The sequence below is a fragment of the Lactuca sativa genome, chromosome 4 (assembly GCF_002870075.4).
Source record: "Lactuca sativa cultivar Salinas chromosome 4, Lsat_Salinas_v11, whole genome shotgun sequence".
Lineage (NCBI taxonomy): Eukaryota > Viridiplantae > Streptophyta > Magnoliopsida > Asterales > Asteraceae > Lactuca > Lactuca sativa.
The window spans coordinates 162,243,524-162,315,612 of record NC_056626.2 but is presented as its reverse complement, the minus strand read 5'-3'; the positions used below and the strand labels follow the sequence as shown (position 1 = coordinate 162,315,612).

At 38.7% G+C, this 72,089-nt stretch overlaps 5 protein-coding genes and 1 pseudogene across 6 annotated transcripts in view; 2 read left to right on the top strand and 4 right to left on the bottom strand.

Annotated features, from left to right (window-relative positions):
* Window positions 1-995, bottom strand: part of LOC111921371 (exportin-T) — a 4,711-nt gene extending 3,716 nt beyond the window's left edge. The window contains exon 1 of the mRNA XM_023916925.3: window positions 1-995. This exon is cut by the window's left edge and continues 1,307 nt beyond it. Within this exon, the coding sequence (XP_023772693.1) occupies window positions 1-598 (598 nt within the window). The 5' untranslated portion in view covers window positions 599-995.
* A 41,487-nt stretch (window positions 996-42,482) lies between these two features.
* On the bottom strand, window positions 42,483-43,954 carry LOC128133542 (DNA-directed RNA polymerase subunit beta''-like). Its single transcript, XM_052771020.1, has 2 exons — window positions 43,189-43,954; window positions 42,483-43,156 (listed from the first exon to the last, which is right to left on the bottom strand). Exons 1-2 carry the CDS (start codon window positions 43,952-43,954, stop codon window positions 42,483-42,485), a joined length of 1,440 nt encoding a protein of 479 aa, XP_052626980.1.
* Window positions 43,955-44,055: 101 nt separating this feature from the next.
* On the bottom strand, window positions 44,056-47,972 carry LOC128133541 (DNA-directed RNA polymerase subunit beta'-like; annotated as a pseudogene).
* Window positions 47,973-48,066: 94 nt separating this feature from the next.
* Window positions 48,067-51,257, top strand: LOC111921354 (uncharacterized). Its single transcript, XM_052771019.1, has 6 exons — window positions 48,067-49,167; window positions 49,720-49,949; window positions 50,039-50,185; window positions 50,268-50,512; window positions 50,647-51,093; window positions 51,163-51,257. Exons 1-6 carry the CDS (start codon window positions 48,067-48,069, stop codon window positions 51,255-51,257), a joined length of 2,265 nt encoding a protein of 754 aa, XP_052626979.1.
* Window positions 51,258-52,525: 1,268 nt separating this feature from the next.
* On the bottom strand, window positions 52,526-53,027 carry LOC111921353 (uncharacterized protein At4g04775). Its single transcript, XM_023916909.1, has 2 exons — window positions 52,878-53,027; window positions 52,526-52,810 (listed from the first exon to the last, which is right to left on the bottom strand). The coding sequence occupies exons 1-2, from the start codon at window positions 53,025-53,027 to the stop codon at window positions 52,526-52,528; spliced, it is 435 nt and encodes a 144-aa protein (XP_023772677.1).
* Window positions 53,028-54,747: 1,720 nt separating this feature from the next.
* On the top strand, window positions 54,748-58,807 carry LOC111921380 (serine/threonine-protein kinase RIPK). Of its 2 annotated transcripts, none has more exons than XM_042901875.2 (4): window positions 54,748-55,364; window positions 55,462-55,570; window positions 57,650-57,786; window positions 58,043-58,807. In XM_042901875.2, exons 1-4 carry the CDS (start codon window positions 54,984-54,986, stop codon window positions 58,628-58,630), a joined length of 1,215 nt encoding a protein of 404 aa, XP_042757809.1. In that variant the 5' UTR covers window positions 54,748-54,983; the 3' UTR covers window positions 58,631-58,807. The 2 variants fall into 2 exon arrangements, with proteins under 2 accessions (XP_042757809.1, XP_023772708.1); XM_023916940.3 differs by having other exon boundaries at window positions 54,763-55,364; window positions 55,462-55,597.
* Window positions 58,808-72,089: the final 13,282 nt, after the last annotated feature.

Genomic DNA, 72,089 nt, shown 5'->3' with positions numbered 1-72,089 from the left:
CAATGTCATACCAAGCATGAACGATCTGATTGACACATTGTTGTCTCATTGCATCCTTGATCTTCCCTGATACCACACCCTCTTCTGGTGTTCGTGGGTAGTCTTGGCTTATCAATTCATCGTCCAGAGCATTTAGAACACGACAGAACATATCAATCACTAAACCACCTTTGCTCAAATTAGGGAGAAAATCAACGAAAATGGAAGACCAGATTGATGGATACTCATAGTAGATGAGAGTAACCAAAACCTGAGCGAGTTTATTCTTTACATAAGAAGGACCATCCAAAACCTTAACGGAATTGCTATTATCAAGTGTTTCATAGCACGCCATGGAGAAAACCGATGTCCTAACAAACGATTTCTCTTCTGTGCTCATTCCGGAGTAGCGAGAACGCAAGACTTCATGCAAACATTGTAAACACCAAAACTGAACTTGAACGAGTTTCGAGAAACACAATCGTTCGATACATATACGACAAATTGATGGATTATCTTTGATTTGTTGACAGAATGCAACTGCTTGTGACTTCAATACAGATGTAACAGTCCCCGATTCATCAAAGATGATGAGTACCGCCTTCTCCAGATCATCCATTGATACAAATCCACTAATCTTATAGAATAAACCCTAACGCAAAACCTCAGACCATCAAATCCGATTCCTTACAAGCTCTTAATGTAAATCAGCAGATTAACAAATCGAATGAATTGAATACACGAATAGCCAGTATACCTTTGCGGTAGAGAAGGCTTGGATATCTAGCAAAACCGATCTTGGTTCACAAGAACTAGGGTTTCGTTACAAAGATAAAGAAATGGAAGCAACAAGAAACAATCTTTTTCCTGCTTCTAGGGTTTCAGATAGTTGAAGATTAATGTAAAAGCGAAACAGCGAGAGATTAGGGATTTTGAGGAGGTTTTCGACGAGTTTTGGGTTGAGTGAAGGACGAAGGTTTATTCAAGAACACATATAGACTAACCACACCGCCACCCATAAACCCATGTATTTATAGGGTACAATTTTGAAGTGTGTCAATATCTTTACATTTCAATCTTTAAATTTTGCTTTTAAAATTGTAATATCAATTTAATTAAATTTGAATATTCGTATAATAAATCAAAATTTTCTTTATTTAATTTTTGTGATTTTCTTCCCATTTTTCAAGCATTTTAGGTCAAATATACATATCAATTTGTTTATTTGAAATTTCTTTCTATAAGTAGAAAATTCAATTATAATTTAATTTTTTTTATTATTCAAACCGATTTCCAATTTAGTATGAGTATATGTTAGGTCAATTAGGTTTCTTTTAACAACAAACAAACACTCCTAATAGTATTATTTGTGTCTTTAATAAAACTAAACCCTCTTCATTTTGTTGTAAGACCAAAATATGTAAGACCAAAATATGATAGATCTTCGAGTTAAAGATAATATAAATATACGCTATAACAATGAATAAATTCATAAATAAAAATATTTGGTAAATGTTAACTAGTTAAATTGATGGATTGATTCGTAAATCATTTAAAATGAATGTGTAATACTTTAAATTGTTTTATTCTAGAAAAAAAAATATTGTAATGATATAATTTTATATTTTTATTAAAAAAAAAAGGTAAAATGTGTTATGAGCACGTTTGATATTTTATCCATTTGTCATTTCTAGTTTTGCTTTTTGTTAGTTGAAAATATATGCATGAATTTTCTTTTTGTATAAATCCGTTCGAATTGCTACAAGTTCTATAATGTATCCGTTAAAGTAGCTTTTTCTTTTTTTAATTATTGCGTGAATGATGAAGCTGCAAAACTTTACGATCATATTTATAGTCCAAGTTTGATCAAATATTTTAGTTCCATAGGCCATAAGGTGTAGCCAAAGTTTAACAATTTAGTATTTTTGGTAATAAAAAAAACATCAAGAAACAATGAAAATTCCTAGAAATAATCTTGACATGATTATTAATATGGCTTTATTGGTAATCATGCAACTAACTTATTACAAGTAATTTAAATACCGATACGTGTTGTTTTGTGATTGAGAGAATTAGAATACTCAACTTTCGCAAGATATTTACTTGGGGTTCAAGTTGATAGAGGGTTCTCGAATACATATAACTTGCACTATTGCACAAAGTATTTACTTGGGATTCAAGTTTTCCAAGTGTGTCTTTTATTCTAATTGGCATAGTTTTATTCGCATTCTTGTTTTCTTGGTCACCAAGTTTGTTGTTAAAAGCACGTGATTCTTAAATTAGAGTTTTTGCTTTTGAACAGAAATAGTGTGTATAATTTACTCATGAATCACTTGTTTTATGTAATAATTTACCTTTAAAAATTTAAATGGTGTTGTACAAAAGTATTGCCTTGTTCTAAATACTCAAAGATGTTATGAATATAATTATATAATGATAACAATGTGGAGTAGAATGTTCTAAAATATGTGAGATGATGTCTCAAATGTGCACCACAACAACAAGGCGCTACTCCAATATCTCAAAAAATCTCATAGTGATGTTGTCAAGTATAGCGCACATAAGTCTGGTCAAGAGATATATAAGATGTGTCAAAGTTTTTTATAATGAGTTTTTTTAATGTGTTTATTTCGTATTTTTTTTCATTGTACATGAAATTATTTAGTAGTTGTTAATTTTTTGCTAATTAGTTGTTTATATAACACTTATGTAAACTTGTTATATTTTATATAAATATATAATTATTTGATTTATTTTATGTATATGTATTTAAGTTGTTCAATATAATATCACACACGCACACACATACACACACACACACACACACACACACACATATATATATATATATATATATATATATATATATATATATATATATATACTAGTTTATAACCCATAAGAACCACGGTTACAAAATTAATTAAATTTTTATAGTAAAACTCAAAATTATTAATTAATTATTTTAAATAAATTATTAATTTAGAGTTTTTTTTAGTTATATAAATTTTAATAATTTATTTAAATAAATATGTGAAATTATATCATTTGTATTATTTTTATTTTTATTTTTATTATAATATTATTAATTTAATGTAATTAAAGTGGAAATTTTAAAATTTGAAATTTGAAATGGAGTTGACAAGTGTATACATTAATTAGGAGACATAATAAGGTGACACATGGCAAAAAGAGAATAAGATATGCATTAATTAGTAGACCTAATATGATGACACATGTCAAAAGGAGAATAAAACTATTCTTTTATTAGAATATATATATATATATATATATATATATATATATATATATATATATATGCAAGATTCAAATGTAGATAGACATTTATTATGCGGACGTGTAGACACTGTTATTCTGTGAAAATGACTAAAAGAATGGGTTGTTTGATAATGTGAATACGTTCAACCTCACATAATTATTGTCATTATCACAAATTATCACTAATTAAATCGTTTATAAATATATTATGGATTTTTTTACGATTCTTACACTCTCAGAATGTGTTTTTGATAATCTTATTCTATAACAATGGGAATGAGTAACAACCAATGTGTGAGAACAAAAATAAATAAGAATTAGTGAAAATGCATGATAATGATGATAGTTATTGTAACACTCTAAAAATCATAGAAATTTTAAAATCAACCATTAACCAATCATTGTTTACAAAAAGAGTCATTGTTTCAAAAGTATTATTTAAAATCAGAGTTTTCCGAAGATCACAAAACAAGAAGATGTGCACAATCACGCCTTCACTTTCTCATGATGATCTGAAGTACCTGAAAATATAAACTGAAACTGTAAGCCAATGTTTAGTGAGTTCCCCCAAAGTACCAACACACAACATATAACTGAAGGGATTTTGTTGCATAAAATAGATAGTTTTTCACAAAAACCGACAACAGAAGCTTTAAAATTTTTTTATAAATTTCGAGTGTAGCAACAAAACAAACCATCAAGGATCCTTTTAAAGAGGTTAAAATGATGTTATAAGAACCATAGGGTGTTTAGAAATAACAACCTTTGTAGCTTTTGTACCCTCTTGGATTTGGGGTGTTGAACTAGGTGGCAAGAAGAAAGAGCTTGATCTTCTCTACAAATAATTCACCAACAAGAATAAGGTATCAAAATTGCTAGATTTCTTCTTGTACAACTTTGTTCTTTAAGCCTTAAGTGCTTAATCAATCAAGCACTAAGAAAGACATGAAATGAACACCAAAAGCAAGTAATGTCTTCAAAAGAGGAAAGAGCTCCAAGCTCTTATGTTGCTTACGGTTTTGAGAGAAAAAAAAAGGAGAATAAGTATTGAACAAAAAACTAGGACTCTCTCCACGTATAAGACCCTCTATTTATAACCCATTCAAGCATGGCCTCTTGAATATAATATTCAAAAGTATGGGCTATAAAGGAGAGCCATGGGGAACAATATGATGGAGGTTCACACGCAACCTCCATTCCTCTACACACTTTCGACCATAGGCCCTAAAGGGGACAAAAAAAATGTTCACTAGTCTTTTTAACCATGGTAGAGTAAGCCTTTGATTTAATCATGGTTAACCAAAGTGTCCAAAACTTTGTACATAACTTATTATGTGATACCTTGTCATATAAAGACTGTTTTTATACTTCTTACAATATTGTTTTCATAGAACAATAATTTTCTCTAATTAAATACAAGAGTTGAATTTATTTATTAATAACAAATTACTTAATAAATATTCAATAAGTACCAACTTGATTAAGGTGTGCCCTATAGGATCATATGTCATTAGCAATGTCACTCAATAATGATTCTTGGGCATATAGATCTAACAATCTCCCACTTGCACAAGATTCATTATAGACTGACATAGACAGTAGTTAGCGTCTAGCAACGGGCTACTGCCCCTAATAACACACGAAGGGGTGCCGTCAATCAACATCTAATTCCAGGAGCTCACTAGCTACAATTAAAGTATAAGGTAAGTGTATCAATATTCTCTTTGTTACAAACATCAGGTTGGATATGAGACATGGAACGTGATCATCCTCATTTGCCATCCAACTTATAAGAAAGGTGCCTTAAATGTCTAACTCTCAACATATAAGAGAAACAAATCTCGTCTTGACTACATACATACTCTCATATAGTTCATGCTCTACCCAACGAAGGCTTTATAATTGCACAGTTACGAACATCGTTTAACCATGTCAAAGCATAACAATCCCCATACTTGAGTTCTCCAATATGCATCTCAGGTCGAAAGACATAAAGATATTTACATGTGATCAAGATTCACTTATAATATCGATCCATGAAGTGACTCTTGATGCGGGTCATTTCCAATAGTTGTTCTCAAACAAGTACATATGAATTTGGATGAAACACCTTACTATTTCACTTCTTGAAATCAACCGAGACGATTCATATTAGTTGTATTTTAAGTTGCTCCTGCAACAGTGACTGACTATGGATAAATTTTGAATAATTACATTATTCAAGGACTAAATAACATGCTAATATAGAACACAATAATATTCAACACAAAAGAGATGTCTAATATTTAGAGGAGATTACATATCATTGCTACATAGTTCTGAATATCCAGATATTAGTCAAGTACATATTTAAATCCAATCACTGGCTAATCGTAGACTGATTCCTTTTGCATGACTCTCAAACTTGCTTTGAGTTAGAGCCTTTGTGAACGGATCTGCTAGATTATCATTTGTATGAATCTTTTCAATGCGTACATTTCCCAATTCTAATTTCTGACAAATGAAATTGTGTAACATCCATAAATTTTACACCAAATTTAAACTTTTTCAATCATAAATAAAAACCAAATAGCATTGTTTACAAAATGTTTTCAAATCATTTTCCATCAGAGTGTCCCAAAAAAATCATAACATAAGGATGAGGAGCGATACGTTCACGCCTTCGCCTTTCCATGATCTCCTGAAATACCTGAAACAATAAACTGAAAACTGTAAGCCCGAGGGCTTAGTGAGCTACCCCCAAAATACCAATTCCACACTGACAATACCATATTAGTAATAATCAATCAATCAACATGCATACTGGGCTATCGGCCTGACTGGACCGCCCTACGGGGCATACAATTTGTCTGAATCTATCCCGAGCCTTCGGCATGACTGGTTCGCCACGTGGGCCTACAGTTTCCCCAGACCGCTCATAGGGTATATTGGCCTTCAGCACAAAGCAGGACCGCCTCAACCCAACCACAAGCAAATAACCATGTGCGCATACTATCATATACAGGTATATACAAACGTCAAACATATTTATCACATTGATCATCAATCATAGAATTCTCCTGTAACTAGAGTACCGACCTAGCAGGTCACTAACATACCAATCCTTACGGATCATAAGAGCATAACATACTGTCTACCCCGATTCCGATCTAACAGATCATAACCACATGTAGCATACCATAACAATAACAACTAAAGGGTCGTCCTTGGTGCCGTAGACCCTATCGATATAGTGAGGATAACTCACCTCACAGATGTCGACTCGAAAGGTAAACTCCAACTCTCAGATCACTTGACACAGGCTCCACCACCTATTATCATAGTACATCATACTCATAAGTCCTTAACCTTATAAGGTACTCCATAACCCAGTAGGCAACCCCTAGTCAAAGTCAAAGTCCTCAGTCAAGGTCAACAGTCCATGTTGACTTAACTCGCCGAGTACCCTTGGCTACTCACCGAGTTCCCTGAAGTACATTCCAACTCGCTGAGTCATCGGAGTGACTCGTCGAGTTCCTTTAATTCTCGATCAAACTTTAAGGCCACCCGTCAAGTTCCCTCGTTGCAACTCGACGGATACACACTTTCCTTCCTTGCAACTCGACGGATACACACTCATACATATCCAAGAGAAAACTCATCCGACTCGTCGAGTTGTTCTTCAACTCGTCGAGTCTTATGACGATCTTCATCGGACTCGCCGAGTTGTTCATCAACTCGTCGAGTTCACGGCCATCTTCATGTGACTCGCCGAGTCAACCTTGCGACTCGCTGAGTCCATTCAGTCATTTTTCCATACAGACTTGTTTTGATCCATGCAACGGTTCCAACTCATAGATCCAAGCTTCTAGGGCATGTTTATCATGTAAGGTTGCAAAGTTTACGTGCATGCATGGCTATAAAGGCTCTAAATGCCTATTTTAAGTTCTTAATGGAACTTCATGCTCAAGAGGGACCTTAATCACAACGAAGATTGTGACTTTATGCTTCTAGAATCCAAGGAGGGTCCAGATCTGAAGTTACAACTTTAGATCTAGCCCATAGCTCATCATACCAACTTGAAAATCCATAAAAAGCCCTAGAAACTCAACAAAAGGGAAAAAGGGAAGTAAGGATGGCACTTTGATACCTCTAAAGGATGCTAGATGAGGTAAATTTTGCTTCCCACTCCTTTCTTGCTTCAATTTCCTTTGCACTCTTAGCTTTCTTCCTCCAAGATTCTCTTTTCCAAGCTTCAAACACCACACCAAGGCACACACACATGAATTAGGGTTTTAAGGGGCTCTCAAATACTATAAAGAGGCCAAAGGAGGCTAAGGCTCCTTTAAATAGAGGTGAAAACCCCGGGATTTAGGGTTTTCACTGCCAGCTCCTACTCGTCGAGTCCCAACATGGACTCGTCGAGTAGGTCACTTAAAACGCGATTTCATCCAGCTGCTACTCGACGAGTAGGTCAACCAACTCGTTGAGTAGAGCTTAACCCAATAATTCTTATTTAAGCAATACCTAAGAATCAGGGTGTTACAACTCTCCCCCACTTGAACTAGACTTCATCCTCGAAGTCCGTTGGGATAAACAATGTCGGGTAATGCTCGCGCATCACCGCCTCCGGCTCCCATATCCACTCGGATCCCTTACGATGTTTCCACTGTACCTTTACTAAAGGTATTTCCTGTTGGGTTTTGAGCATTCTAACACTCCTAAATGTACATGAAACCCTAAATACCTTGGATCTATGTTTTCTCTATTATACATGCAATTATGAACATCCAAGGTATTATCCTAATCTAGCATACAAAACAATGAATATAACAAGATAGAATACATACCTCTTTGATGTAGAATGTCTTCATGAAGCTTGAGTGCCTAGTGCCTCAAGTGTGACACCTCAAATGGTTCACACAACACCAAATACACTTGGAATAACTTGAGAGAATTCTACACTTCATGGAAATCGGCTAGCCCTTCTATTACACACACTAGTGCCGATTTTGGTCAAGAATAAGATGCATATATAGTTAGGGTTACACCATGTAAACCCTAATTTACATGGCATTTCATTTCCATGATCCATGGGTACAAAAACACCATGGAGCATCCATGGAGCATCATATGGGTTTTAGCCCAACTAGATAATCCATAGAGCATTAGCCCACTATATAAGTATGGATGATTTACACAATCAACCCATATATTTAATTAGTCTTCTTTTGATCACTTAATTAATCCTAGATTAATTCTTGATCAATACTAATTAAATAATCTTATTAATATATTAGAACTTATAATATATTAACCAACCATAAGTGTTATTTCTCTCATTATAGTCTATCCAAATGCATGATGCCATGCAACCCAAATGGACCATGTCGGGTCGAGTCAAGTCTTACCAATTATAGTTATGGACTTAGACATTAATCCAACAGTCTCCCACTTGGATAAGTCTAAAACTATTATTGCGTATGACTTCAGGAACCGATTGGCAATCGTAGCTCTCAAAAGCTTCTGTCGAACTCTGACCTTGTCGATGAACTCTGGCCTTTGTCAATGACTTGTAAATTAGATAAGGGATCATATATTCCTCCATTCTAGATATCATATGGACTGAGACATGGATTATAATCATTCTCTTTGTCCATTTGTTGTTTCCCTATTTCCGATTTATGACGACTGACTAATTGAACAAATCAAATCAGTCCTGGCCCGGCCGAGCATATGGGACACGATTCATGATGTCTCACATAAAGACTAAACCAGTCTTTTGCTATACTATTTCCATTTCAATTTGCCAAGTTCTCATAATTCAGATTATGAAAAGGGATGTCGTATTCTTAATCAAATTTTAGAACGCAAATAATGGACCCATTTACAGAATTTCCTTATGTTGAGCCATTCCAACATGAAATTCATATATATATATATATATATATATATATATATATATATATATATATATATATATATATATATATATATATATATATATCCTTGACAAAATACGATTAAAACCTCAATCTAAGCTTTTAGATTTGAGATGAAGTATAATTTTCTCTCCCTTAATTATAGCAAAACAACTCTTTCCCAATTGAAACTTTTTGTTTTCTATAATTAACATTGCTAACTTGCAATACTTATCATAATTATCATGCTCCCACTAACATGATGATTATTAGCATAACACTTATGCTCCCAATAGCTTTGACATGTACTCAGAAATCAGCTCGACTTCTAGAAATCAATACTTTATTGACTTTCTTACCAAAGTTCAGATTTTTGATACTAGATTGCTTTGATAAAACTTTATCATAATCATACACCTTATCTTAGATAGCTCACAAGTGTGTCTAAACAATTTTTAAGAACTATGAAAAGGGATGTCGTAATCATAGTCTCAGTTGTTTAGACCTTTGCCACTTCTCACAAGTCCATGTTAGTATGCCGGTAAACCACACACACTCCACTAACGACTTTGAGAATGCAAATATCACAATTGCTATCTAGCTAAAATCTACTTAGTGAAAGTGTTTCCTCACCATCATTTTCATGAATCGGAGAGAAACCTTATGACACTTAGATTTAATGGTGTATGTGTTCTTATCTATGTGAATTGTCAAAACCATAGTCACAAGACAAGGATAATGACAAATCCAAACTCATATGGACTGAACTCAATCTAATTTCTTGCCATCTGACAGCTCAAGGGTCTGCCATTGCTTCCAAGTTGTTGTGCAACCAATTGAGAACTCTAAGAACTCATATGCAAAGCCAACTTTAATTGGAATGGGCACAGAATATGTCAACAGGATAGGTTATAAACCTCAAGTCGTGTGCTAGTGAAGAACTTCAGGTTTTATTCCTGATTAGTTCTTGAGACTTTCAAGACCTTTAAGACTCCCACTGTCCTCTTGACATATAAGACTTTCTTGTCAGATATTCAAGAGATAGTGTGGATTCTAATCAAGACAAACACTTCACACAATTGGCCTTAGTCAGTCTTTGTTTTATCCAAAACATCACAACTTACCAATTTCAAATGTACAAGAGTAGAAAACTTTTACTCTTACATTTGACAAGTGTTTTAAACCTTCTTTAAGACATGTCACTCAAATTACAATCTTGGAGTATGACTCTAAGACTTGTATTGGAATGAACTATGACTCATCTTCTTGATTTAACCATTTCAACACTTCAAGTTCCTCTTCTTAGTCATAAGAATGCACTAAGATTTCCTTAGAGAACTAATTTTTGATATGGTTTCTTAATCATTAAGATGATCGCAAACATGATATTAAATTACTCTCCCATCTTTTCAGATTTGAGAAACTTTTATCTTTCTGCCTAAGTTGATTCTTCTTATTCGTTCTGCCTTACGTTGAAACTTTTCCAACGTTTCAGAATTATACTTAAACTTGTAAGTATAACCATATTTACTGAACTTAAATAAATCATGACAAATATTCTTATCGATCTTTTGTGTTGGACTTGACCAGTGCACAAGAATGTGTACTCGATCCCTTAGTCCTTCACTTGACTCACACATCCATGTGAACAAGTAGTTAGTCTTAATTTTTCCAATGCTTGAAAGTTCTCATTCATCATGCTATACAACTTGCATGATTCCAAGTTCCAGTCCAATTGAAACTTGGGTGATGAGAATCTTTCCTTATTTGGTAAATTCAGACATTACCACAAATGAAAGAATCAATTTCATATTTCCACTCTTGCTATTAATGGAATCTTATAAGCAACAATTTTTCCTCAAATGCCATTGTAAGGATATTTTAAAATAAATAAAATCATCATTTTTCCTTTTATTTTAAAAACTTTGCGGAAAAACTATCATTACAATCCGTATGAAAACTTTTTGTTATCTATTCCTAAGCAATAGCTCATATCTCCTAAGAAGTAGCTCAAGAATCCGATCTTCAAACTATGCGATAGAAATCCATCTACATGATCAGATTTAGCATATTCTTTCTTTAAGTTTCTTTACTTTTCTTTGATTCTTAAGACATCAACATGTGACCCAGTCACATCATATATCAAGAATCTCATAATAGAAACTTAGCAGAGTTAGATAGTGGACTTTACCTGAAGTAGAGTCAAACTTATTGACTTTAACACCCTTAGGTAAATTGGCAGCTTCGCTACCAATGCCCCTTCCGTTGGCAACATAAACATATGGACCCTTTGGTAATGGTACACGGGACTATCATAGACTTAGTTTTTCTCTTTACCATTTGGTCAACCCAGTTGACTATGGCCGATCCCTTTCCATTGGGAAGAGAGAGCTTTACTGGATATCCAATGTCATCATTGTCAATGTCCATAAAGTTTTAGGAAGTTGATCTTAGCAAATAGATAAGATCATTAAGGGTCTTTCCATAGTTTGTTTCGTAGGTATCCCAAAGGAACTCACTATGAGACTTAGAAAATGATTGAGCCACCAACTTTCTCAAGACTTTGACACCCAACTCTCCTGGCTTGTCAATATGTGACTACATCTCCAAGATGTGATCACACCTAGACATTGCCTTGCCAATAGGGCTTGAGTGACCTTGAACTTGTGGGTTAGGGAGAATAATTGGAGGAGGTGAAAGAAGTATGATTTCCATGGGACATCATCTTCATTTAGGAAATCTTGTTTCAAGAGATTTGGGAAGATCATAAATGTCTAAACCAGACATATTTTGGGAGATATTCAAGATTGTTGATCTAAAGTCCTTAATATGACACCCAATATGAAATATTAAGGATAAGACCCAACAAACTATTTTATAACTTAGAAAAGGGATGTCGTAATCCAAGCTATAAAATATTTGAAGGTAGGTGAATGACGATTCACTAATTTCCACCAAGATAAACGAAATGTATTATTAGGTTTTAATTGGTTTTGAAACTCCTAGATCTTTGAGATTCATTGAACTGTTCAATGGCATGTTTCAATCTCGAGTGTGCCCTTCAGGTTTTGTGACTGGGATACCGAGGATCACAAAACAAGGTGTGATGTAACCATGCAAATTACTTGGTACCCTTAAGTGTTTACCCCTCAATCGATGTGCCGGTTAACCACATACGCTCCATCGATACTATGATAAACATTAAGTTACCCTTTGTCTACCTTGTTAAGTACGAGTTAGTGTGCCGGTTAACCACACACGCTCCACTAACCGACTTAAACAAAGTGCAAAGTGTAATTTCAAGGATTAGCACCTTAGTCACATTCTCCTAAGTAACTAAGATTGGGTATTATTAAGAGTTTAGTTACTTAGTATTTATCATTAATACTTTTAAGGAAGGGAGAATTATAGTCCTTGTCCTACCCTTTCGGCTAACGACCCTCCACCGGTCAAGGAAGCGGTGGGTGAGAGTGGACACCCATTAAACTGCCATTTTATAGGCAATAACCTTATATCCCCCTTATAGACCGGCTTCGTGAATGAGGCCTACTAATGGTAAGACTGACTTTACTCTTATACATATATATAAATATTATTAACTTATAATATTATAAAGTATAAGGGTTGAATTTTAACTTTTAAAATTCTAAGGGCTAACTTGGAATTAAAGTATTCATAAGTGAAAACTTTTCAAATTCCAAAACTCGAGGGCAAGTTTTGAAATTATTCAAAACTAATTAATTCCATAACTTATGTGTTTAAAGTAGTTTTAATCCAAAAACTCTTCAAGTTCCATAACTTGAGGACAAGTTATGGAAGACTTTAAACTAATAAAAGAATTAACTTTTCTTTATTTTATAACTTATGGAATTAATTAAGGTTACACTTTTTATTTATTTATTATTTAATGAAGAGACTCTTGGTCCTCCATAACTTGAGGACAAGTTATGGAGTCATAAAACCATTTAATTAGAACTAGAATCTTCATTTTGTAACCTTTGCCAACTTTTATGAGTTTTATGAAACTTAAATGTGACTTTTCATATAACTTGAGGACAAGTTACAAAAACACATTTTAGAATCAACTCTTAGATTAATTTGGATTGAAAACAACTATTTCAATTAACTTTCTATTAATCTAAGCAACTCATAAGAACAAGATAATTCAAATCAAACTTTTTTATGTAATTAGCCTAATCACTAAACTAATTCAAAACATGAATCTATTGACAATTATCTTTGAAATTGGATTCGCATGAACATTACCACATCAAAAACAAGTTTATAAGTCCAAAAACATCTTAGGGTAATGTTCCTAGTCCAATTCCAGCCAAAAAAGTCGAATTTATGCTGTCTGGGGGTCCAACTCGTTGAGTGCACGAACCAACTCGGCTAGTTGGATGCTTTTTGCCTTGGACTCGGCGAGTCTGCTGGGCAGACAACATCAAAACTCGATTTTTCAGCTACTTTTGCAAGTATAACGAGAAAACAAGCCTAGGCTCTGATACCACTATTGGGTTTTGAGCATTCTAACACTCCTAAGTGTACATGCAACCCTAAATACCTTGGATCTATGTTTTCTCTATTATACATGCAATTATGAACATCCAAGGTATTATCCTAATCTAGCATACAAAACAATGAATATAACAAGATAGAATACATACCTCTTTGATGTAGAATGTATTCATGAAGCTTGAGTGCCTAGTGCCTCAAGTGTGACACCTCAAATGGTTCACACAACACCAAATACACTTGGAATAACTTGAGAGAATTCTACACTTCATGGAAATCGGCTAGCCCTTCTATTACACACACTAGTGCCGATTTTGGTCAAGAATAAGATGCATATATAGTTAGGGTTATACCATGTAAACCCTAATTGACATGGCCTTTCATTTCCATGATCCATGGGTACAAAAACACCATGGAGCATCCATGGAGCATCATATGGGTTTTAGCCCAACTAGATAATCCATGGAGCATTAGCCCACTATATAAGTATGGATGATTTACACAATCAACCCATATATTTAATTAGTCTTCTTTTGATCACTTAATTAATCCTAGATTAATTCTTGATCAATACTAATTAAATAATCTTATTAATATATTAGAACTTATAATATATTAACCAACCATAAGTGTTATTTCTCTCATTATAGTCTATCCAAATGCATGATGCCATGCAACCCAAATGGACCATGCCGGGTCGGGTCAAGTCTTACCAATTATAGTTATCGACTTAGACATTAATCCAACAGTCTCCCACTTGGATAAGTCTAAAACTATTATTGCGTATGACTTCAAGAACCGATTGGCAATCGTAGCTCTCAAAAGCTTCTGTCGAACTCTGACCTTGCCGATGAACTCTGGCCTTTGTCAATGACTTGTCCATTAGATAAGGGATCATATATTCCTCCATTCTAGATATCATATGGGATGAGACATGGATTATAATCATTCTCTTTGTCCATTTGTTGTTTCCCTATTTCCGATTTATGACGACTGACTAATTGAACAAATCAAATCAGTCATGGCCCGGCCGAGCACTTCCATTTGTCATCATCAAATCATCGAGGGGCCCACAGATATTGCTTTTATCCCGAAGGTAAAAGGAATGGATAAACTTCGAATCAGATGGCTTGTTCTACTACTTGTTGAATCATACACAAAGGCACGTTTTATAACATCGAGTTACCAATGCGTTTTCGTGCAATCAATGTACTATCAACTCATAGTAACAACTCATATCTCTAGGTTTGAAGAATATAAGATATTATCGTCTCATGATCACTCGTGATAAAATCCAGAGGCTGCAGCTTGCCATGCGGCCTCTGATGCTCGGCCTTGACCATCCTACAGGTCAAGCACCTCTCAACAAACCAAGCGATATCTCGCTTCATACCAGACCACCAATAACTTGAACTCAAATCACGGTACATCTTGGTGGCTCCCGGGTGAATAGAAAAATGTGACTTATGAGCCTCCTCCATCACTGTCTGCCGGACCCCTCCGGACATCGGAAACCCAAACTCGACCATAACGTGTCAACAATCCGCGACTATCCTAAACAAACCGGGCGCTTTCGCCCTTAATCCTTTCCAACTTCTAATTCTCTGGTCTCATACCCTCAATCTGTAACGACCCAATTTTCACGACTAAAAATTTTCTTTTAAAACATTACTAAAACCACATTTATAAGAACCGTATCATAAGTCATAACATAATTTCATAATATTAATTCCAACCATAACTTCTTATCAGAGTAAAACATTCCTAGGCTAACTGATTATGGTGTGTGCACTGCAACCTCTCCGAGCTCCTCTTTTGAAAACTGAGTACCTAAAACCAAAAACTGAAACCGTAAGCACACGAAGCTTAGTGAGATCCCCCAAACTACCACATACCATACAATAACATATAAAGTACATACTGGGCCTTGCCCACTGCATCGGACCAAAGTCCGGAAACTGCATCGGGCCGAAGCCCGGACTAACTGGGGCCTTGCCCCTGCATCGAACCGAAGTCTGGAAACTACATCGGGTCGAAGCCCGGACTAACTGGGGCCTTGCCCCCTGCATCGGACCGAAGTCCGGAAACTGCATCGGGCCGAAGCCCGGACTAACTGGGACCTTGTCCCCTGCATCGGACCGAGGTCCGGAACTGACTGATCATAGCATAGCATAAACACATATCAACTAGTATAAACACATATACTGCATACTGCATCGGACTGAAGTCCGGAACATATAACACATAAACATGCTTGAATCACAGAGACACCAAGCATACTGAACTACCGCGTCGGACCGAAGTCCAGAACTACTGCTAACTAAACGGGCCGGCATTGTGGCCTTAGACCCGTTCCTACTGGAAGGAAACTCACCTAAACTGCTGAGCTCTGCTAATAACCCTCTGGCTGCTAACCGACAACCCTCTGAGTTGCTGCTCCTCTAGCTCTCCGAACTACCAATATCAATATGACACTTAGTCTAACAGTCCTCCAAAAGTCAACTAAGTCAACTCTGGTCAAAGTCAAAGTCCTGGTCACAGTCAACCTTCCAGGTTGACCCTACTCGCCGAGTCAGCCTACTGACTCGTCGAGTTCATAAGCTCAGAAACCTCCTTCCTTCTCGACTCGACTTGCCGAGTCTACTGATTTTCCGAGTCCTAACTTGTCCAACTCACTGGGTCCCCACTCAACTTACTGATCTGAGTCTTAACTCGAAGGGTTTGGGGTTTTGCGACTTGACTCACCGAGTCCAATAACAGGCTCGCCGAGTCCAAGGCAATCTTCAACAGACTCGCCGAGTTGTTCTTACAACTCGTCGAGTTCCTGCCTATCTTCATCCAACTCGCTGAGTCCACCCATATGACTCGCCGAGTTGCTACGCGATTTAAGTCTGATATCTAGCCTGACTCGCCGAGTCATCTCCCAGACTCGCCGAGTCCATACATGCATTTCCATAATTTCGAGTCACAGAGCTTCTCCTTTGCTCCAAACAATATATAGGTTCCTAGAGTCCATTAGCAACATAAAGTTGCTAACTTTACGTGCTTCTTGCCTCATAATACCAAAAACCAAGCTAGAGAGGAACTCAACTCATGGGGAAAGGCTTTTGCATAGCAACTAACATGGCTTTCTGCATTTTCGATCCAAGTAGAGCTCAGATCTGGAGTTTCAATTCCAGATCTAGCTTATGCACCAATTTCTCATCACATACTCTCAAAGACACCCTAAAACTCCATGAAAGATGGATCTAGAAAGGAGAAAGCCAAGGATAACGATTCATTACCTCCAAATGCTCTAAAAAGTTCCACCAACTCTGGATCCAAGGCCTCTTCTTGCACCACTATGAACCTCTTCTCTTCCAAGCTCCAAATTACTTCACCAAGGGTAGATCTTGCTCCAAAAATGATTATGATGGCTAGGGTTTTGGGGTTCTGGACTATAGGGGCCGCAAATGAGCCCTAGGGAAAAGAATAAGATGCTTAAATATGGTACCAAGTGCCGAAATTAGGGTTTCCCAACCCAGACCAGACTCGCCGAGTCCACTTGCCGACTCGCCGAGACGGTCACTTACTTTACACCCGGATCCCGCTCCGACTCGCCGAGTTCCTCCCTGGACTCTTTGAGTCAACCCTCTTTAACTTAGGGTTTTCCTTTCCTTTCTTGACCTTTCTGATTTCGGGTGTTACAAATCTCCCCCACTTAAACTAAACTTCGTCCTCGAAGTTCTCTATGGTCAACTGACCTGCAATCTGCCTCAACACCCTGCCTGGTGACTTTAACCCTTTTGTCCATCACTCCAGCCACTCTCAGTGCTGGTCACTACTGTTGGTACATACTGAATTCTTCTATTTTCCATAATTTCCTTAACGTTACTTCCTTCGACTGAAAATTCTGTTACCCCTCATCCGCCTACCAGATGCACTGAGACCACCCTGGTCCAACTAATCTGCCGATATCTGAGTTACCGGACTCCCACCGGTCACTACACCCCATCGCAACCTACTAGTTGCTTCCAGCGACTTCTGAAGATACTTCGATTATCTATAACTATTCTATCCACTCTGTCGCTCATACTGAAACGATGCTGCTGGAACCAGCCTGCTTATCTCCCATCTGACTAGTCAACTCCCACTAACTCGAGCCTTTCATCTTGAAAGAAAAGCTACCTGCCTAACTATCCTTACATATCACTTATACTTGGCAGAAGTCTCAACCGATCCTGCTGATAGGGACTTGCCATTTCCAAATCAACCAACTATACCGTCAGCACTTGCATTCCAACACACATACTAATACTGACCATCACACTGCAACTATCCGAAACACTGAACTGCCTGCAACACTGAACTGACTGAAACACTGAACTTCCTGAAACATTGAACTGCCTAAAACACTGAACTGACTGAAACACCGAATTGCCTGAAACACTGAACTGCCTGAAACACTGAACTGACTGAAACACCGAACTGCCTGAAACACTGAACTGCCATATGGCTGCTTCCCAAAATATCTCAAGACCTTCCTGGTCTCCAATCATTCGTTGGTTATCTGCAACACTGAGTTCCAACTCAACTGTGGAGTCCAAGGACTCCTTACTTAGTCACTCCCACGACTTCTGAACGAACTCATTCTCTAGAACTAGTTTCCACTAGTTCTCCTGTCACTGCGGCCTTAACAACCTTCCTGATCCAACCGATCGGGTCCATACGTCGAACCCTGATATCATCAGATCCAAGACTAAAAATGATGGCTCCCAGACTATCGGTATCCCTTAACATACGCGAACCCAAGCAGTCCACTGCTTCCCTGATCTCATAACTGAGGTGACGAACTATTGCCAAATCGTCCACTTAACCATAACTGAACCATTTGGGAAATCCGAAATCTAACCCGTGGATTCCCATATCCTCACTGTTGCAACCGAACTGGTGGGTACTACTGCTTTCCCTGCGTCCAACAACACGCTCATGCTGCCTACCAATCCGATACAGGCCACGGCTACACCCGCGGACTTACAACTCTCTAATACTATCCGGCTGCTAGTGAATGATGCGGCTACCCCTGGAGACTTACAACACTCCACTACTATCTGACTGCTAGTGAATGCTACGGCTACCCCCGTAGACTTACAACACTACTACTACTATCTGACTGCTAGTGAATGCTATGGCTACCCCCGCAGACTTACAACACTCTACTACTATCTGACTGCTAGTGAATGCTACGGCTACCCCCCGTAGACTTACAACACTACTACTACTATCTGACTGCTAGTGAATGCTATGGCTACCCCCGCAGACTTACAACACTCTACTACTATCTGACTGCTAGTGAATGCTACGGCTACCCCCGTAGACTTACAACACTACTACTACTATCTGACTGCTAGTGAATGTTACGGCTACCCCTGCAGACTTACAACACTACTACTGCTATCTGACTACTAGTGAATGCTACGGCTACCCCCGCAGACTTACAACACTACTACTATCTGACTACTTTACTAACCTACTATTCTGAGGACATCCTGACAATCCCTAGTCCTGCTAGTGATTCCTCATCCCAATTTCTCAAAACCAGCCCTCAGTCATCGATTGCTTCATAAACCTCGACATCTTATATCCTTGATACACTTAGCGTTCCGTTGAGGAATTCTTCGGCTTGGTTCCCAAACCAACCGTCTACTAATCCGGATACATGAAACTATTGTTGGGAAGTTTCCAAACTCCTAACTCCTGAATCTACACAACCCTGCATGATGTCTCTGCCACTGGCTACTAACACAAAAGCATCTCTTGCTAACCGTTCTCAAGATCCTCCTTCTGACTCACTAGAGCCCTACAGGCGGTCCTCCAAATCCTGGATTCCCAACCAGCTACTAACCCTCTCGATTACATGAACTAACTGTTGGGGAAGTTCCTCAAACTCCTAATCCTGAACTCCCCAATCCATCCATCGTTGTGCTACTATCTTTTCTTCTCAGAGGCCACATACTCATTCTGGGTCTACGTGCTCTTATCCTTGTATACTCGGGGGGTTCTCCCCCACTTGGATCCGGCTAACTCCTCATTGCTCACTGGTCGAAAGGATTCCCCAACCTCCCTTCCATGAAAAGGGGCAATCCACTGCCCGCCCACGTTTACCTCTGTTGGCGCTCCAACTAACCCTTACCAGATCCGAACCATTCCTGCTTAACTAACCGAGCATTCTTCAATCCTTCACTATATCTACTTAGTGACTGCATCTCGAGAACTTGCGTTTAAGATGAACATCTCTAACCCACTTCCTTACCGAGCGCTAGCTACTCCCCTAGAAGATATGGATTGTCACTACTGAGAGTATAACTGATCATTACCCGACTAACACCTTCCGCAAGTAGTGAGGCACTACTGAATCTTACACATACATGTTACAGTCACCGCATCTGAAGTAACCTGATCTAGAGGGAACGACATCCAATTCATCATTCTAATCCCAAGGTATGCAAATGGCATATAACTTAACCATAGGCAGGTAATATACTACCCCAACACACATGCTTATTGATATCAATGCTGCAACATAACAATAATACCATGAATAATAATTGACAGGAAGGTAAAAGATACGCACCCCCATCATTAAGTGCTACTCAAATCCTTGTTGAAATCAACCGGAAAACACGGCTCTGAGCCATAGGCGCCCTTGCCCAAACCTGATGTCTGCTGATGGCTCTCGAAGTCCCATTGGCAGGAGCTGGCACCTGCCCCGCTGTATACAAACTAGGACAGTGGGCCTTCTTGTGGCCCCTCCGACTGCAATGGAAACATATCATGTCAAGTTCATGGGCGATGGTAACAGTACAATCTCTGCTAAAATGGCCGATCCGGCCGTACTTGAAACATCTAGCATCGCCACCACTTCTACGCCTACACGCACCCTTGTGCGTCCTACCACACTTCCTGCATCGACTGCGGCTCTGATAGTCCCTCGTTCTCAAATCCGACCCCTTGGGCCTCTTGCCCGAACCTGTGGCTACCTGAGTCTCATTCGTTTTCCTCTTCCCTTCCGACTCCTTGCCCGTCTCTCGCTCCTGCGTTACCTTGTCGACCCCATCCGTCGTATGAACAGCTGTCTGATCCTAGAGCTTCACGGTCAACCTATCAGTGATCCTCCCGACCATGTCGGGCAGATCCTCGCAAATGGCTCGCGAGACCTCCTCAACTATCCAATCATGTAGAGGTCTCTCTTGGAGATAGGGTGCCCCACTCACTCCTGTCCCCTGATGGCAAAAACTAGAAATGGGATCTCCCTCCCTGATGGATCCCTGATCTCCATAAGCATCGGGCTCTAGACGAACCCCAATCTGTCCTGAAACTATCCCGGCCCTAAAGGCCTCAAGATGACTGTCCATAAGCTCCACAACAGCCTCTCTAACCGAGCCCTCCCCGGTACCTAAACGGTTAACTGGTAACTCGCGCAATGCCACCATGCTGAAAATATAACACTTCCCGATCAATATACACACCGCTGTTGAGGGATCTCTCACACACTCTACAAGTTCCCTGGTCTTGTCTCGGCCCCTCTTGACTCGAGTACGGATCCTCTGCTTTCAGTAGTACGGGCCCATACTACCTTCCACATCTATCCGTACTTTCCTCAAGAGTTACCTCAACTCCACCAAGTCACTCTCCTGCTACTGATCTCTGCTACTACCTTCCTAGGCTTGCCCTAGGGAACCTCTGACTCCACCCAAACCAGTCCTCAGCTGCTGAAGGCCTCCTTGTAATGCCAATTAGCCACCACCTGAATACCATCACATGCAATGAGGCTCGGATAATCCTTCGAGTAAAAGACTCGTCCCTACAACGGTTAGACTCATACGAGAGCTGCCTAGTAGGGCCGAATCTAGCACTCTGAGATTATTCAACCCTAATCACATGTGTCGTGACGTATTCACCTAATGGCTAACTCCCATCACTCAGAGTCCCACAAAGCACAAAACAAGCAGCATTCGGATAAAGGGAACATACTCATGCAAAACTATGCTCATTACGAGAGACTGTACTAGCATACAATGCTAATCTCATACTATCAGGCATAACCTACATAAGCTATCCTACCTATGTCTACTCAATACTAGCATTCAATTCTTATCAAGCTAAAACACATAAAACAGGCACATAAGGCATCCTCCTAGATCCTTAGTCCTATACTAGCATGCTGTTCCAGTGAAACTGAAACTGAACTGATCTGAAACTGAAAATGAAACTGAAAACATAAACTTGTATTGGTAATTTGGGAGTACTTACTTGAGCTCGACTGATTGCATGCACCACACCCTTTTTCTCTTTTCAAAGTTCTTTTCTTTCTAAAAATTTCTTATCGCTTTTTCTAAAACTCTTTTCTTTCCTCAAAAAAAAATTTCGAAAAATGTTTTTCTTTTGAAAACCTTTTTACCGTTTCCTTAGTTTGAGTCCAGACACACTCTCAAGTATGTCCGAATCCCTCAAACCAAGGCTCTGATACCAACTTGTAACGACCCAATTTTCACGACTAAAAAATTTCTTTTAAAACATTACTAAAACCACATTTATAAGAACCGTATCATAAGTCATAACATAATTTCATAATATTAATTCCAACCATAACTTCTTATCAGAGTAAAACATTCCCAGGCTAACTGACTATGGTGTGTGAACTGCAACCTCTCCGAGCTCTTCTTTTCAAAACTGAGTACCTGAAACCAAAAACTGAAACCGTAAGCACGAAGCTTAGTGAGCTCCCCCAAACTACCACATACCATACAATAACATATAAAGTACATACTGGGCCTTGCCCACTGCATCGGACCAAAGTCCGGAAACTGCATCGGGCCGAAGCCCGGACTAACTGGGGCCTTGCCCCCCCTGCATCGGACCGAAGTCCGGAAACTGCATCGGGCCGAAGCCCGGACTAACTACGGCCTTGCCCCCTGCATCAGACCGAAGTCCGGAAACTGCATCGAGCCGAAGCCCGGACTAACAGGGACCTTGTCCCCTGCATCGGACCGAGGTCCGGAACTGACTGATCATAGCATAGCATAAACACATATCAACTAGTATAAACACATATACTGCATACTGCATCGGACTGAAGTCCGGAACATATAACACATAAACATGCTTGAATCACAGAGACACCAAGCATACTGAACTACCGCGTCGGACCGAAGTCCAGAACTACTGCTAACTAAACGGGCCGGCATTGTGGCCTTAGACCCGTTCCTACTGGAAGGAAACTCACCTAAACTGCTGAGCTCTGCTAATAACCCTCTGGCTGCTAACCGACAACCCTCTGAGCCGCTGCTCCTCTAGCTCTCCGAACTACCAATATCAATATGACACTTAGTCTGACAATCCTCCAAAAGTCAACTAAGTCAACTCTGGTCAAAGTCAAAGTCCTGGTCACAGTCAACCTTCCAGGTTGACCTTACTCGCCGAGTCAGCCTACTGAATCGCCGAGTTCATGAGCTCAGAAACCTCCTTCTTTCTCGACTCGACTCGCCGAGTCTATTGATTTTCGAGTCCTGACCTGTCCAAATCACTGGGTCCCCACTCAACTTACTGATCCGAGTCTTAACTCGAAGGGTTTGGGGTTTCGTGACTTGACTCGCCTAGTCCAAGAACAGGCTCGCCGAGTCCAAGGCAATCTTCAACAGACTCGCCGAGTTGTTCTTACAACTCGTCGAGTTCCTGCCTATCTTCATCCAACTCGCCGAGTCCACCCATGTGACTCGCCGAGTTGCTACGCGATTTAAGTCTGATATCTAGCCTGACTCGGGAGTGGATAACGGTTCTTCACCGTTAACTTGTTCAGCTCCCTATAGTCAATGCACATCCTGTGCAAACCGTCCTTCTTCCTGACGAAAAGGATCGGTGCTCCCCAGGGTGAACTACTCGGACGAATAACCGTTATCCACTCCCGAGAATAGATGATCTTTTCGATCAGCTGCAGGGTGCATCTTGGGTGGACTCACCGGAGGCACTCCGGGTAACTCCTCCGGAAACACATCAACAAACTCTCTAACCACCGGGACCTCTGAAACTGAGAGCTGCTCTCTAACCCGCGTATCTACCACATACGCCAAATAACCTGCACACCCGTGCTGAATATACTGTCGAGCCCTGGCTGCTGAACAAAAATCTGATCCCAACCTGGTGCCCTCACTATATACTACAATTTCTCCTCCACTTGGGGTTCGAACCACCACCCGCTGTCCCTCACAGTCGATCATGGCACCAAAACGGCTAAGCCAATCCATCCCTACAATCACGCATACATCCCCCATGGGGATAGGAATCAAATCTATCGGGAAGGACACCCCAAAAATCTCCAACTCGTATCTCCGGTAGACCAAAGAAGCAGTAACCCCATGCTCGTTGGCGATCGAAACTCGCCGCGGACACTCAAGATCATCTATCGGCACACTGTACCCTCTAGAGAAGGTCTGAGGTACAAACGACCGACTCGCCCCCGAGTCAAATAATACCAAAGCGGGCAAAGAATTCACTAAAAACGTACCTAACCACATGTACAAACAATAAGCATAACACAATTACAATAACTGAGACAGAGAATAGAAACGTACCAGCAACCACATCCGGTGCTGCCTTGGTCTCCTCGGCCGTGAGCTGGAAGGCGTGACCCTGAGCCTTCGGAGGGTCCACCTTGACTGACCTCCCATCTCCAATCCTCACAGTAGCTGGCGCGGGACCCTGCGCCGGCTTGGCGGCGAGCTGTGGACAGTTGTTCTTCGCATGACCAACCTTATGACAATGGTAACAAATCCTCATATCTACGGGAAGGGCGGACTGACGGCAGTCCCTGGCATAGTGCCCTTCCTTGCCACATTTGTGGCACCCACCTCCTGCTCTACAAACTCCCGAATGAACCCCGCCACACTTTACACAAGTGCGGCTCTGCTGACCCCCAGGCCGTGTATCAGCGGTCTTAGACCGCTTAGGCACCGGCTGAGACTGTGTCGGTGCCTGGCACTGCTCCTTCAACTGCAGCTCTATCTCCAACTCACGCCGCCTCGCGGCTTCCTGAAGATCCAGGAGGGTATCACATCGGTGTGTAGACACAAACTATCGAATATCAGTCTTGATCATACTCAGATAACGAGTCATCTGAGACTGCTCTGAAGCAAACTCCGGGCAAAACATATCCCTCTCCGTGAACATACGGGTAATCTCCATCACAGACTCCCCATCCTGTCTCAACGTCAAAAACTCCTGCGCAAGCCGCTCCCGCTCAACGCGTGGAACGTAGCGGGTGCGGAACATATCTCTGAATTGCTCCCAGGTAACAGCAGCCCGCTGACCATTAGTATACGACCCAATCGTCAGCCTCCACCAGTCCTTTTCCCCAAGCCTCAGAAGATTCAGGGCACACCAGACCTTTTGGTCAGCAAGACATGAGCACGTGAAGAAACAGCCCTCCACGTCAGATAACCACCTCATAGCCCTAATCGCATCCTATGTACCATCAAACGTCGGGGGCTTCGTATTATCAAAGTCCCGGTACTGGAAAGCCCTACCGGCTCCTCCTCCAACCCATGCCGCAGTTACAGCCGAAGTGGCTGCAGCGGCAGCTGTCTCTGCTAGAGCTGCATATCGCTCATCAAAATACCCAACCATCGAAGTCTTAATCGACCCAAACATCTCTGGCATCTGCGCTCGGAACGCAACAACAATCTCGTCGTGCATGATCTCCCGGATCCTAGCATCCAACTCCTCGGTCCCTATCTGAACCACGGGCTCAGGTGCTACCGGCACCTCCAACCCTCCATCTCCCGACCCCGTTCCTGATCCTGATCCAGATCCGGACCCAGAAGCAACACGTCTTGTCACCACCATACTGAAGTATATATACAAGTCATCAGATAACTAACACAATGTCGGGAGACCAAAACCCACAAACCCTAGGGGTTGTGATTTCCTTGGTACGCGTATGGGTCCTGTGCTTTCAGTAGTACGAGCCCATACTACCTTCCACACCTACCCATATTTGTCTCAAGTATCACCACAACGCCTTAACAATATCATCAACATAGGAAATGCGCTCAACCCTCATTTCTAGGGGAATACCAAATATCTCGCATCTACTCTCACCACTTATCACGACTCACACATCCATGAAACTTCCATCATCCCCTGCAGCGCTAGTGCATGCTAGCTGCACATAACGCTGGACCCAATAGACTTTCGAATATCCAATCCTACCCGACGGCTGAATCAACATTCTCAGGCTATAAGGTATTTATTATGCACAACCGTGATGCATACACTAAACATCTACAATTATGATGTCAATTCCACATACAAGAAACCCTAGGCTAATAGGCATCATGCAATTAGGAAAATCTATCATGTGATTCCTGAAGATTCCTAGCCTAGCACTAGCATGCAGTTCTAACATATCAGAATTTCAAATAACTGCATGGTATTTTTGATACATCCAAAAATTTACAACCAATTTTAACTTTTCAAAAACAGCCCATATTCATTAAGTTATTACAAAAAGATTTTCAATTCATTTATTTTCAGATTATCCCAGGACATCAACATAAACGGAGGAGCGGTACGATCATGCCTTCGCCTTACCACGATCTCCAGAAGTACCCGAAACAATACACTGAATTGTAAGCCCGAAAGCTTAGTGAGTTACCCCTAAAATACCAACCACACATAAACATACTCATAACATATCGCAAATAGAACAACTATGCACATCGAGTCTACAGTGTGATTGGTCCGCCCGCACCGGGCCTTCAATCCACCTGGTCCCCTCCCCGAGTCTACAGTATGACTGGTCCGCCCACACCGAGCCTTTAGTGGGCCTGGTCCACTCTCCGAGCCTCGGCACATCTGGTTCGCTCTCTTGGGCCTTTAGCCTATCCGGACCGCTCGTTGGGCCTTCGGAATATCCGGTTCGCCCTGGGTATGTTGGCCTACAGCACAAAGCAGGACCCGCCTCAACCCAACCCCCGTCAAACAACCATGTGCACATACAACAATTAGTCACATAACAAATCCTTAACCAGACAAACACTCTAACAGGTCATATAGCGTATCAACATCCTAACCAGGATTCCGACCTAACTGGTCACTAGCATAACATTACCCTATATACCGGGTACCGACCTTAACTAGGTCACTAACATAGAATTACCCTAAATATCGGGTACCGACCTTAACCAGGTCACTAATATAATACAATCCTAAATACCAGGATGCAGATCTAGCAAAGCAATAACATAACAAACAATACCCGAATTTCCATCCGATAAAAGGGTCGGCCTTGGTGTCGTAGACTCTGTCGATATAGTGAGGGTAACTCACCTGCAATTGCCGACTGGAAAGATAAGACCAAGTTGCTCCGACCACCGACACGATCTTCACCACAGAACACTACCAAAGAACCAATTCCATAAATACCTAAAATTCACAAAATACCCTTGGAAGTCAAACTGGTCAACCCTTGGTCCAAGTCAAAGTCCTCAGTCAAAGTCAACCTTCCTGGTTGACCCTACTCGCCGAGTCAACCCGTTGACTCGTCGAGTTCCAATGCTCAGAAATTCCTATGCCACGACTCAACTCGCCGAGTCGCCCCAAGACTCGTCGAGTCCAACAAGCTCTGAGTCCCTTCCTGCTCAACTCACCGAGTCATCCCTCGACTCACCAATTCACAGCTCAACTAGAAAAGGTTAGGGTTCCACGACCAGACTCGCCATGTCCAAGTCAATCTTCATCAGACTCGCCGAGTTGTTCTTCCAACTCGCCGAGTCCAAACGTGACATCTTCATTCAGACGATTTCAGGCCATTTCATTGCTTCCAATACATTGATCTGGACTCCTAGGTCCAGATTCACACATAAAGTTTCCAACTTTACGTGCATGCAAGGCTCAACAAGCTCCAACCAAGCTATAAGAAGGTTTTGGGACAAAGGCACTCTCAATCAAGCCCCATGGATGATGCTTTAAGCTTTCATAGCTCACTATTAACCTAGATCTGAAGTTGAAACTTTAGATCTAACCTCTAAACCCGAAATTGATTCCAATCAAGCTAAAATTCCAAAAACAACAACCAAGAATGGATCTAGAAGGAGAAAACTCAAGGTAACGACTTGTTACCTCAAAAATGTGCCCAAGAAGGAGTAGATTCCGGATCTACAATGATATCCCGATGCTAGCCTCTTGATCTTCTAACTTTCTCCTCTTAAATTCTTCTTCCAAGCTCAAACTTTAACAATGGAGGCTCACACACACTAATTAGGGTTTCTGGAACTCAAATGGGCAGTAAAGAGGCTGAGGGTGTCTATAATGTGCTTTATATAGGGCACAACTTTCGGGATTAGGTTTTTCTCCCTTCAGCACCAACTCGTCGAGTCCATCTGTCGACTCGGCGAGTTGGCCACTTAACCCATGACAAAATCCCGCTCAGACTCGTCGAGTCCCTGACTTAATTTACACTTTACTCCCTGGAACTCTTGCTTCTGACTTGGGATGTTACAATTTTCCCCCACTTAAATTAGGCTTCGTCCTCGAAGCCTGCTGCAGCACAAAAACTTTAAAATAATAATCCCACAATGCAACTTTGGATCTTAACTGACTCAGATTCCTCCAAACACTATCATCAAACCTCATAGAATCCAACTCTTTCGCTGTAGAGTTCTGACAATTGCTCCAAACCGGCTACCGGATTTCTCTTACTGATAACAACACTTATTAACTCAGGATCACCCAGAGGATACATTCTTATTTCTGAATTTGCCCACTTATTCTCCTCGTGCGAACTAGATATCATTACAAACCACCGGTCCTGGCCCGATACCAATCCGTCACCCCTTGCCCAAACCGGCACTACTTCTATTGAATTGCACTGCTGGGAACTCATCCCGATTTCTTCTTGAAACGACTCTTTCTTTCCATGCTAACAGGATGATAAATCCTACAGCTCATGAGCAACTCCTATGAGCTCCCATCTACAAACATATACACATATTGAACTTGATCCAACATCCTCGGGTTGGAAAGACCCGACACACTGACGATACCTCCAGACATCCCCCAGATGAAATACCACTACATACATAACTTCCTAATCACAACCCTACTGAAAATCCAAGACTCCATCCTTGCATCCCTTTCGAACTCCTCTGGTTCTACACCACCGGAAATCCTTCCGCGACCTTAACGGACACCCAACCCGGATGTGCTTCCATACCACTGGTACAAACACAATGCTCAATAATCATAATTGGAATACTTTCAATCATCCATCCACACTACTGCTTCCACTGCAGTGAACCAACACTCCTTCTCGGAGCTACATACCCTTCCCTTTCCTTATCCAAGGAAACCTGCTCGATGACCTTGCCATAATAACAAGTGCAATGGTGCTCACACCCCACTCTACACTATCCCTTGTAGAGTAACCGCTATTCCATGAATCACATATACTCTGAATCTGATCACAAGGACTATCAAAGTCCATACACCACCTTTTACTAACATAATCAATACCCGGGGCCAGACCTACTAGTTATTATTGCATCGCAACATACTCAAGTCATCTCCTCATATAGATATATCAACACATACAGAGTCTTCAACATGACTGAACTACCTTACCAGGCCTTCAGCCAATCTGGACCACTCTCAAAACCTTCAGCATGTCTGGACCGCCCTCCAGGCCCTTCAGCCTGTCTGGACCGTTCTTCGAGCTTTCGGCCTGATTGGTAAGCCCACCGGCCTTCAGTCTCCCCGGACCGCTCAAACTATCATACATCATCCCGAACTATCCTTCCTGGGAATCTCTCCCGTACATACTGTTCTAACCCTCTAGGGGCTCCGAACTCTAACTCCATTCCATCTACTCAGATCCCGACCTAATCCTAGGCCTCACAATAACCAATCACCTTTTACGAAAACCTTGGCCTGTACCCCGCCCCATTTGTCAGTCACTTACTCATACCAGCCCACACTCAAGGCTGACTGAAACACTGCTGAATCCCAAACAACTAATCAACCTCTAATGTTTGTCGATCCTCCTGAGAATTTTCCAATTCTCCCCACTTAGAGCACTGACTACCAACCACCGGTGACTCAACCGGCATAAATCAATCATCCCTACTCAACATACTCCTCTTATCCATGAACTGATTTCCTCTGAAACGAGCAACCTCCACAAAATCACTTCCTGGCATTGCACATCACGAACTCTAAGGGAGTTCGACTCTCCGCTGAACACTTCTCAAATCGCAATTGCTATACCCGACAACAAGACCATACAACCAAATTCTGACCATCAATCCCTTGGATGCTAACCGCCTACAACTCCTAGTTACTAACACTCCCAACCAAACCATGAAACACGCAAAACGGCGAATAAAATACAACACTACATAAATAACTAGATAACCATACAACAACGAAACGAAAAAATACCCGCAAATGCATCCGAATCTGCCCTAACCTCCTCTGCTGTGAGCTAAAAAGCGCGCCCTGATCCCTCGAAGGCTCCACTCCACTCTGACCCCCGCCAGTAATCCTCATAGATGACGGTGCTGGAACCTGCACTGATCTGGAAACAAGTTGTGGACAGTTGGCCCTCAAGTGACCAACCTGATGGCAATGATAACAAATCCTCAAATCTTGAACCGGGGCTGACTGACGGCAATCCCTCGCGTAATGCCCCCTCTCCCACACTTGCGGCACGCACCACCGGACCTACAAACTCCGGTATGACCCTTCCCACACTTCTCACAAGTGTGGCTACCCTGACCTCCCAACCTTAAATCAACGGTCTTGGACCGTTTCGGCGCCGGCTGTGACTGCATCGGGGCCTGCCTCTGCTCTCGCAACTGCAACTCAATCTCCAACTCACGCCGCCGAGCGGCCTCCTGCAACTCCAGGAAGGTCTCACACCTCTACGTAGAAACAAACTGCCTGATATCCCTCTTGAGCATACTCAGATATCGGGACATCTGAGCCTGCTCCGAAGCAAACTCAAGGCAAAACATCGCCCTCTCAGTGAACATCCTGGTGATCTCCGTCACCGACTCCGAATCCTGCTTTAGCTCCAAGAACTCCTGAGCCAACCTCTCTCTCTTAACTCGCGCAACATAACGGGTACTGAACATCTCCCGAATCTGATCCCAAGAAATCGCAGCCCGCTGCGCATCCGAATAAGATCTCGTGGTCAACCTCCACCAATCCTTCGCCCCGAGCCTCAAAAGGTTCATAGCACACCTCACCCTCTGATCCGCAGGGCATGAACACATGAAGAAACAACCCTCCACGTCTGACAACCACCTCATTGCAATGATTAGATCCTAAACTCCATCAAAAAGTAGGGGGCTTCGTATTATCGAAGTCCCAATACTGAAAACCTCGACCGACTCCTCCCCCTGCCACTGATACAGCCGCGACAGCCGCCTCTGTAAGAGTTTCATAGTGCTCATCAAATTACTCAACCATGGCGGTCTTGATCGACCCAAACATCTCCAGTAACTCAGCCCGGAACAAAGCATCAATCTCGTCATGCAGGATCTCACGAATTGTGGCATCCAACTCGTCCGTACTCATCTGACCAATGACCTCATGTGGTACCGATCCACCCCGATCACCCTCTCCTGATCCCAATCCCGAACCGGATCCTGCCCCAAGATGTCTCGTAATCGCCATACTGAAAATACGCCACAAGAATATTAGGCATTCTTCATAATAATCTCGAGAACTAGCTCTCAACAAAACCCTAAGGGTTGTGACTTCCTTGATACGCGTATGGGTCCTGTGCTTTCAGTAGTACGGGCCTATACTACCTTCCACACCTACCCATATTTGTATCAAGTATGACCACAACACCCTAACAATAGCATATACATAACGAACACTCGATCCCCACTCCTAGAGGAGCACCACTATCCCATAACCAACCTACCGGTCTCATGCAACCCAACCATCCATGAAACTTCCACCAACCCTGCAGCACTAGTGTATGCTAGCCATACATAACGCTGGACCCCATAGACTTTCGAATATCCAATCCTACCTTAAGCTCCCAATCAAACAAGAACAAAACATAAGGCCAAATCAAACATTCTCAGGCTATAAGATCTTAATTATATATGGTCGTGATGCATACACTAAATAACTACAGTAATGATGTCAATTTCATACAAGGAAACCCTAGGCTAGCAGACATCATATAATCAGGCAATTCTATCATGCAATTCCTGAAGATCCCTAGTCTAGTACTAGCATGTTGTTCTAACATATCACATAATCAAATAACTTGTATGGTATTTTGGGGTCTACTTATTGGCTCTGGCTGATCGTACCTCCGCATCCTCCTATACTCATTCTTGAAAACCATTTTAATTTCACTTTGAAAACTCTCCTTGATTTGAGACTGGATTCACACGAATGTTCCTCCAATTCACTCAAACCAAGGCTTTGATACCAACTTGATACATCCAAAAATTTACAACCAATTTTAACTTTTCAAAAACAACCCACATTCATTAAGTTATTACAAAAAGGTTTTCAATTCATTTATTGACAGAGTATCCCATGACATCAACATAAAACCGAGGAGCGGTACGATCACGCCTTCGCCTTGCCACGATCTCCAGGAGTACCTAAAATAATACACTGAACTGTAAGCCCGAAAGCTTAGTGAGTTACCCCCAAAATACCAACCACACATAAACATACTCATAACATATCACAAATAGAACAGCTATGCACATCGAGTCTACAATGTGATTGGTCCGCCCGCACCGGGCCTTCAATCCACCTGGTCCCCTCTCCGAGTCTACAGTATGACTGGTCCGCCCACACCGAGCCTTTAGTCGGCCTGGTCCACTCTCCGAGCCTCGACACGTCTGGTCTGCTCTCTTGGGCCTTTAGCCTATCCGGACCGCTCGTTGGGCCTTCAGAATATCCAGTTTGCCCTGGGTATGTTGGCCTACAGCACAAAGCAGGACCCGCCTCAACCCAACCCCCGTCAAACAACCATGTGCACATACAACAATTAGTCACATAACAAATCCTTAACCAGACAAACACTCTAACAGGTCATATAACATATCAACATCCTAACCAGGATTCCGACCTAACTGGTCACTAGCATAACATTACCCTATATACCGGGTACCGACCTTAACCAGGTCACTAACATAGCATTACCCTAAATACCGGGTACCGACCTTAACCAGGTCACTAATATAATACAATCCTAAATACCAGGATGCAGATCTAGCAAAGCAATAACATAACAAACAATACCCGAATTTCCATCCGATAAAAGGGCCGGCCTTGGTGTCGTAGACTCTGTCGATATAGTGAGGATAACTCACCTGCAATTGCCGACTGGAAAGATAAGACCAAGTTGCTCCGACCACCGAAACGATCTTCACCACAGAACACTACCAAAGAACCAATTCCATAAATACCTAAAATTACCAAAATACCCTTGGAAGTCAAACTGGTCAACCCTTGGTCCAAGTCAAAGTCCTCAGTCAAAGTCAACCTTCCTGGTTGACCCTACTCGCCGAGTCAACCCGTTGACTCGTCGAGTTCCAATGCTCAGAAACTCCCATGCCACGACTCAACTCGTCGAGTCGCCCCAAGACTCGTCGAGTCCAACAAGCTCTGAGTCCCTTCCTGCTCAACTTACCGAGTCATCCCTCGACTCACCGATTCACAGCTCAACTAGAAAAGGTTAGGGTTCCACGACCAAACTCGCCATGTCCAAGGCAATCTTCAACAGACTCGCCGAGTTGTTCTTCCAACTCGCCGAGTCCAAACGTGACATTCTCATTCAGACGATTTCAGGCCATTTCATTGCTTCCAATACATAGATCTGGACTCCTAGGTCCAGATTCACACGTAAAGTTTCCAACTTTACCTGCATGCAAGGCTCAACAAGCTCCAACCAAGCTATAAGAAGGTTTTGGGACAAAGGCACTCTCAATCAAGCCCCATGGATGATGCTTTAAGCTTTCATAGATCACTATTAACCTAGATATGAAGTTGCAACTTCAGATCTAACCTCTAAACCCAAAATTGATTCCAATCAAGCTAAAATTCCAAAAACAACAACCAAGAATGGATCTAGAAGGAGAAAACTCAAGGTAACGACTTGTTACCTCAAAAATGTGCCCAAGAAGGAGTAGATTCCGGATCTACAATGATATCCCGATGCTAGCCTCTTGATCTTCTAACTTTCTCCTCTTAAATTCTTCTTCCAAGCTCAAACTTTAACAATGGAGGCTCACACACACTAATTAGGGTTTCTGGAACTCAAATGGGCAGTAAAGAGGCTGAGGGTGTCTATAATGGGCTTTATATAGGGCACAACTTTCAGGATTAGGTTTTTCTCCCTTCAGCACCAACTCGTCGAGTCCATCTGCCGACTCAGCGAGTTGGCCACTTAACCCATGACAAAATCCCGCTCAGACTCATCGAGTAAGAGTGACCTACTCGTTGAGTCCCTGACTTAATTTACACTTTACTCCCTGGAACTATTGCTTCTGACTTAGGATGTTACAATTTTGGGGTTTACTTACAGGCTCCGGCTGATCGTACCCTCTGCATCCTCCATCCTTTATTTTGAAAACCATTTTAAAACTTATTTTCCGAAAATCTCCTTGATTTGAGACTGGAATCACACGAGTTTTCCTCCAATTCACTCAAACCAAGGCTCTGATACTAACTTGTAACAACCATAAATTTTATGCCAAATTTAAACCTTTTCAATCGTAAATAAAAACCAAATGGCATTGTTTACAAAATGTTTTCAAATCGTTTTCCATCAGAGTGTCCCAAAAAAATATAACATAAGGATGAGGAGCGGTACGGTCACGCCTTCGCCTTTCCATGATCTCCTGAAATACCTGAAACAATAAACTGAAAACTGTAAGCCCGAGGGCTTAGTGAGCTACCCCTAAAATACCAATTCCACAATGACAATACCATATTAGTAATAATCAATCAATCAACATGCATACCGGGCCATCGGCCTGACTGGACCGCCCTACCGAGCCTACAGTCTGTCTGAATCTATCCCGAGCCTTCGGCATGACTGGTCCGCCACGTGGGCCTACAGTCTCCCCGGACCGCTCATAGGGTATATTAGCCATCAGCACAAAGCAGGACTGCCTCAACCCAACCACAAGCAAATAACCATGTGCGCATACTATCATATACAGGCTTATACAAGCATCAAACATATCTGTCACACTGATCATCATTCATAGAATTCTCCTGTAACTAGAGTACCGACCTAGCAGGTCACTAACATACCACTCCCTACGGATCATAAGAGCATAACATACTGTCTACCCCGATTTCGATCTAACAGATCATAACCACATGTAGCATACCATAGCAATAACACCTAAAGGGTCGGCCTTGGTGCCGTAGACCCTATCAATAAAGCGAGGATAACTCACCTCGCAGATGTCGAATCGAAAGGTAAACTCCAACTCTTAGATCACTTGACACAGGCTCCACCACCTATTATCATAGTACATCATACTCATAAGTCCTTAACCTTATAAGGTACTCCATAACCCACTAATCAACCCCTAGTCAAAGTCAAAGTCCTCAGTCAAGGTCAACAGTCCATGTTAACCTTAACTCGCCGAGTACCCTTGGCTACTCGCCAAGTTCCCTGAAGTACATTCAAACTCGCCGAGTCATCGGAGTGACTCGTCGAGTTCCTTTGATTCTTGATCAAACTTTAAGGCCACCTATCGAGTTCCCTCCTTGCAACTCAACGGATACACACTCATACATATCTAAGAGAAAACTCATCTGACTCGCCGAGTTGTTCTTCAACTCGTTGAGTCTTATGACGATCTTCATCGGACTCGCCGAGTTGTTCATCAACTCGTCGAGTTCACGGCCATCTTCATGTGACTCGCCGAGTCAACCTTGCAACTCGCTGAGTCTATTCAGTCATTTTTCCATACAGACTTGTTTTGAGCCATGCAACGGTTCCAACTCATAGATCCAAGCTTCTAAGGCATGTTTATCACGTAAAGTTGCAAACTTTATGTGCATGCATGGCTATAAAGGTTCTAAATGCCTATTTTAAGTTCTTAATGGAACTTCATGTTCAAGAGGGACCTTAATCACAACCAAGACTGTGACTTTATGCTTCTAGAATCCAAGGAGGGTCCAGATCTGAAGTTACAACTTTAGATCTAGCCCATAGCTCATCATACCAACTTGAAAATCCATAAAAAGCCCTAGAAACTCAACAAAAGGGAAAAAGGGAAGTAAGGATGGCACTTTGATAACTCCAAAGGATGCTAGCTGAGGTAAATCCTGCTTCCCACTCCTTCCTTGCTTCAATTTCCTCCAAGGCACACACATACGAATTAGGGTTTTAAGGGGCTCTCAAAGACTGTAAAGAGGCCAAAGGTGGCTAAGGCTCCTTTAAATAGAGGTGCAAACCCCAGGATTTAGGGTTTCCGCTGCCAGTTCCTACTCGCCGAGTCCCAACATGGACTCGTCGAGTAGGTCACTTAAAAGCGATCTCACGCAGCTGCTACTCGACGAGTAGGTCAACCAACTCGTCGAGTAGAGCTTAACCCAATAATTCTTATTTAAGCAATACCTAAGAATCGGGACGTTACAAATTGAATTTTCGTTGAATGTGTCTAGTCTTGTTAGTAACCATCGGGTCTCTTGCGATAGCGATGGCACTAGTGTTGTCACAAAGCGTCTCAATGGCATTTTTGATGCTTGGAACAACATCCAAATCACCGATGAATTTCTTCATGCAATCAACTTCTAGAGCCGCTTCTCACGCAATTATGTACTCTGATTCTGTTGTAGAAAGCACAACCACTTCTTGCTTTGAACTCTTCTAGGAAATGGCTCCTCTATTAAATGTGAACACATATCACGACTGTGATCGTGAGTTATCTCAATCAGTGTTGAAACCAGCGTCAGTGTAACATCTTACAATAAGCTCTTCTTCAACTCCTCCATATACCAGAAACTTGGTTCTTCTTAAGTACTTAAGCATATTCTTAACAGCCACCCAATGTTTTTCACCAGGATTATCTTGATACCTACTAGTTATAGTAATAGTATAAGCTACATCTATCCTTGTACATGTCATAGCATACATAATTAAACCTACTATTGAAGTATACGGTATGTGTTTCATTCTTTTGATCTCATCTTCATTACTAGGGTTGTCAGCCTTAGAAAGAATGGTACCAGGCAGTATGGTAACAATTCCTCGTTTTGAGTTATCCAATGAGAAACGTTTTAAAATTTTGTCAATGTATGTACTCTAACTCAAACAAATGAGTCTTTAGGATCTATCTCTATAGATCCTAATACTGAGTATGTATGCAGCATCCCCTAGATCTTTCATTTGAAAGGACTTACTAAGGTAGTCCTTAGTCTCCTTCAATATCGGGATATCTTTTCATCAACATATAGAATTATAAAATCAATAAGGCTCCCACTTGATTTGATGTATACACATGGTTCATTGGGACTTTCTGAGAAACCAAACTCTTTGATGTTTTCATCAAAATGATGATACCAGGCCCTAGATGCTTGTTTTAATCCGTAAATGGACTTCTTCGATTTACACAACTTCTTTAGGTTATCCGGCTTGACAAAACCTTCAGGTTGTTCCATATAAACATCTTCCTCAAGATATCCGGTAATTTTTATCTTGTAAGTCCAGCCAATCACCCAAAAGTTAGACTTAATTCTATTGTCGTTTAGCCTTGTTAAGGGTCATTCTAATGAGTTCTAAGCCTAGCACACTTAAGGATTGAATGTTAGGAAGTATTAGCTCAAGATCAGAAGGCTGCACTCGAACCAGAGGACCAAACATATGAGGTTCATGGCCTCAAACCTAGATCACGGTCGTGAACTCTCTTCTGGCCATGATCTCTTCCCCTATATATATATATATATATATATATATATATATATATATATATATATATATATATATATATATAAGATCCCTTCAGTTTTCTTCATTTCTTTCCCCCTTGGCCGCAAACTCCCTCAAACTCTCTCAAGTATCATAAGTTCAACAACACCATTTCCATTCTTTAACCCTCTTTCCTTTGTATCTCCTTAGAATACAACTTAGGATCTTTAAATACTCACCAAAACACCTAGATCTTCAAGTGTTCTTCACATTGGGGCCGTGAACCCTTCAAGATTTGGTGGCCGTGATCTCCCAAGGGATCCCCAATCGTAAGTGTTTCATCATTTATCTTGTTACACTTGAAAGACTATTAGATCCTAGCCTTGATTCTTCATAATACATCACCATCTTCATGAACTTGAGGTGTTCACGGCCGTGAACCCTTCATAGGGCCGTGAACCCTTCATAAGTTCATACATGGTCGTGAACACACCATGTGTTCTATGGCCGTGAACCATTTCCTTTGGCCGTAAACTCCCTTTGATCGATCGCATGTGATTTCAACACTTCATTTCAAGTGTTTCCTAGTCCCTAAGGTAGTTTCCTTGCACGTTAGTTGTTTTATACACTAATTACATGCCTATATATGCCATCATATGTCATTTAGGACTCATTTGTGTCTCAGAAATTCATTCGTGGAACTTCTCATCCTTACGCGAATCTTCAATTGAATCACCCACATAAGGTGAGTTCATACCCCTATAATCAATCTTTTAAATGTTTGAAATGCTTTTAAGGGGGGGGGGGGGGGGGGTACAAGTTAAACACAATGATAACTGTGTAAATGTTATTTGTAATAACCATCAATTTAAAGGATTTCTTATACTTTTATAAGTAATCAAAACCATTTCAAAAACTTTTTTTTAAGTTATGTTACTTTATTGTTTATAAAAACACCATTTTTAAAGTACAGTCATAACTCAGTAGATAAATGAGTCTTTTATTCAAGCCAGTAATAGTTCAAGTAAACATACTAGTAACTATAATAGGTTTAGTTTAGGGTTTTAGGACATATTATATCGAGAAACAGGGAAGAACATACTATAAAGAGAAATAGGGAGGAACATACTATAAAGAGAAACAGGGAGGAACATACAATATACAATAACAGAAGAACAAATCATGATTAACACACTTATACTAATTTTTCCCAGTAACCTAGGAAGGTAACGTATCATTAACTCATTGTTCTAAAGAAAAGATGATAATAAACGTGGTATAAGGATATATATATATATATATATATATATATATATATATATATATATATATATGGGGTACATCTACAAAGTACCAAATTTATTTATAAAGGGGTACATCTATAAAGTATCAGGCAATACAAATAAAACACATAAATATATACAAAAACTTATAATAGTATCAACTGAGGCGTTAAGAGTATAGGATTTCATTACTTATAGTAGTCGTCCAAACAATAGAGCAATGCTGTAACAACGCAAATTTTCAAACAAATTTTTCATTTTAAAAATAAAGTATTTCCATTCAAACAAGGCATAAATAATGTAGGTGTCATGTCAAATACAAATTGTCTAAATCCCAAGATCATAAAAAACATCCTTCAGTGTGTACCGATCACACCGGCGCCTTCCCACGGTCCTCGCTAGTACCTGAAACACATACATAACAACTGTAAGCATAAATGCTTAGTGAGTTCCCCAATATACAACTTACGCACATACGCCTTTCCAAGCCCTGACCTTCCGGTCCTCAACCCAACGCCTTCCGGCCCATAACATAATCGCCTTCCGGCCCATCACATATTGCCTTCCGGCCCACATAACATACATAGCACATATAACAAATAACTTATCACATATAGCATACATATCACATATCATATCTGACCTTCCGGTCACACAGTCACACCCTTCCGGGTACAGTATAGTGAGAAGACTCACCTCGTGAATGCTGAAAGCTAGCAATTCCTGAAATCACTCGTGCACAATCCGTCGAGCTACAACCTCCCTATAACATCACATGTCTCTCATTAACACTTATATCTTCTAAGTGCGACTATCCCTAAGAAGTCAGACTTAGGTCAACTCTGGTCAACGGTCAACGGTCAACTCGACCGGACTCGGTGAGTGCCATGGCGACTCGGCGAGTCTAGACGTCCTCCAATCCTCTGAGATTCCCTATCTACTCGTCGAGTATCCTCCTTGACCCGACGAATTACTCCTGGAAGAATCGCGGGGCCACCCCGACTCAACTCGCCGAGTCTGAAGAACAACTCGGCGAGTCCCAGTTAATCTTCAAGCTACTCGCCGAGTCTGTTCGTCGAGCTCGGCGAGTCCATGCCATGCAACTGCTCAAACTGCATCATAAGGTCAGAACTGCTCCGACCATTCCTAGGTCTGGCCTTCCTAGGCTGATCCATCACGTAAAGTCCTCATTTCAGTGCTCATGATACACCCTATGATTCATAATTTACATATTGACCTAAGGCATAAGGATTTCAATCCAAAACCTTCATCAATTCCTGAAATGCACAGACATGGGACATTCTGGACCTCCAAAGGTCCCAATACAGGGTTACAATCGATTAGGGGACTAGGGTAACATTCAATCTACCCACAAAAGGGTTCCATAAACCCTAATTCCATAATCACATCAACATAGCAGAGTATACTCGAATTCTTACCTGGATGATGTATTCTCTGTGTCCCCAATCCTCAGAATGTGACTCCCTTGCTGTTCCTTTAGCCAATCCCTTCTCTTCCTTGCACAACAACTCTTCTATAATCAACGATGGCCTATAATCCTTGCTCCAGATGCACACAATCGATTTAGGGTTCTTCTCAGAAGGCTAAAATGAACAATGACGGCCAATAAGTCCCTTTTATACGTCCCAAACCTGAACGGTTAGGGTTTTCGCTAAACAGCGTAGACTCGCCGAGTCCATATCTGGACTCGTCGAGTCCAGTCGCGAACCCGCGACCAAGTCCGCGATCCTACTCGGCGAGTCTAGGCTCCAACTCGCCGAGTCCCCTCTTAAAACACCCCAAAAACATAATTTAACAATACCTGAGATTCCGGGCTGTTACAAATGCCACATAACTTCCTAGTAACATGACCATTCAGTAAAAAGGGGGCCTATAATGCTAACTTTATGATTCCTTGGTAGATACATAAGGGATATATATTAATTGGGTCCGACAGATAGTAGGATGTGTGCTTTCCGCTTCAGTTCATGTTCCTTGTTTGGTTGTGAGCTTAGAGCAGATGCACCCAGTCTACTATCTATCCGATCTTAGTTATATATATTCCGTATACACCAAGTAATCATAAGGATTACCATGAATGGGTTAGGTCATAGTATACAAATTCAATACATCGTTTTCTAGTTTAAAAACATACTTTTCAGTTAGAAGATTTAGTAGGCTAAACTAGAAACTTATCAGTAAAAGGGTTTAATCCATTTTATTAAACCAATATAACTTAAAGGACCTTTAGTGGTTAATTCTATAATACCTTAGATCACACATCAGGATTTTATATAATTAATATCTGATAGCCAGTTAGATGTGTGCTTTCCGCCTTACTTCTTGTTCCTTGTTTGGTTGTGAGTTTAGGGCAGATTCACCCAATTAATTGTCCGTTCAATATTAGATTATATATAGCTTGTATAACCTAAGTGATTATAGAAAGAACTATGTGGTTACCATTTTTACTAAAGGAAATATATAATTTTCTTAACGAATGTTTTCCTCAAATAAAGGAACTATTACAATTAACTCTGTGAGAACTAAATGAATACACTAGGGTTATATACTCGGCGAATGGGTGGTTGCACTCGACAAGTTCAGGTCAACATGGACTGTTGACCCTCACAGTTGACTTTTACTTTGACCAAGGGTTGACCAGTTGACTTCTGGGGGTATTTGGGAATTTATGAACCTTGTGATGTGTTGGATATAGGTGGTGAAGTTCGTGGCGGTGATTCGAGAGTTGAACTTTCTATTTTCAGTCAACAGTTTCAAGGTGAGTTATCCTCACTATACTCAAGGGTCTAAGGCACCAAGGCCATCGCCGGAATACAACGATCTTCAGATCTGGGGTCGTTGCCTTTAGATCTGAAGCATTCACCTTTAGATCTGGTGCATTCAACTTCAGATCCAGAACCCCCGACTTCAGATCTTCCATTACCACCGAGCGCCACCTCCTTCTACCGCCATCTATCTCACCAGAACTGACTATCGCCTTCCATCAGCCGCTTTGCTTTGCTGGAATACCTAGAAGACACTACACTATATTTTGAAGTCTGAATATGCTTCTTCTCCAGATCTCCAACGTTTCAGATCTGATGAAGCACGATAAAAACTCTTCGATCTGCTTCGGCGGAATAATAGATGTGACGGAGTATGAAGCTCTTTGTCGCCTCCAGATGTCCAACCACCTCCAGATCTACTTCTTTATTCAAACAAGCACTAGAGACCGCCATTATCTTCATTTACACCCGATCGATTCAAATCTGATGTAGATATGAGAATTTGGTGTTATTATACAAAGGTTTTTCTTTCTATTTAATCATTTCATCGTTGGATCTACATCGGATCTGTTCCCCCACCGTTAGTGTCGTTTTCGGAGCATCAAAAATCACAAATCACAGTCATCATCTCAACCTATAGGTGCTAATATTGATCTCGTTTTGTTTCAAAACTCTTACACTAATTTTTTCTATGATATGTTCCATTCCCGACGAAATGTTTGTCGGATTTGTACCAGATCCGTTATGTGTCGCCTCATTCTCATCTATAACTCGTTTTCATCTCTGTAGAGTATTATTCCGATAGACTTGTTTTTGGTAAGAGATGAATATTACCATATGTAAATTCAGGTGCATGGTACACATCAGTATTCCAGTGCATTTCGCCTTTTGAGTCAGAATAAATATGTTTTCGAACCTTCTCTTTCAAATTCAAAGTGGAGGTTCTCGCGCGAATCTCAGCAATCACTTGTTCTGATTCTACATATTGATCGTTTTGAACTAAAAGAAAACTTTTGGGCGGAATACACACATTGTGTATAATATCTTCACTCTCAATAGTTACATACAAGTCTCTAGAACATAGAAAAGCAGGATGTCCATGACGTGTACGTGTCGGATGAACCAAATCCTCGTTGAATTTTATTTTTCCATTAGAAGGGGCTCGCACATGTTCTGCAGTACCCCCTGTAAATACTCCGCCGGTATGAAAAGTTCTTAATGTTAATTGAGTGCCCGGTTCTCCAATAGATTGACCTGCAATAATACCTACGGCTTCTCCCAATTCGACCAGGTCGTCATGCGCTGGACTCCGGCAATAACATAATTGACAAATCCAAGATGTACTCCTACAAGTAAAGGGGGTTCGAATAGAGATTGGTTGTGCTCTAAAAGTTATGAATCTACTGACAAGTCCAACCCCAATATCTTGATTTCTAGTAGCAATACATCGCGAACCTATATATATATATATATATATATATATATATATATATATATATCATCTGCTAATACACGGCCAATTAATATTTGGATAAAAATCCTGTCCATCATCATTCCATTTCGAGGACTTACAGAAATACCTCGAACGGTGCCACAATCTGTTCGACGTACAACAATGTGTTGAACTACTTCAACAAGTCTGCGCGTGAGATATCCTGCATCTGATGTTCGGATAGCGGTATCCACAACCCCTTTACGGGCTCCGTAACAAGAAATAATGTATTCTGTTAAAGACAGTCCTTCGCGTAAATTGCTTTGAATGGGTAAATCAATCATTTGCCCTTGAGGATCCAACATTAATCCTCTCATACCTACTAATTGATGTACCTGAGATGCATTTCCTCTGGCTCCCGAAAAAGACATTATATGGACTGGATTAAAAGGATCGGTCATCCGAAAATTAGGATTCATTTCTTGTCGCAAATATTCACTTGTGGCATACCATATTTCGATTGATTGACGTAATTTTTCTACCGCGTGTACATTCCCATAATGATGGTGTTTTTCCAAAATAAAACTTTGTTGTTCAGCATCTTGAACTAGCCATCTTTTAGAAGGTATTGTTAAAAGATCATCAATTCCTAATGAAATGGATGCGGCGGTAGCTTGTCGGAAACCCAGAGTCTTTACTTGATCCAGGATATGTGATGTATATCCTATTCCATAGTGATCAATAAATCGACTAATAAGCCGTTTCATGGCAGTTCCGTCTATCACTTTATTGTGAAAGACCTGAGTGGGCCGTTCTGCCATCAGTACCTCCATATTGCGTTGAGTAGAATTTTACAATGGGCTTGAGTCAGTGATTGGAAAACTTCCTTTTCTAGATCTTGATTCATGTAGAAATTCTGCACTTATGGTCCTAGTTAACCCGGAGAGACTAGAATTCCCGTTGGTAGCATAGAATTACAACAGCCCTACCAAAACCCCTGTATGGCTTCTTCTATTTCTCGATAAAGGGAAATATGACCAAGAGTGGTTCAATATATATATATATATATATATATATATATATATATATATATATATATATATATATATATATATATATAAAGAATTTCTTTTTTTATACTTCGTACTATTAGATAGTGTCCATAAATCTCATAATAGGTCCCCACAGATTCATAGTGAATTTCGATGGGAACTTCTCTTGCAGCAATAACGCGTTGATCTAGTCGCCACCGCAGCCACAAAGGACTACCTAAATTGATTCGTTTTTGCCGATAAGCTCCAATTGCATCATAGGGATTACAAAAAAAGGGTTATTTTTTTTGTATACTTATAGTTATTATCTTCATTTTGATAGTTTCTACGATTACATGGATTATACCTATTTACACAAATACCCCGACGATTTCCACTCGTTAAGACATAGAGTCCACTAAGCATATCTTGAGTTGGTGCCGAAATCGGATCCCCAATAGTTGGAGACAAAAGATTCATATGAGAAAACATAAGTAAACGCGCCTCTGCTTGAGCCTCCAAAGATAAAGGCACATGAACAGCCATTTGATCCCCGTCAAATTCTGCATTGAAGCCCTTACAAACTAATGGATGTAAACAAATAGCACGCCCTTCCACTAAAATGGGGAGGAATGCCTGTATGCCTAATCTATGCAGAGTAGGCGCTCTATTCAGCAATACAGGATGGTCATCCGGAATTTCCTGAAGTATTTCCCATACAATCGTTTTTTTTTTCCGAATTTGACTCTTAGCAACTCCTATCTTCGAAGCAAGATGTTTTCTAATTAGGTCACGAATTACAAATGCCTGGAAAAGTTCTATTGCTATTTCGCGAGGCAATCCACATCGATGTAATGAAAGTGAAGGGCCCACGACAATCACGGACCGCCCTGAATAATCGACTCGTTTACCAAGCAGAGTCTCGCGAACTCTTCCTTCTTTGCCTTCAATTACATCTGAAAGCGACTTGTAAACTCTATTATGATCATCCCTCATTGGTTGTCCGCAGATTCCATTATCAAGAAGTGCATCCACAGCTTCTTGTAGCAATTTTTCCTGAGATATTATTAATTCTTCTGGCGTAGCTATACTTGAAGATCATCTGGTCTGGCTCGTTACCATTAGTTCCTCTCTCTATAGTCGAGCTAGTAAAACGAGATATCCTATTGAAGTGAACGTTCACAAAGATCGGGAAGTAGTAGCCATAAATCTATCCACTCGTGTAGTTTTAGGCCGCAAATGTCTACTTTTCTTTAATATGGAATTCAAATCAGATCCTAGAGTTTAACCACTGGGGGAGAGTGGGTGAGCTTGCTTTCGAAAGTTTACAGTTTCCCGGCTAAAAATCACCTGCTTGTTTACAGACTGAACTGATCTATAAAAAAAAAGACAGAAGCGGGGAAAGGCCCCTTCGCTGCTCTCTCTGTTTTTTCCCTCGAGCGGGATTTGAAGCCACGTCCGACTACCTGTTGAACTATACAAGAGGCCGCTCTACCGCTGAGCTACCGAGGTGGGGCTTAAGACGCTTGGTGACGCGGTTCGGGCGGGGGGGGGGGGGGGGGGCTGACATCCGCGGGTTCCATGTCAAGAGAGAAGGACGGGACGGGAGAGGCATTTTCGGGGACTAGCAGCTGTTCTAGATGTGGACACCTTTTAGGATTGTTTACATGTTTTGCATGAGTGTCACTTTGCTAAATTGATCTGGAACATCTTTATTCCCACTGAGCATCAAAGTGCCTTTTACTCCTTGGCATTCACGGATTGGTTATGCAGCAATGCTTCTTGTAAAGATCTTCTTTTATCTTTGGTCAAAACACCACCAAATCGACATCAGATCTGATGTGTTTGTCCATTTTCAGGTTAGATCTGGTGTGTGTATGGTGTTTACATTGATGGTGCTTACAAAAGGAAGTTCTGAAAAAAAGATGCACACAAGGTGTTTAATGAAATGCCTCAATAAAATTTGGTAAGTTATTAAGCTGTGAATTTAGTTGTGAATGCATATTTTTTTGTATATTAAACTATGAAGTTTGTGTATTTAGCTATGATATTTGTGTTTAAAACTATGAATTGAATGCATTAAGCTGTGAATTTGTTGTTTAAACTGTAAATTGACTATATTAAGTTGCGAGTTTTGTATATTTAACTATGAATTAATTGTATTAAACTGTGAAATGATTGTATTAAAAATTTGAAGTTGATAATATGCTTTTGAATACATATATTTTTTTGTATTAAACAGTGAATTTTCTGTATTTAACTATGAATTAAAAGTTTTAAGTTGATAATATGTTTTTCTACTTGCATCTGTTGTAGATCTATATGATATAGTTTTTTTTGTTTGTTTTTTTCCTGTTAAAGTGTGAATTTGATGTTTTAACCTCTCATTTGTCTTATAATTTTGTTAATTTTAGTTTTAACTGCTATTAAGTTATGAATGTATATATATTTTTTGAATTAAACTTTGAATTTATTATACTATTTTGTGAATTTTCTATATTAAATTGTGTATTAATTGTAATAAGTGTTTTAAGTTGATATTGTTTTAAGTTGATAATATGGATGTGAATACTACTTTTTGTGTATTAAAATGCGAATTTAGTGTACTAAGCTGTCATTTTTGTGTTTTAAACTTTGAATTGATTGCATTAAGCTTTGAATTTTCTTTTTAAACTACGAATTGACTGTATTAAGCTGTGAATTTTCTATTTGAACAGTAAATTGACTAGATTAAGTTGTGAATTATGTGTATGAAACTATGAAGTTACTTGTATTAAGCTATGAATTTTGTGTATAAACTTTGAATTGACTATATAGAGAGTGTTAAGTTGAAAATATCATTATAGATGCATACTTTTTGTGTAATAAACTTTGAATTTTGTGTACTAAACTGAGATTTTTGTGCTTTAAACTGTAAATTGTCTACATTAAACTGTGTATTTTCTTCTTAGACTATGAACTGACTATGTTAAGCTATGAATTTTGTGTATTAAATTATGAGTTGATTGTATTAAGTTGTGATTATTTTATAATTTTTTGTTTTCTTTTGAAATAATGTAAATTTTATTCACGGCTTAATATATTAAATTCACAATTTAATATAATTTTGTTGTTAATTTTTTTTCTAAATATATTTATTTTTTGTGTTGTATAAGTATGTAAGAATATATTAGTTTTAATAATAATTTTGCATTAAATTCAAAAGGGAAAATCCCAGAAAAACCCTATATATTATAGGCCAATGCTTAAAAAAAACCATTATATTATTTCTTTGTTCGATTTAACCACTATTATTTCCCAAACCGTGTAATATATCTATTTTATTCGGTAAACCTAGGTTACCCGTTCTTTTTAGTGTACGTGGCATACGACTCCAATACATCAACTCCTTTTTCACCTCCAATCGACCATTCTGTAAAAAAAGGTTTGTTGAGGGAAAGCTTCGTGGAATCATCCGTAAAATTAGTGGTTAATCACAAGAAAAAAAAGGTAATCGACTTGAAATTCTCATTCACTTTGACTTTAACTTCAAATGTTTGCATTGATTCTTTAAGGAATCTTACTTTTTTTTTGTCTGCATTAACTCACTGTGACTTAAAATTCTCGTTCACTGTGACTTTAACTCCATAGATAGCATGTTTTATTTACTTTGCTTTTGTCTGCATTGATTCTTTAAGGAATCTTAACCAACAGCTATTGTTGGAACATCCCTGTGAACAAACCCAAACATACATAGGGCTACATCTTCTAACCTCTTACGTTTATATTCGATGTAATTGTAGGTTTTAGATGAGAAGAAATAACAGAAGAAGTTTCCCATTTGAAAGTAATATACTAGTGTTAATACAAATTGTTGTTTTGATAGGTGTTCAGGCGTGTGTTTCTGGGTCTTAAGAGGCTGATTTCCAACAGCTATGACTTTAACTTCAAATGTGGAAGTTGAAGTTTATATGGAGGATTTGAATGTAACAGATGATGAGTCTGATGGAGAAGAATATGTTGCTTCTACGATGGACAAGACAATATGGGATCCTTTTTTGAATGATTTGGTACAGGGAGAAGTGGAATGGCCTGACATATCATCTGATGATGCTGAATGGACCTTTTCAAATGAAGAAACTGACAAAGGAGATAACATAGGTAAGATATTTGGGGACCAATATCTTGTACACAACCCTAGGATACCTTGGAATAAAATGGAACCACACTTGGGGGAAAAATACGAAAGCCCAGAACAGTTCAAGCTTTGTCTAACAAATTATGCGGTGGCTAATGGATACCAATTGAGGTTGGCCAAGTGTGATCGTTCTAGGATATTAGTACGATGCGGTAAAAAAAGTGACGAGAATAAGTGTCCATTTAGATGTTGGGCATCTTGGATGGGGAATGAACTAACTTGGCAAGTGAAATCTTTGGAAAAGAAACATGTTTGTGCACGAAAATACAGCCTCGGTTCATTGATAACTCCGGGTTGGATTGCTAACCATTATCTTAATGACCTAATTCGCAACCCCAAAACGAAAGTCAAAGAAATGAAAGCTGACTTTTTACAGAATTATTCTTTAAAGCTTAGCAGAGGTCAGTGTGAAAGGGCAAGGGCATTAGCATTTACACTAATTGATGGCAAGTTGATTGATCACTATGCTAGGATATGGGATTATGGTAATGAAGTTTTGAGATCAAACCCAGGAAGCACTGTTGAAATTGGAGTCGATGTCAATCCGGATGCAAAATATTTCAAAAGAATCTACATTTGTTTGAAGGCTTTAAAAGAAGGATGGTTGAAAGGTTGTCGTAAGGTGATTGATTTAGATGGATGTTTCTTGAAAGGGAAAGTTAAAGGGGAGTTGATAGCTGCCATTGGTCGAGACGGAAACAACCAAATTTACCCCATTGCATGGGCGGTTGTGAATGTGGAAAATAAAGATAATTGGAAGTGGTTCATTGAGTTACTACAATCGGATATTGAAACAGTTGAAGGAAATGGGGTTACTTTAATATCAGATCAACATAAGGTAATTTTCTACTTTTTAGCAAATTTTGACATATTATAAATGACAAAATAGCCCTTATGTTATAACATCCCCTATAGACATTTTTGGACACTTTTTAGCAAATTTTGACATATTATAAATGACAAAACAGCCCGTATGTTAAAACAGCCCCTCTGGACATTTTTGGACACTTTTTAGCAAATTTTGACATATTATAAATGACAAAACAGCCCCTATGTTATAACAGCCCCTATGGACATTTTTGGACACTTTTTAGCAAATTTTGACATATTATAAGTGACAAAACAACCCCTATGTTAAAACAGCCCCTCTGGACATTTTTGGACACTTTTTAGCAAATTTTGACATATTATAAATGAAAAAACAACCCCTATGTTATAACAGCACCTATGGACATTTTTGGACACTTTTTAGCAAATTTTGACATATTATAAATGACAAAACAAACCCTATATTAATACAGCCCCTATGGAGTTAAAACAACCCCTACTTATGGCAAAAGAGCCCCTATTATATCAAAACAGCCCCTACTTATATTGTATATAAATACAGGGTCTTCTTGAAGCCGTGAAGGAGGTGATGCCACATGCTGAGCACCGACAATGTGCCCGTCATATTTGTGCCAATTTCTACAAACGTTTCAGTGGAGAGATTTATAAAACCTTGTTTTGGGAAGCTGCAATGTCCACAATAGATCAACAGTTCAAAAACAACATGGAAAAGATGAAAGAGTTGAACAATGATGCATATGATGATCTCATGAAAAGAAATCCTAAAACATGGTGTAGGGCCTATTTTGCAACAGATAGGGCATGCGAGGCTGTAGAAAATAGAGTATCTGAGTCATTTAACTCTACAATCGTTGTGCTAGGGGGAAACCGTTGTTAACCATGTTAGAAGAGATTAGACTTCATGTGATGGAGAGGTTTGATGCAATGAAAAGGAGTACAAATTCATGGAAAACTGTTGTTGCTCCAAAGATACTTATAAAGATGAAAAAATGGCACAAAAACATGAGGTATGGATTGTTTCCCCTTTACAAACTGGATTGTTCTGTAATAAAATGTAAAAATATTATAATAACTTTTTATATTCGATAGGAATTGGATGGTTATCCCAAGTGGGCCTCTATTGGAGGTTAGAAATGATTATGAAGGATATATGGTAGACTTGGCAAGTTGGACATGCACATGCAGACTATGGGTTTTGTCTGGACTTCCATGTGTACATGCATGCGCGGCTATAAACCATACCCACCAAAATCTCCTTGACTATGTAAGTGATTGGTTCAAGAAGGAAAAGTATCACTTGGCTTATAGAACTTCCATTATTCCTTTAAATGGAAGTAATTTAGGGGTTAAAACTCCATATGATAAGCTATAGCCCCCAAAAGAACGCAAGATGCCAGGAAGGCCTTCTGTTAAAAGAAAAAGAGACCAAACTGAAAAAAGACAAAGTATTCAACTGTTTCGGGTAAAGGAAAAATAAAGAAGTGTCACAACTGTTTACAAGAAGGGCACAACGCTAGGACATGCAAGAATGAAAAAGTTGTGCCCCCTCCTAAGGAAAAGAAACTTCCTGGTAGGCCTAAAAAACCACATTCTGATGAAACACCTTCAAAACGACCAACTACAAGTGGTGGGAGAGGAGGAAGAGGACCAACTAGGGAAAGAGGTGGAAGAGGATCATCTGTAGGTACAAGTGGTGGTAGAGGAGGAAGGTCACTTATAGATGAAATCTTTGATTCACCAACAGAAAATGAAGTTATAAACATGTTTGATAATTTTGAGGAAGAAGTATTTAGGGCTGAAATGGAAAGTGGAGAAAGTTCACATATGATGCAATTCCCTGAATCACAATTTGATGAAGGAGTTCCTATAACTCAAGATGATGGAGTAACTGGAACTCAATTTGATGTTGAAAATGGTAAGAAATAATTTCATTTGTATGTATTCTATAATTATATTAAATGTAATACTTTCATAACTTTTGCAGCTAATTGGGAAGATCAATCTCATGTGGTTGGCGGGATAGCAATTAATGTACCTATTATCCGTGAAAAGCTCAATCCAAGAAAGCCATCTGGATGAGGATGTAGGTGGAATACTAGATTTAGAAGCCGAAATGGGACACAAATCAAGTCTTTTGTTAATTTGGAATACTAGATTTAGGAGCCAAAATAGGACAAAACTCTAGTATTTTGTGATGAATTTTGATACTTGGAATCTAGTATTCCTATTCTTTTGCTATTGAAATGTAATTCAATTATGTCCCTTTAACAAGTTATGTTAACTCTTTTGCATTTTGTTCCATATTATTTGTTTTGCATTTTGTTCTTTTAACATGTTATATTATGCTAAAGACCCAAACCAAGGGCAAAATGGTCATCTCCAGTTTTATCTTTTTCTTTCCTGCAAGATAAGTTGTTTTGTTCCATTTTATTATGTTTAGAAACTGGTGTAATCTACCATAACGATTGTATTTTATATCTAGTAGCTAAAGACCTAAACCAAGGGCAAAATGGTCATCTCATGTTTTCTGTTTTTCCTTTCCTGTTTTTTGTTTTTTCCTTTCCTGTGAACCCGTAATCATTTCCACATCAGGGGCACTATAGGAATTTTTTGTTTTTGTTTTTCTTTCCCGTGACAGTCTTGAAACGTAGGGTAAAAATGGGGATTTCATTATGCACATGTGAGTTAAAAACACTCTGAAAACGTGTAATCGTTTCCAATATGTTTTCTTGTGTTTGTTTTCCTTTTCTGTTTCCCTGTTTCTGTTTTCCATTTCCTTTTCCTAATATTTTTTCTGTTTTCCGTTTTTACCCCTGCTCCAAAGAACATGTTCTTTTTTTTTTTTTTTTTTTTTTTTTTTTTTTTTTTTTTTTTTTTTTTTTTGCTTCTAAACGCCTTGAAAAAGATTAAATAATGCAAAAATGGAAGCTATGTTTGTTAAAAAATTAAGTACTCATTAGCTACACTATTTGGTTAAAAGTTTATGATACGAATTTACTAAATATTGACAACTTGTTATTACTTAAAAGAAATCTCCCACTATTGTCTGTACACATAGTTTTTTCACATTATATGTGGCAATTAAACATTACCCATTAGCAAAAATGTATTTTTTTATTAATTCCAAGGATAATTACATAAAAAAGATAATTACATACAAGCATAAACAAAATAACCACACCAGAAAGATAGTTAGAATGTGTAGGGGATTTAAATTACATGGCTTCAAAATACATTGGTTAAACATTGATTCAAGGTACATTGCTTAAACAAGCTTGCAATACTTTAACACACCTAACCTGCCCTATTACATAATTAGCGATATTAAATTAACCTAACTTTCCATATTACGTAATTATAAAGCAAATGAAAATGCTAACAAGAACAATACCAAATAGCACCTTAACCATGAACATATCAATCTCTTTTTTTTCAATCACCTCTAGCTTCATCAATTTCTTCTGCAAACATATGTTCTCCTTCTCCAGTTCCATATTCTTCTTGGAAATGATCATATTATCTTTGAATAAATCCATATTCTCCCTATTCAACTCATTAACTTTACTCTTATACCTGTGAAGACCCAAATCCTCATCCACCCATACAAAAAATTTACAATCTTTTGAAGAATCCTAGAAAAAATGAAGTATTTGAGTAAACATTAGAGAAACGACATCAATCTTAAAGAATTTCGTATACCAGAGAATTAGGGCACCGAATGAAATGTCGGCCTGGGTTCTTCTTGGTCGTTGAAGTCCAGATCTTTGGATGTTCACCACATTTACAAAGTACATTTTTGTAGCTAGAAGTTGAGAAGGAAGAAGAAGAACCATATGATTGATCACCCATTTCAGTTGCACAACAAGAAATCAAAAGAAGAAGTAGAGGAACGCAAGTTTTGAAGAGAAGAATCGTCCATTTCGTTGAGGTCCAGATTTATTAAAACCCACGTCATTTATTAAATGACCGGTTGGTTAAGAGTGGCCGGTCACAAAACATTAAAACAATCAAGGTTAGACTAAATAATGGTTAAATTGTAAAAAAAAAAAATAATATAAGGGTTTTTTAAACATTGACCTATAATACATAGGGTTTTTCTGAGATTTTTCCAATTCAAAATGAGTGAAATAAATGATTTATTAGACTGTGAATATAGTATTTAAGTTATTAATGCATGACTTTGTTTACAGATCTGATTTAGAATAAAATAATGGTTGCGATGTTGGTACAGAAGGTTGGTGGCAGTGTGTGATGGTGGTAGTAGTAGAGTTTGAAATTTTGATTTCTTTGAGTTTGTGAATTATTATAAAATGGGTTGTATTAAGTTGTGAATTTTTTGAATTAAACTATAAATGAACTGTATAAACTTGTAATTTATATAAGTTGTGTGTTCAAATATGAGAGCATATAAGAATGAAAATATTATACTGCAAAAATTACAATTTTGCCCTTTTTGTATCGAAAAGAGAAAAAAATTGGATTTTCACATGTTTAATAAGAATATCATGTAAATATTTACTAACTAATGAGTTTTTAAGAAATTAACTAAATATATGTTTTCTATGAACCAATAAAATATATTATTAGATAATAGAAAAGTAAGATACTTGTGAATGTTCGAAGATTTATTTTTTAGGAGTTTTTCAGTAAAATTGTATAAAAAGTGAATTATGGTTTGAGTCACTAAAAATGACTATTTGAAACGTTTTTTTTTGTCATTTTTTCCTAACTCATGTTATTTTTGTATCATCCATTTTCTTATTTCACAAAAAAACATGGTAATAGTTATTTTGTTATGAAAATAAATCTCTCTCTTTCTCTCTCCCTCCCTCTCTCTCTCTCTCTCTCTCTATATATATATATATATATATATATATATATATATATATATATATATATATATATATATATATATATATATATATATATATATGTGTGTGTGTGTGTGTGTGTGTGTGTGTTTAAAGGATGAGTTCAAAAAGTGCATAACAAAACAAAATAAACATAAAACCTAATAATCGAACAACCAAACCATTTTAAAAACCAACTGGTTGGTGTTAGGAAAAAAAAAATGTGTGTTTGGAAAAAAAATCTTGTGTGGGTAGAAACTAGAAAATAAAAAATTAAACTTAAAGAATGAACTACCTACCCAGTAGATTATCATGATTTCTGTCAATAAATCTAAAAAAAAAATATACATTAAAAGAGAGTGAAAACATAAAAAATCTCATATATAAGGAAAATTATGAATGGTAACAAAGGAAAGCAATTAAATAAAAAAGTAGACATGGCAACAAAATTCGAACATGGATCTGTCTACCAGATCAACAACTGAAACTTTTATAAATCTCTTAACAAATATTATAGTATATATTTACATATCAGAATTAATTTTAGGACACAAACCGATATCCAGGCCCGCAGCCATTGCCCAACTTGCCTCTTATTGGGCCGGGCCTGTTTTGATCATTCTTTGAAACCTCAAACCTTTGAACTCATATATACAGCCCAAAGTTTAGGTCTACACAAGCAATTAATAGTTTAATACTTACACCTTATGCATCAAAGGTTGTACGCTACACTAGATTTCGCTCTCATCTCTGAAGTAAAAGATCCTTGGACTTTTGTTCCAAGAATTTTCTAAACCAAAACCCTGTCGCCACAAACCTCTGTCCTCCCTTTTTCAAATCATTTTGTTTGTCTGTTGACCTTCAAAATTGTCGATATTAACCCCTAACATGAACTGGGTTCGCACCTACTTATACTCATACCCTTCAACCATCATTGCTACAACATTTTTCTCTCATGGCTCCAACAAAACCCATCTCATGGAAAACCGCTCTACTTGGTTGTTTCACAAGCAACAAGGTTCTCTTACACCCGAAGTCTCTTGTGTCAAAATCGCGTAAGTCACAGAGAATATGTATGTCTGATGTTAGCTCATCACTTTTCATTATCAATGGTGTTTCGGATTCTATGGTTGTGTGGGACCTTCACGAATTCACTCTCGCGGAACTTATGATGATTACACATGATTTCGCATCTAGTAGTTATCTTGGTGAAGGTGGGTTCGGAACGGTTCACAAGGGTTTTGTAGATGATGAACTTAGACCGGGTTTAGAGGCTCAACCGGTTGCAGTCAAGCTCTTGGATTTAGATGGTGGTCAAGGTCATAAAGAATGGCTGGTATGCATGAATAAATAAAATAATAAATAAAACTATTTTCTTTCATATTTTATGGGAAGTTGTTACTGATTTTAGGGTTTTTGTAATAAACTTATAGACTGAAGTGATGTTGTTGGGGCAATTGAGGCATCCACATCTTGTGAGGTTGATTGGTTATTGTTGTGAAGAGGAGAATAGGCTTCTCGTTTATGAATATATGCCAAGGGGTAATTTAGAGACTCAATTATTCACAAGTAATTTTCTTAATCTCTTGAGAGTATAATTTTTTCATATAGGTAATGGTTTTTGGAGTATCCGTTGAAAAGTGCTAAAAACAAAATGGTTTTGAGGATATTTTGCATTTTGTTTTGAACATTTTGCAGTGTCTTATCCGATTTTTAGTGAGTCTTGCTGTAAGCTATCCCGGTCTTTCTTTTTTATTTTGACATTTAAGAAAACAGAATAAAAAAAGATATATACCCCTAGAATGGAAACTTCGACCAATTAAGGGTAAGGAGCCCTAAACCACCAAAATGAAAGTAAATTTTTTATGAGAATCGAATAAAAATACATCACCCTTGCTAGGTGAAGTCAAATGTTGTTGTTTTAATTAAATAAGTCAGTTGTCAAATATATTGTAAACCATATACGTACTTTTAAATATAAGTATATATGTACATAATATTTATTATTATCTATAATTATATTTAAAACATATTTTTACAAATAGATATTTATATATTCCTTAAAATACATATATATATATATATATATATATATATATATATATATATATATATATATATATATATATATATATATATATATATATATATATATATATATATATATATATATATATATATAGGTTAAGTTAATGTGAAAATTTAAACATTTTCGAGAACTCGTGAATTCTTAATACGCTTCACATATTTCAAAACGAACACCACCAGTGGACTGCTAGAGCCATGTCTAAGCCAGATCTAGGCTAAAAAAGGATTTGAAGAACATATTTTTTAAATGTTCGTATATGCATATTTTCTATTTTCTTCAAAACTTTTCAAAACAAATAGAACAAAGAGATTCTAATATCAACGTTTAAGAAAATCGTAATTTGAAAACGTCAAATAAACACAACAAATTATAAATGTGCATGCATGTATGTTCAAATGTTCTATATGCACATTTAATAAAAAGTTCATCAAACCTTTTTTTGAGTCTCAATCTGGTTTAGATACAGATCTATGAGTCCAATGGCAGTGTTGGATTCAAAATATATTGGCAGATTAAAAATTTTTTGAGCTTTTGTAATTTTGAAGTTTAAAAAAAGTGTCTCTTTTCTCTTTTTCTCTCTCTCACACACACACTCTCTGTTTTCTCTCTCTCTCTCTCTCTCTCTCTCTATATATATATATATATATATATATATATATATATATATATATAATATACTCTACTAGAATACACTCTCATTCTTCTAGATAACTCATTTAATACTAAATTTCTATTGGTGCATTATAGCACACAATAGATATGAAAAATATTTGAACCTACCTCTCTCACTATATATATATATATATATATATATATATATATATATATATATATATATATATATATATATAATAAATTATTCAAATAAATACCAAAATAATTGCAAACTTACTATATTTATTTGTAAAAAGTTTATTTATTATTGAAAAAAATTGTATTATAATAATAATATAATAATAATAATAAGATAATATATAGTATTAAAATTCCACACATATGTGAAATACATTTTTTTTTTTGAACCGGCAAATACAAATATACTAATCTACTCCTAAACTAACACCTAATTCCACCTATATGCATCTGGTTTACAATATATTTAGAAAGGACGGGGTTATTAAAAAAATACAATTATAGGCCTAGTGGTAATGATTTCAACTAGTATGGATGAATTTTTGGTTTGATTCCAGATAAGTCCTTTTTTTTCATTTTCTCTCTTAATTTTCAACGAATATATTTCATTAGGAAGCTTCAAGTATAAAACTATTTTCTGGTTTAGCGACTATGGCGTTTTCTGTAAATTAAGTTAAAGATTCTATTCCGAGATTAATATTAATATAATTTAAGACATATTTAGTTCGCAGTCCCAATGTGAATTGTGAAATTGGCAAGTACTGCAAAAATGGTATATACGTCTTTTACGTAGTTTTTAGTAATTTTTTTGGAAAGAGTTTAAGAGCTGAAGCTATATTTTTCTTTTTCTCTAATTTTGTAAAATATTAATCAAGACTTTCTTCTTTTTATAAATTCAGGGTATTCAAGTTCATTGTCATGGTTAATCAGGATTCAGATAGCACTTGGTACTGCAAAAGGTCTCGCCTTTCTTCATTGCCAGGACAGACCTGTCATTTATCGCGACTTCAAAACTTCAAATATTTTATTGGCATCGGTATTTCTCTTTGTTTCTCTATCTTTATAATTTAATACTCCCCCCGTCCCAATATTATTGTCCACAGACAAAAAAACACACAGATTAAAAAAAACATTAATTACCATTAACTTTTATATAATAATAAAATGATAGTTTTGTCCTTACTTTGTATTTAATGTTCAATTAAATGCTTACTTGGTTAAGTAATAATGAGGAGGTATTTTGGTAAAAATGTTATTTATTTTTAGAAATGGACTAATATGTTAATTAACAGGATTATACTGCTAAACTATCGGATTTTGGGCTAGCGAAAGATGGGCCTGAAGGTGATGAGACGCACGTGAGTACACGTGTCATGGGGACACACGGATATGCGGCACCGGAGTATCTTATGACCGGTCATTTGACCACCATGAGCGATGTTTATAGCTTCGGGGTGGTTTTGTTAGAGCTGCTAACGGGCAAAAGATCGGTGGATAAAAAACGACCAAATCGAGAGCAGTGTTTGGTGGTATGGGCAAGGCCACTTTTGAAAGATTCAAATAATCTTCATAGAATTATGGATTCTAAGCTCGATGGTAATTTTCCAGTGGAAGGGGCAAAGAAGGCGGCAGCATTGGCTAGTCGATGTCTCAGCCACCGCCCAAAATGTCGTCCTACTATGACGGAAGTTGTCAAGACTTTGGAACATATATTGGAATTAGGCGATTTCCAAGTTGATTGGTTTGTGTATATTACTCATGAAGGAGAAAAAAGCGAACAAAAAGAGAAAAAGGAAGATAAAGGTGTTATTGGTAGTGGTAGTTCCGGTGTTGAGGAGAAGGTGGTGGTGGTTGTTAAAAAGAAAGATGATGAATGTTAGTAATTCAACCTCTAAATAGTTGTTTTATGTGTATTACTAGGGCCATATGTGAGTGTAGTCCATACAAATAACCACTCCCATAACCCGAACCCAAATAAAGCGTGGAATTGTTAAATTGTTAAGTTTTTTACTTTTAGGTAGTTTTTAAAGTCGTTGTTTATTGTGTACCAATTAAAAAAAAATTAATTTGTTACTACTAAATTCGTCTTCAAATGATGATATGTAACAACATACAAAAACAATAATAAGCCTGTGGAGAGTGGTCACAGCCAACCAATCGAAAAAATGTTGACGTGGTGGTGACAGTCAACCCACTAGACATTGAAAATAGTTATCACTACATAATATTCATTTTTTTGTGACATTATATTAAATAAAAAATACAATTTATAACATAAATAAATTTTTTGAAAACATAAAAAAATAAAACCACATTTCATTAATTAAAAGCAAAGAAATTTAAAACCTAAATTACTAATAAACATAAAATATAATAAATAAAACATTACACCACTTCAAACATAAAAAAAACATTAGCCATTTTTTTTTGTTGAATGTGTTTGTTTCTTTTGAAAGAGTTTTTGTGTTTGTTATGAAAAAAGTGTATAATATATATATATATATATATATATATATATATATATATATATATATATATATATATATATATATATATATATATATAGAGAGAGAGAGAGAGAGAGAGAGAAAAAAAAAAGTTAATTAAAGTGAGTGATTTTTATTTATTTGTTTATAAATTTTCAATGGTCAAATGTGCCCATCTCCCAAAAACAAGTAAAAACAATTTCAACCAATCAAAGCTTCCGTCTCTTTCCGTCTCCCCACCCACACCACAACCAGAGCACCGACCCTTGGGGTGGTGTTCACGCGTCTTAGGCTGTGCCACCTCAACTTCACGCGTCTCCTCCTTCCCCATATCGGTCAACCTAAGTGTCGTTTCCAAAAGCAACAGTATGTCAGGTCAATTGATAACCTTTTTTCTCTCTCATTTTCTAGTATTTGTATCAAATGTTAGAGTCAAAGTTTGATAACAAGTCTTTTTATATTTTTGGAAAAAGTTGAAATACTACAAGCAACTATTGCTCGCATTTGATCCCTCGCCTACCTAGAACCTAATCCTAATCCTCTTTCCTCTCGAACATGAGAGTTTGATATGCAAACGAGTCACGAAAAGTGACATCCCTAGCCTTTGGTTGTTCTCGTTGGTCATAATGATCAATTCTTCCTTGAGCATTGCAACGACGCTCGATATTATATCGAATAAGACCCGCGAGACTTCTAAAGAAATCAACAAACACAAATCATCATCGTAACCGATCCATCTTGGCTACTAGAGTCGGATCGTGAATTGCTCTCTTTTTGCTTGGTTATCACTAACCGAAGGCACAAATAAACAATGATTATAACCATGCACAATGTAACGTCTCCAAAATATTGACATAAAATTTTGATTATTTATAGAAGAAGAATCATCAATTACTTGTTTAAATAAAACTGATACATTATAATCAGAGTATAAATCCAAGAACAAGTCAAATGCGGAACATAAAGTGTGCATGGCATGCAGTCAACCCAAGCTCTTCCTTTTGAAAACCGAAGTACCTGAAACATAAACTGAAAGCCGTAAGCACAAAACTTAGTGAGTTTCCCGAGATACCACATACCACACATACATAAATCACATACTGGGCCCCCGCCCTCCATTGGGCCTTGCCCGGTCTCGAGTCCCACTCGGCCTCGGGCCCCACCCGACATCAAGCCTCGCTCGTATTACAAATTTGTTATTCTCAGCCCTCGCCTGTCACTAGGCCTCGCCCACCAATCAAGTTGCTTTGGTGAAGGCAACCCAAAAGGACCATGCACCATCGGGTCAAGTACATACCAAAATAGTTATGGACTTAGACACTAATCCAACAGTCTCCCACTTGGATAAGTCTAATAACCATTCTGCGTATGACTTCATATCCTGATCTGCAATCGTAGCTCTCAAAGACGCTGTCACACTCTGATCTTATCAGTAACCATGTCCTTTAGATAAGGGATCATATATTCCTCCATTCTAGATATCGTATGAGATATGATTTCAAATCATTCTCTTTGTATTATATCTCGATTTCCGATTCATGACGACTGACTAATTGAACAAATCAAATTAGCCCTAGCCCGACCGAGCATTTACGTTTGTCATCACTAAATCATCGAGGGGCCCAAAGATATCGCTTTTATCCTTCTTTGGATAAAAGGAACGGATAAACTTTGATACAATGCTCGCTTGCACTCACTCACCAAATCACACACAACAATATGTTTTATAACACCAAGTTACTAGTGCGTTTTCATATTATCAATGTGTAACCGATTTGCAAGATACAACTCACACATCTCGGTTTCAAGAATATAAGATGTTATCATCTCACCAATCACTCGTGATACAATCCATGGAGTGATCCAAGTGAGCGTGGGTTTAATCCAATGCTCAAATTCATATTCATAAGCACTCATGAACGTTGCAGCAAACATTTGCTTATGTCTAATACTCTTTTAGACAATCCACAGACCAATTCACGACAATCTTCATTCATATCTACTTCCAACAGATGAACGACTGTGGCCCGTTCGAATTATTCGATTATTCTTAATAAACTCAATTATTCTGGAAGTCAAAACATGCAAATGTGAAACACAAGAATAATACTAATCCCATATGGCCTCAAACCTTTGAGCATAAATAAAACACCTTTTATTTATCACCATATCGATTACTCATTATTTGTCGTTTCGGGTAATCAACTTCTTACTTAGAATTATTACACTTGTCCCATGCTCTCAGCATGCACACAATGTTTACCTATGGTTCTAGATCAAATTGAACACACTTGCAATCATTCTCATTTCACAACTCCAAATCCTTTTTCATAAGTGTAAGAATATCAAATTCTTGCTACTTATAGATTATGCTAGATTCTAACATTCTATGCAACGATCCTTTCGTAATGTCACTGCACAAAAGTCACAAAGACTATTGCCAATGATATTACAAAGTCCTCTATCGGAGATTGTTACAAGACAATTCCATAGACGTGATGTCTCTTACTCAAAGTACATTCTTTGAACATCCTTTTGCATAAAAGTTTCTAATCTAGACATAGATTTTCAATATTCAATTCCCAATATGGATACATTTCCATATTTTTCATATGACAACTTATTCTTAATAGAATCTTGTCTATTCATAATAATGTCGATATGGTCCATCCAATATGGAAACATTTCCATATTTTCCAATACTATACTTCCAACTACTCACAAGCGACCAATCTTCGTCGAACTTTGGATTGTCCTTTGATAGTTGTTTAATTATTTTAGTAAAAACCGATTCTAGTCCTTTTTCTCTTTAAATGCGCTAGACATTTGGAAAAATTTAGAATGGTCAAACATTAAAGCATTTGCAATCTATCCTATACCCTAATCGTATGGGACACGACGCATAATGTTTTATTTGCTATGTTCTCAAAATTCGAATTGTGAAGAGGAATGCCGTAATCATAATCGAAATTTTAAGAACACACTATGTACCCTAGACTAAATTTATTAACATTTCTCAACCTAAACCTTTAGATTTGAAATGAAGCATGATATTCTCTCCCTTAATTATAGCAAAACAACTATTCCTTCCTTACAACTTTGCAAACAATGACTCTTGTTTTCTATAATTAATATTGCCAACTTGCAATACGTGCCTTAATAATCATACAATCATAACTTTTATGCTCCCATTATCATGATGATTATTATAAACATAACACTTATGCTCCTACTAGCTTCGACATGTATTCAGAAACAACTAACTTCCAGAAGAACAATACCTATTGAATTTCTTAAGTCCATGTTACTAATACTTAATGCTTTGATAATCTTTTATCAAGGCCTCTTAAACTTATACACCTTTGCCTTAGATAGTTCATATGTGTGTATAAACAATTGCCAAACCTCACAATTCAAATTATGGAAAGGGATACCGTAACCATAATCGAATTCGAGAATGCAATTTTACAATCACTATCTTCTTAAACTCTTTCTTAGTGAAAGCATTTCCTCACAATCATTTTCATGAAGGAGGAAATCTTATGACACTTAGATTTAAACGGTGTATTTGTTTATATCCATGTGAATTTGTCAAAACCAAAGTTTACGACAAATTCAAACTCATATGGATCGAACTTTCTTAATCTTGATTTCTTGCCTTATGGTAACACAACTGCCCACCATGTCTTCCAAGTAGTTAAGCAGCCCACCTTTTCCTATCAATGTACCTTTCATTGATTAAGGTGCTTTGCCTTTTATGAGAACTCATAGAACTCACATGCATAATTAACTCAATTGGATTGGCACGGAAACAAAATAATGTCATCACGATAGGTTGTAAACCTCAACTCGTGTGCTAGTGATGATCGATAAGGTCTATTTGATTTGTTCTTGAAACCTTTCAAGACCAATAAGACTCCCACTGACTCCTTGACATATAAGATTCTCTTGTCAACAACCATTTTTTGACAAAAAAATATTCAAGAGTTAGTGTAGCTTTTATCAAAACACTTCATAAATTGGTCCTAGTTGGTTTTTGTCTTATCCAAGACATCACAACTTTCCACATTTGATGAATGTTATAAACCTTTCTTAATACTTTTCACTTAATGTCACAATCTTAACTTTAAGACTTGTTATTGGAACGAAGTATGATTGACTTCTTGATTCAACCATTTCTTCAATCCTTGATTCCTCTTCTTAAACATACGATTGTACTAAGACTCACTTAGAGGATCAATTGAGATATGGTTCTTAATCATTAAGACCTATCATAAAGCATAAAAGCTACTCTCCCTTCTTCTTAGAATGGAGAAACTTTTATCTTTCTGCCTACTTGATTCTTCTTATTCGTTTTGCTATTGATTTAAACTTTTTCAATCAATTCATAATTACACTTAATCTTGTAAGTATAATCATATTTACCAAACCTTTAGTGAATCATGATGAATATTATTGTTACTCTTATGGTGGACTTGATCAACACGCAACTTTGTGTGCTCGATCTCCTAGTCCTTCACTTGACACTTTGTCAATGAATTAGTCTAATTATCAAATATGAGATTTCCCATTCATCGTGCAACCAAGTTACGTGATTCCAAATTCCGGTCCAATTGAAACTTTGGGCGATGAGAAACTCTCCCTATTTGGTAAATTCTCGACTTTCCATAAATAACATAATAAGAACCAAATCCATTATTGCTAATATTCAAACATCAATGTTTCATATACGCCATTGCAAGGATAAATAAATATTATAAAATCAAAATTTATTTTATTGCGGAAAAATTTGTCCTTACAATGCAAATCATTGAAAAACTATGCTAATACATCTTTCTTAGCAATCTAATTCTAACTCTAAGTAGTAGCTCAAGAATCTAATCTTCGAGAAATGCGATCGAAATCCATTCCTTCACGGTTAGATTCTGCTCACTTCTTCCCTTAAGCTTCCTTTCTTTTCTTCGATCCTACAAAACATCAATTGTAATCTTATCACATTATGTATTAAGAATCTAGAATAGAAGCTTAAAAGAGTTAGTTAATGGATTTTACCTATATTAGAGCCATACGTTTCGACTCTCCCATCTCCTAGATCTCTTAGGTAAATGGGGTAGCTTCGTCTCCAATGCCCTTTCTCTTGGCAATAAAATCAAATTGACTCTTTTGGAACATGACATGGAACTACTTTAGACATTGCCTTTCTCTTATGATCAAACCTTTCGATCATAGCATGTCTTTTGTTGCCATCGTCTATATCTATTGAGGTCTTGAAGGGAGATTCACCAATCAACTTTGCTTTTCTATTGCGCCAAACCATTGATGATTCAGCAACAATAAGCATATAGGCGAGATCTATAAGGGTCTCGTCGCGGTTCATCATATAGTACTCTCTTACGAACTCACTATATGAGTTAGGAAGTGACTGAAGAACCAAATCAACAACCATTTCCTCATAGACAACGGATCCCAACATTCTTAACCTATCAATGTGTGACTTCATCCCTAGGACGTGTGCACACACCGACTTTCCTTCTTTATGTTTACTTTCCAAAAGGGCTTGAGTGATCTTGAACTTTTCAAGCCTTTGAATTTGTGGGTTAGGGAGAATAATTTGAGGAGGAGGAGGAAGTGAAGTATGATCTCTTGTTCCTCGATCGAATCGTGGAATATCATCTTCATGTGGAATGCTTGTTCCACGGGATTTGGGAAAACCATAGTTGTCGAACTTTGACATCTACAATACGGGAGAAAACGAATTCAAGTTAGTTGATTGAATGAGTCCTTAGCAAATCACCCAAATGAGATACTAAGGCTAGGACCCAACACAATATTCTACAACTCGGGAGAGGGATGCTGTAACCCTAATTGCAGAATATTTGAAGGTAAGTGAATGACGATTCTAACATATAAATCATGGGCAGACATTGGTGCCTTCAACCCACTGAACCTAGTGAGGAGACTCACCTCGCACTGTCGAATCACATAGACGTTCCCTGGCTGCTGGCTGATAGATCCCCGAACTGTTGATCATCAAAACAATATCCAATTAACAATTGGGTTCCAAGGCATAACCATAAGTCCATACTTGGGGTAAAAAGACCATTTTACCCCTAACCTAGCTTGGTCCAAGGCCAAGGTCCAAACCCACACTCTGAAGGCCCAAAAGCGAAATAATCAACCAAGGCCTAATTTTCCAAATTGGGCCGAAACCCCTTACATGGGTCATACCCTAAAGGCCATCCAAAAATCCTAGTCCATACACTTGTTCTCAGATGGCCCACAAGAACCCAAACACCTAAGCCCAAAAGAAAGACCCAACTCGAAGCCCAAACATAATTAGGGTTTTCATATAAAATGATGATTAGGGTTAAGTAAAAACACTTAATCCATTAAGGAATTAATCCATCAAGTCCATCACTTTACTAGGCCAATCATACGATGTGGTTGGGCATAATTTATAACTCCAATCCAACAATTCAAAATGCAGGTCCTGACAAGTCCCAACTAAAGTCTCCAAGATTAGGGTTTTTTAAACCTTGATTAGGGTTTCCAACCCAAACACATGCCAGCAAGGTTCTGACGGGTTTTATACAAACAATCCTATGTGTACATGCAACCCTAGCATTGGATCTATGTTTTCACTATTAGATACACAACATTATGAACACATAATTAAAACCCTAATCATGATTGCTATTTTCGAAATTAACCAAGAAGGTTAGATTACATACCTCTTGTTGTTATATTGTAATAACAACTTAAATCTTCAAACCCAAAGTATTGAAAGCAAGCACCACAAGTGTAGTGCCTCTAATGGCTTACAAACACCATAAGCAAGTGGAGAAGGTATAAAGAGAGAGGAGAGAGGTAGAAATTCGTCCTTAGATGCTCTAGGGATCAATTGCACGAAATCCTAAGGCCTTAGGGGTCTTTTATGTAGGGTTGGGATTAGGGTTTCAGTCCTTATCCTTATCTAGTTACTTGTCCATCAAGCAACCATAAGATAAGCCTTGAAAATCCCTATCTCTTGGACCTTGGACGATTTTAAGGATATCCTTATCCTTGAATTCGTCCATCCTTTAACAAGGATAACCATTGCCCTATTTTGTAACTATCACATAATTACAATTCAGCCCCTTTAGTTTAATTAATTACATTTGATCACAAAATTAATTCTTAATTAATTATTGACCAATATTAATTAAACAAATACGATTTCTCCTTTAATATATTATTCTTATAACATATTATTAATTAATAATAACCTCTCTCTCTCTCTCTCTATTTATTTCTCCAATCAAGTTGCTTTGGTGAAGGCAACCCAAACGGACCATGCACCATCGGGTCAAGTACATACCAAAATAGTTATGGACTTAGACACTAATCCAACAGGTTCAAGATTGAGTTTTTAGATCAATCTGGGTTTCAATAGGTCGGGAACAACCCACTGCTACCTCGGATGGTGGTGGTCAACGGCGGCTCACGACGGCAGCCACCACCTCACGGTGGTGGTGGTTTTTCTTCACTTTTGACTAAGAAATGCTGATATAACGTTCACCATTAGAACATACACTCAAACACCATACCACACACACATAGCCACCCACACACGGTGGCTAGTGGTGACAAAAAGGAATAAAGGGCGGCATCCACCATGGTTGGCCGCCATGGTGGTCCGACTCGCTTTTCGGCCAACCAAAAACCTACACACAGCTTGCAATCAGCAACACACAAACACTAACACGAGATATAACATAGAAAAAAACCTAACTCAACTTCCCTCGAGGTGGCAGGCGGCGGCCGGAGAACACTAGCAATACAGAGTAGCCGCATGGTGGCGACGATGACGGCGACAACGAGACACAATGGAAACGACGAAGAGGGTGAAAAGGGGATTGTTTCATTGACGGAGAGAGACATTGTAACACACCGACTCTTAGGTATGGACTTTACAGCTTTATTTTCATATTTGAAATGTCTACTCGATGAGTTGGATGCCTTTACTCGTCAAGTAGGAACGTTTTTGGCCACGTGTTTAAGTGACCAACTCGACAAGTCGGAGGACATGACACGACAAGTTGGAGCTGAAGGATGAAACCCTAATTTATGGGGTTTTACACCCTATTTAAAGGATCCTTTGCCCCATTAGCCTCCCCTTACAACCACTTATGAGTCCATAAACCCTAATTTGTGTGTGTGCTCCAGTTTGTGTGATTTTCAAGCTTGGAAGGTGATTTGGAAGAAGGAGATTTGAAGTATAAGAGGATTGTGCATAGAGGAGCTGGTGGATCTGACTCTTCTGCTTATTGGCATCAGTTTGAAGGTAAAAAGTCGTTAACCTGACCTTCCCTCTTTCTAGATCTCTTTATGTTTAAGATTAAGGTTTTTCTAGCATGTATATTAGCTATTTTTGGATATGGGCTAGGATCTGAGGTTGCAACTTCAGATCTGAGCTTATATTGTTCTCTATAGTTATAAAGTCTCTAGCTTTAGCAAGTATGAACCTTCTCTTTTAAGTTAAAACCCATTATAAGCTTGGATTTGACATTCTAAGCCTTTAGATGCACGTAAAGTTTGCAACTTTACGTGATAAACATGCCTTGGGAAGCTTGATCTGTAATATGGAGCTTTGGAGTGGCTTAAAAAGCATCTGAATGGAGAAAGAACTGAAGGGACTCGATGAGTTGCATGACCAACTCGGCGAGTCCAATGAAGATTGTCGTGCGAGGATTTCTACATGGACTCGGTGAGTCAGTAGGATGACTCGGCGAGTCAGCTAGGGTTTTCATGACATTTGGACATGCATGAACTCGACGAGTCAATTAGGAATTTCACGACTTCTCGAGTTCTGGAAGGACTCGATGAGTCGGTGAACTGCACTCGACGAGTCGGGTCAACATGGATTGTTGACCTTGACCATTGACTTGGACTTTGACCAAGGGTTGACTATTTGACTTCTGGGGTATTTTGGTAGATTAGAAATTTTTGGAAATGGTCTTATGGTAAATATAGGTGGTGGAGTTCATGGTTGTGGTTCGAGAGTTTGAGATTATCACTTCGATTCGACAGTTAAGAGGTGAGTTACCCTCACTATACTAAGGGGTCTAAGGCACCAATTTTGGCCCATTGCATCCGATATCCTAGTAGTTGGTGATATGTTGAGTATGAGTTAGTTATGCATAATAGTGTTATGCCCGTTTGGTAGATCTGTAGGACTACCTGTGTTACTATCTGATTACCTGTATGTGCATTAGTTATGTTATATGTCGACATATTATGTGGGTTGGGTTGAGGTTATAGTGCTCCATGTGGTAGCCAATAAACCCTAAAGTATTCCAGATATGAGCTGAGGGTCGGGCGGGGCATGCCGGACTTATACTGAGGACTCGGGAGCATTCCAAATACGAGTTGTGGGTCGGGTAGGGCATGCCAGACTCGTACTGCGGGCTCAGGACCAATCCAGATACGAGCTGAGGGTCAGGTAGGGTATACCAGACTCGTACTATGAGCTCGGTGGCAATCCAAATGTGAGCTGTGGGCCCGAAAGGAAAGCTAGACTCACATTGTGGGCCCAGGGGTAATCCAGTCTGTAAAGTTGTTGACCAACACATGCTTTTATTTGTGTATGTGTTATTTCCAGTGTATCGGTATTTTGGGGGAACTCACTAAGCTTTGGGGCTTATAGTTTCAGTTTTTTGTTTCAGGTACATCAGATGATCGCGGGAAGGCAAAGGCGTGATCGTACAACTCCTCATGTTTATGACTTTGTTTATGGGATACTCTGATATTATACTATTTTGAAAACAAGTTTTGTAATGATTAATGGTTTTGAAACGTTTTTAAAAGTTTAAATTTGACATGATTTTTATGGGTGTTATAGACATTGCAACCACAGAGTTCGTCGTCCGGTCTCGCCATAGTCACAACGTTGGGATCGGGCTCGCAACCCTTGTCTTCGCCAACAATGAGATTAATGACGGTGGCGCTCGTCAGTCCATGAGCGACTAGGAGGTGGCGAAGGCTGGAGCATGGAGGTATAAGGGTGGCAGTTGGATAAATTGTAGTTAGGGTTAGGGTTATACAAGGAAAACGATGGGGAGGGGACACCAGGTTTAATCCCATCTCTCTTTCAAACATATATTCAGTTTTCCAAGTTTGGCCCTCCTCCACTAAATCTTTTTCAACTTAACTCCAATATTTACCAAACATCCCCCGACTTCTAAAATTCTTTACAAAACCACGCCGGGAATCACACTTAAACTCCTAAAGTCCAAAATTATGACATCTAACTCCCCGAAACCAACACCTACTAAATTATTATGGATTTAGGGCTACAATAATATATACAAAAAGTATATAATTCACAACTCGAGGTTTTAGGGTTTATTATTTATTTTAATTTCAAACAGAATGTTACAATTTGTATGGTGTGTTATAGTCTTTGTGATTATTGCATCTGCTAGTATGGTTATTGTTAGGTCCGGATCTGGATCTATTATTGCACACGTTTATATCAAATAACTGTCTGGTACAACTCAAACACTAGTCGTAAACTGACTGGCATCCAACCATACAAATGACCAACTCCTAGCCCTTATATACTCGTCTAGACAACAAATGGAGTTTGCGGCCGTAAACACGTTTACGGTCGTGAACATGACAAAACAATAAACGACTCTAAATAACTCAAAAGTACTATTATAGACTCATAACCAAACAAATCACATAGAAAGCCTAGCCCAAACCATTTATCAGACCCTTCAATCTCCCCCTTGGTTTGGTGCTAGCATGAATTCAGTCCTCGTCGACGACCAACACATCAGATCTCCCCATTGCTCCATTCCACATCTTCTTCTCAATAATTTGAGCCACCATCGCCATATATTCTTTCGCAGCGGGCTCAAATATTGATTCAGCCACCACAAATCTGTTTAGTAGCAAGATGATGTATGTCCCATTTGTGAAATTGAAGCAAGTCCCTTTTCTCATAGAGACGGATGCAATCTTCCTTTAACTTGATGACCGCAGCATCTGTGGCTTCATCATACACCCAATAAAGCATGGATGCAAGAGAACCATCAGGGTAATTTTGAAGGACAGGGACTTGCTTAACCTGAGCCGTAGCAGGCCACATCACTGATGTAATTGGCTGTTTTGTCGATGTATCAAATACCTTGGAGTGAACCTTGACAACAGACTCTACAGTCTTCATTGACGGAACCCCCTTGGCCACTTGATCTTCCAAGAAAGATTTGAACTGACTGGCTTTGGGATTTCCTGATGGATTTGAAAAGGGAGCTTTGGATAGCTCAATAAGGTCAACCTTATTAAAAGAGTGAAAATCATGAGCATCCTTGTATAGTTCCTTATTACCGCTCTTCCTTCTCACCATAAACATGTTCTGCGTGTCATGGAATCCCCACGACACGATTCCTGACCTATCACCATAGACATCCCTGAAAGTTTGAGTGCTAAGATCGGTAAGAGTAATTCGTGGCTGATCCCAGGGTGCCTTATGATCTACACTTCTTTTGAAAAGCCATTTGCCTTTGTCATCCTTGGTAACAACCTTCATCTTCTTCTTCTTGGAACTCTTTGAAGCATCTGCCCTTGGAGCTTGTTCAGGTTCCACTTCAAAGCAATCCACAATGATGGGAGATCTGATCGGTTGAGAGGTAGTAGGAGCATCAACACTAGGAGCGTCAGGAATGGGGGGATCGACATATGGTTCTTCAACATTTGACTTAAATGCATCACCGAATTTGTCTTCAAGTTTCTTTTGTAACTCCAGGAAGTTGGCAGCCAAGTGACCATATTGTGTCTGAAGGTCAGCAATTTGCTTAGTCTTCAGAACATTGTCTTCGCGAAGCTCGGCCACTTGGATACTGAGCTCTGTATTTTCAGATTGAAGGTCTGCGACCTTAATGACTAGCTCTATATTCCTTTGATCAAGTTCAACATTCTTTCGATTAAGAACGTCAATCTGACTTTGGATTCCATGGAGTGAAGGGGTGTCTTCTCTATAGTCATAACCTCTAATGAAAATTCCTTTGCCACGAGATGGTGGCGTGGAGAATTGTTCTTCTTCCAATAGCCTGACTAGCTTAGCTGAGGAATCATCGTGATCTAGTCTGGGAGGAGAGGATTCTGGTTGAAATGAGGAACCACCGGTCTCAAACACAGAGTTTGGACCATCATTTATAGGTTCAGCAGAGACTATAACAGGCTTGATTGTCGGTGGAGCTGTAGCACTTTGAGTTGTCGTACTCTGAGTTGCTAGTCTCAGAACGAGTCTGCGTCGCTTGTTTGGAGGAGGAGTGGATTGTGTGGCGGTGAGATCATCTTCCATTGGCATAGATGTAGGTAAAACAGTATCAAGGGGAGGAATCCCTGATATTGTCACCGTAGGAGTTGCTATTTCCGCCTCTGGATTGGAAACAGGAGGTGCAACTACGAAAACGTCTTCTTCTTCCCTTGTCTCAGTTGTCACATGAACAACTTCATTGACATTGTCTAGCAAGTTGTCGAGGTTTACTCCGGTCAGATAATCATCATTGCTACCAAAATTCAATGGGATATCATCCTTATCAAATCCTGTGAGGTCAACATCCTCAAAACCTTTATCATCGTTTCCCGTTCCCTCGCTGTAGTTACTCTGTACTTGAACAGATTGTAATTCGTGTTCGCCATCGACTTGAGCTTTTGGATCTGGAGTCTCATTATCTTCGTGATCTGATACAGTGATGATGAATTCAGAAGACACTCTTTCAGATGAAGTCGGCTCAGATAGAGTTTTCTCATAAATTCCATGAGATTCAGAAGACTCATTAATCTATACAAACTGTCCGAACTT

What these genes read in the sequence shown, in the direction of transcription:
- LOC128133542 (XM_052771020.1), bottom strand. Translation starts at nt 43,954, where the DNA reads ATGGAGGTACTGATGGCAGAACGGCCCACTCAGGTCTTTCACAATAAA. An exon ending in TGGCCGTGTATTAGCAGATG is followed by an intron (nt 43,157 to 43,188) that starts ATATATATATAT and finishes ATATATATATAT; the next exon opens with ATATATATATAGGTTCGCGA.
- LOC111921354 (XM_052771019.1), top strand. Translation starts at nt 48,067, where the DNA reads ATGACTTTAACTTCAAATGTGGAAGTTGAAGTTTATATGGAGGATTTG. An exon ending in TAATATCAGATCAACATAAG is followed by an intron (nt 49,168 to 49,719) that starts GTAATTTTCTAC and finishes ATATAAATACAG; the next exon opens with GGTCTTCTTGAAGCCGTGAA. An exon ending in CATTATTCCTTTAAATGGAA is followed by an intron (nt 50,513 to 50,646) that starts GTAATTTAGGGG and finishes TTTCGGGTAAAG; the next exon opens with GAAAAATAAAGAAGTGTCAC.
- LOC111921353 (XM_023916909.1), bottom strand. Translation starts at nt 53,027, where the DNA reads ATGGGTGATCAATCATATGGTTCTTCTTCTTCCTTCTCAACTTCTAGC. An exon ending in TTCGGTGCCCTAATTCTCTG is followed by an intron (nt 52,811 to 52,877) that starts GTATACGAAATT and finishes CATTTTTTCTAG; the next exon opens with GATTCTTCAAAAGATTGTAA.
- LOC111921380 (XM_023916940.3), top strand. Translation starts at nt 54,984, where the DNA reads ATGGCTCCAACAAAACCCATCTCATGGAAAACCGCTCTACTTGGTTGT. An exon ending in AGAGACTCAATTATTCACAA is followed by an intron (nt 55,598 to 57,649) that starts GTAATTTTCTTA and finishes TTATAAATTCAG; the next exon opens with GGTATTCAAGTTCATTGTCA. An exon ending in CAAATATTTTATTGGCATCG is followed by an intron (nt 57,787 to 58,042) that starts GTATTTCTCTTT and finishes GTTAATTAACAG; the next exon opens with GATTATACTGCTAAACTATC.